The following is a 61,109-nucleotide window of genomic DNA, read 5'->3' as shown; positions in this document are numbered from 1 at the left end:
ATCCGGTATTAACCTGACCCAAAAATCAATCGATCTAATATTGATGCAAACCGAAAAACAACCGATTCGATAATCACCTGACCTAAAAATTGACTCGACCCGACCCAATTTACCATACACCTAAACTAAATCCAAACCAAATCTGAACCAACCCGAATAAAATTAAACCAAATATAATATAGACTCAAAATGACCTGACCCAAACCCGATTCGAATGACCTGTTTGCCACCTCTAATTATATATCAATTATATTGAAATTATTATTTTATTAAATTAATTAAATAATATAATTTCTTTATCTTAATATATATTTTTAATATACTAAGATAGTTGAAAATTTAAATTATACAACAACTAAAAAATAAATGATTTAATTTAATAATTTATTTAATTAAATCAATAGTATTATTTATTAATTTGATATACTTTTTTAGTGATTTATTTGATTATATAATATGTAAAATGTGAAGGATAATCGATCACTATTATTTAAATTGATTGTTATACAAATTTATTAAGATGAAATTGAAGAAAAATCAATCATCATACATCATTGTTCAAGCCACATCCAACAATATATTTTTGAGCTAATTTATTGTTAATTTATTTATATATATATTATATTTTAAAACTATATATAAAAATAATATCATCCTAACATTAATTAAAGAAATATCATTCACTTTTATCATTTATAATAAACAAGTATCCTACCAATTGTATTTATCAATCAATAAATATATCAATTTATGAGAAAAGTGTATTTGATTAGTCGTATTTTTTTAAGATTTGATCACACAATAGGTAAGGGTTGTAACTGGTTAAGTTAGATAAGATTTTTGGCCAATTTAATTTGACTTGAGTTCGGAGTGGTCTCATCCAACCTAAAAGTTTACCTGAGTTTTTAGATAAAAATCAATATTTGACTCGACTTGACAGACAAATATAAAAAAATATTTTATTTAGCAAAATAGAGACTTGATTAATATATATATATATATATATATAAGAAAATTATAATAATTATCTCTAGATATATGGGAAAAAACTATACTATTGTCTCGAGTCGGGACAAAGTGTTTTCACTCCTAAACCCTAAAACACAATTTAACTTTATCTTAAAAAACTTGAATTCATTGAATCATATCAGATAAAAAAATCATTTAATTCGAGTTAAATTATTACCTCTAATAATAAAGTCATAAAAACTTTAATACCTTGTAAAAAACAATGATAATTGAAGAAAATGAATGAATCAAATTGTTATTCACATCATACAAACTTAGATCATTTAAGCCCATTACAATTACTTAAAAGTGTTTATAACCCAAATTCTAACAAATTAATAAAACTGCAGAACAGACTTACAGCCATCTATTATGTTACTAAATGACCCAATTAACCTTTAAAGACTCAAATAATATCAACAATTAAATATAGCCCAATAAAAATTTAATTACTCATCCGTCCAACACTGATTCCTAACAAATTTTTTTTATCAAATTTAATTAGAGTTAATTGCATCACACATCCCTAAATTATGACATTTATTTTAAATAAATTCTCAAACTTTTGAATATTTCAATTTCATCTCAAAACTATGACCTTCACTCTAGATTATCCCAAAGTTTTAAATCTCCTAATTTGGTCTTAAATTCATTCAAACATGTATTTAGTTTTAACCATAACCTAATATTGACAAACATATAATAATATAGTTTGATCTAAAGATTTTATTAACATAAGGTGTGATCAATATATACTGATAGTTTAAGATGAAATTCAAATTTTCAAAAGTTTGAAGATCAAATTGGAATAAAAATTATAACTTGAAGATGAAATCGAAATGTTCAAAATTTTAAAAACTAATTTTAAATAAAAATTATAATTTAAAAACGTATAGTATAATTAACTCATTTAAAAATTAAAGTTAAATACCATATCTTTATATATATATATATAGTGGAAAGATCATGCAGGCTATATATATTAATTCATGGAATATGTTCATTATGGAAAAAAAATGATCATATTGCCATATAAAAATAATGGAAAAAAATGAATATCCAAAGATATAAATTTGTGCATATCTGATTAAAAAGAGGCATTTCTTTCTCTTTCTAAATCTCTAGTGAAAAGATGGGTATTTTTCCTTGCATTCCTTATAGGGATGGAACAGGATTACTTTCCTTAAATACAATTTTTTAATACCATTAATGAATTTCAAATTTGACAATTTCATGTTATACATAATCAATAGTAATCCTAAATACATTAGAAAATGGTAAAATTGTGTGTTTAAGAATTTAATTAATTTTTTTATAATTACTTATAAATATAAAATATATAAAATGTTAATTAAAATATATTATTTTTATTATTTTTTCGATTAAAAATTTCGAATTGTATCAAGCACATTCGAGGAATATTTAAAAATCAAACACGTGTGATCCATGCACAAGACTACCATGCAGATGCTGAGTACTTCTGTGGGCCCTTTGTTTTTATATATAATTTACTTATTAATTATGGAAGTTATATTTATGAATGGTAATTAGTAATGTGCTAAAAAAACAATAAGCTTAATAAAGATAAAACAGAAAGGTGGATTCTCAATAAATAATGCCAGATATGATATTAATATAACATACCAAAAAAGCACATTATGCCAAATTAAAAAAAAAAACTAATTTTTCAAATTTAAAATATTGAGGTAAAAATAAAAAAATAATAATTTATTAAATTATTAGGTGGCTTTATTTGGTATGTATAAGCGAATCTAGGGATAAACCAAATTAGTTATTTTCGAATATCTAATGAAATTACATTTTTATCCATCTCGGGACATTTAGAAAAGATTATTGATGGTTAGCTCTTTACAACACATGATTTTTAGGTTAAATAACTCTTGTAGCCCTTGTACTATAGTTGAATAATCAATTTAGTACATGTATATTTTTTTATTCATTCGGCCCTACACAATTATGTTATATTCACTTCATCCCATCATATTTTCTTTCGTTAATAAAATTAACGTTAACAAATCACATGGTGCCACAGATAATAAAAGTTTATAAAGTACTCAATAATAAATATAAACCATAAAGTTTAAATAAAAACATAAAAATACCAAAAAAGTCTTAAAATTTTATACAAATATATTTTTTTTAAAATAAATTAAGTATAACTAAAATAAAAAGAAATTACAAATTATGTTTTTTATATGTATATTTTTATGATTTTTTTAGTTTTTAGTGACTTTTTAATTTATGTAAAAATTTAGCTTTTTTTTTTTACTTTTATTAAACGAGAGTTTCTAGTTGGGGTATATCATATTTTTTAACAGAAAATGACGACATGCTAGAGTGATAGTCGCAATTATAATACAAAGATTAAACTAATAGAAAAAATTGTGTATGTACCAAACTAATAATTTAGTTAAGTAGAACGACGAAAATAACCATTAAGCCAATTTTTACTTTGACCTTGAACCCTTATTTGTTTTTTAGGCCTACGGCTTATACAATGCAATATTTCATATTACCTGCATCAGTATGATGAGATTTAGAAAGCATAACTTTTAAATTCTGATAGCATAATAGTGGTTCAAAGATGGGAATTCATTGGAAGCATTGTATTTTAGGAATTCAAGTTTAGAGTGTTTCCCATTATATACTATGAAGATAATTTGGTATACTCAGACATTGTTTAAGTATGGTGTACTTAACTTGATAATGAAAGAATTGTTATTTAAGGTGTTAATATCAATTATTCTCAAAATTTGGATTTTATTCATTCTGTCTCTAATATCTAAAAAGAGATACCTTTTCAGTCAATATTTTCAACTAACGAAGTATAATAGATTTTGTGTCTCTCTTTTAAATGTTGTTTGACCTTACGAGTTGATATGGAGAGATGATCAAATAAGAAGTTATTAAGTTAGAAGTGATATACTATAAACGTAAATATCATAAATCGTATTAAATCTTGTCTCTTGACGTGTCTTATTCCATGTTGATCTCGCATTGATTAATTTTTTGCTTGTAAATTCTTAACAATTGGTTTTGAAGATATGATTATAGTTGTAGAGTTTCAAAGAAATTTCTTTATACGGGTTTTGTTAGTGATATAGGAGACACACAAGAAAATTTTTGTTGTAATGAGTTTTTAATTGCATGAGAGTAATTCTCAGTCCATCTAGTAGTATTTCAGTATATATAATATAAGAATTAAAGTTGTTGAAGACGTGACAAAATAGCTTTAAAAAATACGTAAGAATTGAAGTTATTGAATATCTGAAGATCAATTTTCTAATAAAATTTGAAGCATTTGAAATTAAGTTAAATTTTAGTGTAATTCTATTGGTTAAAGATTACTTGGTGATTAAATTTATCTAGTTAAGAATTCTTATAAAATAAGAATTCTTCGTGACCAAGTATTTGACTTTATAAATATGGAGTATGTCTTAACTTTTTGAATTACGAGAGACAATTTTTTTTTTTGTAGTCTAGCTAACTTTTGAGATTTATGGTGCATGCAGGGGTATTGTGAGAGTGTTTTGGAATACACCCGGTTTGTTATATATATTGATTTTATGGATACATGAGATATCATATATTTATACTTTTCATATTCTGCGTTTATAATGTATTATTCATATTTCATCTTACAAATTCCTTTTGACGATGAATTCCTAATATATCTATGTTTATGATACAATTTTATATGAATTATATGTACTTTTGTCTTTTTAACAAATGATCCGACATTGAATACTCTGTTTGTTTGAGAAGTTTAGAGAAACGAATCCACGTTTATCCAATTCCCAATTTGTTTATGGTAAGACTTCATATGAATTTGATGTACTCTTTTATTTCATCAACAAATAGCCCGACATTTATTCTTCTGTTTGCTTTTGGACCTTTAATAAACTTTGATCGTATTTGTCCAATGAATCCAATTTGCTTATGGTAGAACTTCATATTGGCTTAATGTCGTCGATGAATGGCCCAACATTTAATATGGGTATAAATATATGGTTTCACTGAGTTAAATGACGGTAATGAAAATAATAATCCACTTCTCCGACCCAATTTAATATGGTAAAACTTTATATGAGTTTGATGTACTTTTATTTTAAATGAATGATCCAACATTCAATGCATGTAGAAACAGGGAAGAATGTGAGATTTCATGTTAGGGGGCAAACTTATATAATTTTAAGGGAAATAATTTATATATTTTTTTTCTTGGGAACATATTTTCAATAAAGAATACAAAAAAAATCTAAGATATATAAGAATTTGAAATTTTTAAAGGGCGATCGTCCTCTCCCACCCACTCTATGTCTATCTTTGGGTAGAAACATATGATTCACTTACATTAACGAGTTAAATGATGTTAATGAAAATAATAGTCTACATCCTCTAACTAACTTAATCTGATATAGTTTATTTATGAGTAATTGTGAACATTATTTTAATAAGTCGGACTAGTAACGAGTTTATAAAAACATCTTTATTTATTTTAAATTATTGATTGAATTTATATCGTAGTTTAAATAAGTTTCAGCCAAAAAATATTATTTTAAAATCAAACACGAAACGAATATATATATATATATATATATATATATATATATATATATATATATATATATATATCCTTTCACCCATGTCATAGAATGCAAACTGATATCTAAAGTGTAAATAATATTTTAACCATTCTTAAGTCATTCTTAAATAAAATCCTGAAATTTAAATGATCATGATATATATTTTTGTTAGAGTTCAACTTAATCTTTTCTTACAAATTAAAACATAAATTTAAAAGAATGATAATTATTATAATCAACTATGCACATAATTTCAATTAATTAAAAAATGAGTTGAAAAAAAGATTGGAAGTTATTATAACTAATTAAAAGTTTGAGAAAAAGTATAATATCTATAAGAAATAAATAGCATACACTCAATCTGTGGTAGAACTTACTAATTATGACAAATACCCAAATATGGGGTAATTACAATCCAAATCCAATATGAGAGTAACATTTCAAATACACTCCGCATAGTTAAAAAAATGGATAATTGTATTTTCACCCCTAGTCAATACTACTACAACCCTTGAAGTTGTGGGCAAACGACAGAACAGCGCGCATTCAGTCTGAAAACAGCTTCAAACATTTCAAGTAAATAAGAAAAACATGAAAGGACAAAACCGGAAACAAATGTTTTTTTTTTCACTTCTATTGTTCGTAGTTTGAGAGTATCATCATAACTACTGTTTCTTCTTTTCTTCTTCTCCTTCACATAAAAACCTCAAAAACCCTTCACTTGAGTCCACCAATTCTATCTATTTGTTGTCTTTTTTCGCATGAACTAAGAATCCTCCCTTCTTTATAAACCCGAGTTTTTCTCTCATTGTTTATCATTCATAAGCAATTTGATTTTCATTCTCCAGTCGAGAAGAAAGTGAGAGTTTTTTTATTTGTTTTTATTCACAATGCAGTATCATTTGCTCAATGAGAGAAAAAACAATCCAAACAGAAACGAAAGAGAAGCTCAACCTGTGGGGATGGCTTCTTCTTCTTCTCCTGCTTTGAAATCTCAGCCTCTCCATAACTTTCAATTACATGACCTCAAATGGGCCATGAACCACACCAACACTCAACGCCACCGGAAACTCGCCGATACATCTCAGAGTCCTCGCCCCAGCGAAACTGATTCCGACTCCGATGTTATTCGGAGGAGGAATATAGTGCGGGTGCCTCTTCCGAATGACGGAGCTGGTTCTTCTGACCCTTCTCTTGAACATAAGAATGGGAAATTGGCGAGGAAAGCCTTCGTCGGTTCTGGTGTTATGGTTACTCCTGAGAAGAGAATCATCAACAATTCTGGTGTTTCGGTCTCTTCGGAGAAGAAGGCCACCAATGGTTCTTGCGTTTGGGGTACTTCGGAGAAGAAAGTCATCACCGGTTCTGGTGTTTCGGTCAATCCGGATAAGAAATTCATCAACGGTCCTCGTGCTTCGGTCACTTCGGGGGAGAAAGTCGTCAACAGTTCTGGTGCTTGGGTTTCTTCGGAGAAGAAAGTCATCAACAGTTCTGGAGTTTCGGTCGCTCCGGAGAGGAAATTCATCAGCAGTTCTGGACCTTCTGGTGTTTGGGTTACTTCGGAGAAGGTCATCCACGGTTCTGGTGTTTCGGGTCCTTCGGAGAAGAAAGTCATTATTGGTTCTGGTGTTTCGGTTCCTTCGGAGAAGAAATTCTTTTTTGGTTCTGGTGTTTCTGTTCCTTCGGAGAAGAAAGTCATTATTGGTTCTGGTGTTTCGGTTTCTTCGGAGAAAAAAGTCATCTTTGATTCTGGTGTTTCGGTTCCTTCGGAGAAGAAACTCATTATTGGTTCTGGCGTTTCGGTTCCTTCGGAGAAGAAACTCATTATTGGTTCTGGTGTTTCGGCTTCTTCAGAGAAGAAAGTCATCAAAGGTTCTGGTGTTTCGGTTCCTTCGGAGAAGAAAGTCATCGTTGGTTCTACTAGTGGTTCGGTTCCTTCAGAGAAGAAAGTCATCAACAGTTCTGGTGTTTCGGTTCCTTCGGAGAAGAAGAAAGTCATCAACAGTTCTGGTGTTTCGGTTACTTCAGAGGAGAAAGTCACCGATGGTTCTGATGTTTCAGCTACTCAGTCGACTGAATGTAGATCATCAAAGATCTATATACGCCTGCGAACAAAGAGTCCGAAATCTGTTGTTGAGGTTCCAGCAACTGAAGATCAGAGCTTGAATGTGGAAGACGTTGAGGACTTCATTCCCAAGACGTGGAATCTGAGGCCTAGGAAGCCGATACCTAAACCCCAGAATCAATATAGGAGCGGGCTGAAGATCGGAGCTTCATATCAGAAGCCGGAGTCAAGCCGGACTAGGAATGCAACTGAACCAAAACCGGAGAGGAAATTGAAGTTCTTGCCTTCGCTTACTAGAGAAGAGATTGAGGATGATCTCTTTGCTATGACTGGTTCGAGGCCTACCAGAAAGCCAAAAAGGCGACCCAAGAATGTTCAGAAACAGCTCGATGTAAGCCTTTTGATTTACTCAATCATCTATCTTCTGAAATTTGAATGTTTCTTCTAATTTTCTTTAATCTTTTTTAGAACTTATTTCCTGGGATGTGGTTACATACCATAACTCCTGAAACCTACAATGTCCCTGACCCTCCTTTAAAGGTTTGATGATTTGGCTTATTCAAAAAGTTAAATCTTTTCAATTACGTTCTCAAGTTATTCCGTGTGAAGGTTTGACCTTCTGTGATTGCAGGGTTAGATGGTAGTGCTGCTGAGGGTGAGAATAAGGGCGACTGCTAAACATCCTTTTTGCAGTCGCAGAATGAGCTCAAAGAGATGAAAGGGTAACAATTGCGTCTTGTTCTTGTGCCTTTTTGTCTAATCCGTGACGAGGTTAGAGGGATGGCGGGAGACAGTATATTATGAAACTTGTTATGAATAGCTACAGCCTACAGATTGTAAATACAACTTCTCAGACTCATAAATAGTTTTTTAAGTTACCTTTCAGTTTATGTAAAAGGAAATCGTTTTTTAAGGTAGATCGTTTAGATCTTAAGACTTTCAGTACTTGTTAGTTCTTCCAGGAACTGGTTAAATATAAGCGCATAATGCTTTTCCCGATCCTGAAATTTCATGATGCATACTTGTTTTGACGTGCCTTTGTTTCTTTCTCATTTTGTTCTTTCATATATGCATCAACTAGATAAAGTGTTCGTAGTTTACCGATAGTTGATTGATTGGATAAACACATTAGTAATTATGGGATAGCAGTTATGAGCTTTGTTAGTAATCAAATGATTAAGTAGATATGACCACGTGATAGTGATCAAACGATTAAGTGGATTTGAACACATATTAGAGCATCATGACTGTTTACCAATCCGGAAAGTTAGGGATGCATACTAGTTTTGATGTGCACGTGTTTCTTTCTCACTTTGTTCTTTCCTACATGCATAAGTCAGATAAAATGTTCTTAGTTTGCGAACAGTCAATTGCTTCGAGAAACATGTCAGTAATTATTGGATTTATGAGCTTTGCTAGTTATTGATGGCTTAAGTAGAATGACCACCTGTTAGTAATCAAACGATTAAGTAGATACAACCACGTGTTAGTAATCAAACGGTTGAGTAGATACGAACACGTGTTAGAGGACAATAACTGTTTATCAGTTAGGAAAGTTCGGGATGCATACTTGTTTTGATGTGCATGTGTTTCTTTCTAATTTTGTTCTTTCTAACATGCTTCGGTCAGATAAAGTGTTCTGAGTTTGCTGACAGTTGATTGATTGGAGAAACATATTAGCAATTATTAGATAGTAGTAATGAGCTTTGTTAGTTATTGATGGATAGAGTGGATAAGGCCATGAGTTAGTAATCAAATGATTAAGTAGATATGAAAATAATTTAGAGCATGATAACTGTTTATCAATCTAGAAAGTTTGGGATGCATGATTGTTTTGATGTGCATGTGTTTCATTCTTATTTTGTTCTTTCCTATATGCATTGGTCAGATAAAATGTTCTTAGTGTGCTGACAGTTGATTGATTGGAGAAATGTGTTCGTAATTTTTGGATAGTAGTTATGAGCTTTGTTAGTTATTGACGTATTAAGTAGATATGACCACGCGTTAGTAATCAAACAATTAAGTAGACACCGAACACGTGTTCGAAATCAACCGATTCAGTAGCTCTGAGCTCATTGTTGTGAGTTTTGTTAGTTATTGACGGATTAAGTAGATATGACCACGTGTTAGTAATCAAACAATTAAGTAGATATGAACACATGTTAGTAATCAACCCATTCATTAGCTCTGAGTACATGCTATAATTAACGGATTGAGTGGTTCTGAGCATGTTTTAGAAATTAACGATCGAGTGCTGAGCACGTGTTTGCAATCAACAGTTTGAGTAGTTTTGAGCAGATGGTAGTAATTGATGGGTTAAATAGTTAGCATGTGAGCATTATTGAGCTACTACATCTTATGTTAATAATAAAGAATGCTTGAGGGGAATATAATGGAAACATATATGGTAGGAATGCATCTTTATGATTCATTTGCAACATTGGATCTATATTTCCTTCTTGCTTCATAAATGCATATTTGTTGAAGCAAAAACGGCTAGTCTACCGGCTTCAATTTATTTAGGAAACTGTCATTATTTAGTAAAAGTAATTACTTCTTGTTATTCTTTCTGTTTTATCCCTAGATAGCGCGAATGACAAACACACGTTGGTTGCCATTCAAGGCAAGATGCGTGCTTGTGAATGGTAAAAGTACTCCCCCCCACCGTTTTATTTCTAGGTAGCACGAGTAACAAACACGCTTCAGTGGCCATTCAAGGCATGATGTGTGCCTGTGTATAGGTTGAGACATTCGAGTATAATGCCCTTCTAATTGGCTTGCAGACATTATATCTTTATATTTTTACATGCTAAGCAAACTTATGAGATGAAAAAGAGGGGTTTAATTCACTGGCCCTCGACTGGTTTGAGATGAAGTTAAATTTTTAATGGATTATAAAGTTTTGTATTGTGTGCCTCTTCTTTTTTGAAGAGATCGCGAGGTAAATGCCTCACCATTATTCCAAGACACTATTGATTGGAAAGATTTACAAGTCATTGAAGGTGTGCATTGTGTGACTTAAATCTTGCTTTGAAATTGCTTTTGTGAAAAGTAAAAAGTGGCTGGTTTATCTCTATTTACCTGATCTAAGAAAAATGCCATTCTCAATTAGTTTACTTGTTCAACCCCCCTAGTTGGAAGTGTTCAAGTGAAAGAATCCAGTAGCAAAAGCTTATGCTCAGATGTTTGTTTGTCTGTATGGAAGCTCACAAATCAAACAATAAGCTTGATGCTCTAGTGAAAATATAGCATTCCGTAACTGCCTATTCGAAACGTGTGGAAAATTTGTTTGCGTGTAATGGCAAGATGTGAAACTGATTAGGCTTGTAATTTCATGGAATAAATCAGTAATCGAAACTAAAGAGTTTGGTTACATTATTATGATTGACCTCAATGTTTTATGTGAGTTTGAGAGTTTGTATGTTTTCCCTCTAAAGAAAAAAAACTGCTTTTGGTAAGTTAACCTCTTGACAAGCTTCATATGGAAACTCTATAAATGCGAATTCCTACTATGGCAGCATATGGATTAGGGATAAAATGAGGTTTTTTATTTTCAATTTTATCTGATTTGTTGTGTGATAGCCAACTGTATCAGCTATTGGTTCCTTCCCAACGTACATGTACGTGCACACGCACATGCACTTGTACATGCACACACAGTAGAGCAGAAAATGGGTCCTAGATTTGTTAGGATGTTTTTTCTAAGATAAATGATGATTCCATCTGTTATTTTGATATTTCTACTGGAATTCTATGGTGAGATATGAATCATATATGCATCTGGTTGGAAACATTAAATACAAAAGTGTTTATGGTTATATTCTCAGCTCATATGCTAGGAACTCAGAAGTTCATTAAGTGCCAGAATATTCATGTGTTTTCTATTTTGTTTTGATTTCCAATTCAGTGTTCCATACAAAATGCTGGGTTATTGCTGTTTAAAGCTTCAGCCTAACTGAAAGGCTGTGTCCTTCACTCCCATTGTTGTTGCCATCTTGAAAATGTTCCACAAACACATGCGTTTTGATGACAACATGGCAGGTATCGTGCTTTGTTCTGTTTCCTTCTTGTTGGAAGTCTCTGGTGTGCCATGAATCATATATGCATCTGATTGGAATCATTGAATACAAAGGTATTTATGGTTAGATTCTCGGCTCATATGCAAGGAAGTTTATTAATTTCCAGAATATTCATGTGTTTTTTTTTTACTTTGTTTTGATTTCTAATTCAGTGTTCCATACGAAATTCTGGGTTGTTGCAGTTTAAAGCTTCAACCTAACTGAAAGGTCATGTCATTCACCCCATTGTTGTCAACATCTTGAAAATGTTCCACAAGCACACGCGTTTTGACGACAACATGGCAGGTTTCATATACGCATCTGGTTGGAAACATTGAATACAAAGGTGTTTATGGTTATATTCTCAGCTCATATGCAAGGAAGTTCATTAAGTGCCAGAATATTCATGTCTTTTCTACTTTGTTTTGATTTCGAATTCAGTGTTCCATACAAAATGCTGGGTTGTTACTGTTTAAAACTCCAGCCTATCAGAAAGGCTATGTCATTCATCCCATTGTTGTCGCCATCTTGAAAATGTTCAACGAACACACGCATTTTGACGACGACATGGCAGTTATCGTGCTTTGTTCTGTTTCCTTCTTGTTGGAAGTCTCTGGTTAGCTTTGAATCATGTATGCATCTGGTTGGAAACATTAGATACAAAAAGTGTTTATGGTTAGATTCTCAGCTCATATGCAAGGAAGTTCATTAAGTGATATTCATGTGTTTTTTTACTTTGTTTTGATTTCAAATCAGTGTAGCATACAAAATTCTGGTTGTTGCTGTTTAAATCTTCAGCCTAACTGAAAGGCCATGTCATTCACCCCATTGTTGTCGCCATCTTGAAAATGTTCCACGAGTACACACATTTTGACGACAACATGGCAGGTATCGTGCTTTGTTCTGTTTCCTTCTTGTTTTGGTAGGTATTATTTATTGTGTTTATCCCACTCGATTGTGTCAAATTTTCAGTTTCCAGCAGATTATAATGTGTTGCCAGACCAACAGACTCTGAAATGGATAGTGATCTGCAAAGAGATGTGATTCAAACTCGAAAATGGTTGATGCAGTTTGGTAGCTTCCCAGCTGGTACCCAGCAAAGGACCGGCCATCCTGGACTTTCTAGTGAGCTCTTGCAGTGCTGGGTTCTGGTATAAGATCTCATCTCTAATGCAGTTATACTATATTGCCCATTTCAGAACCAGATGAAAATGGCACCCAGTGTCCACACATGTTGTTTGCTACTAAACGTGTATGTTGTGGCCTATGGGGGAGCTTTTTACTGTTGTAATTTTTCTCTGTAAATCAAAGAATTTTGTGGTGGGAAAAGTTCCCATGTCAAATTATCACTGTAGTAAATGTTACATTTTATCATATATGGGTTTTGTTTCCAAGCTTTGTTGCTTTTATCATGTACTAGTTATCAAACATCACCAAAACTTTCTTATTTTCATTTACTTGCTTCTAAAGTCGTGTCAAAATCATTTACGAGAATGGGTTGTTCCTGTATGAACCTTGTTGGATGAGTGATTTTTAGCTTGGGTTAAGATCATTTACCCTTTTAAGGCCACACAATAGGAGCTTGAGCATCAAGAAGTTGCAATTGTTATGTCTCGAATGTCTTTTGTATAAAAAATCTCTACCGTCTTCAACATTGATCGTTCCAATTCAAATATAAATTCCAATAAAACAGATTACGAGCCATGAATCCGGTAAGAGCATGATGTATAGATCCGATAACATTCAAGGCACATTAAACATGGCGAGGAACTGAAAAAAATAAAACTGCAATGCTGGAATATTATTAACTGCAACCTGTGTAATCTTTTCGAGCATATTCTGGTAGGATTAAGATTTCAATCCATGCTTCCGCCAGTACCAAGGGGCATAAGTTAATGAATGAACAATTCTCAATCTAATCTGTAAAATCTCAAACATTTTACTCTAGAGGGGAGCTAGAATTCAACCGGTGACTATGATCAGATTAGGCACACTGGAAACAACGCTCATCATCATCCAGAAACATTTTAATTCGCAGCAAAAATATGTTAACCCCATCGTTAATTGGCTGTGGAGGGCCTTATCTCCGCTGCTGGTAAATACGACTCCAGCATTAATTCTGCCCGGGAAGGTGAATTGATCTGAACGATCAAGTAGGTATACTTCCATTTATTGTCCGTTTTGTCCTTGAACATTTCGGCAAAAACTTTCCCGGCTCCATGGGGCCCTCGAATATAGAAATTAACCTGTTTGAAATGGTTAAGAAGCAATCACCACAATAAATTGCATATGAGAGATATAGGACACACTAAAAAACTGTGTTAATACAAAGTTGGATTACAAACATCTCAAGAATAAATTTTTTTTCCTAACAATCTTGTAAAGACTAGAGTGTCACCTCTACATGCTCTATGCCGTTTTCGTCCGTGTATATCCTGTTTGGAATACGTTGGCGAGCAGCACGATTTCTAGTTTCTTGACCATAGCCGGTAATAGGTTGTCCAATCCTCACCCTAACCTGACAGAAACATAATACAATGTGGCATAGAATTAGAATGACAACCCTTAATTGGTACCTCAAAATGCTTAGAATCACATATATACATGCAAGAAAAACAGATACATTCTTGTAATTTATCAAGCCAGTATACGCAGGAAGCATCTGAAATCTGACCAGTAAGTGCAAATAGATGGTAGTGCTCATTGTTATAATTTATCAGTTGTTCTTATTCAATGCAAATTAGGGGTTCTAAGATATTATTTCGACGCCCATGCTGCAGATGTATATTGACAGGCTTGCGCCTGAAGATCCACGGTATAACTTAAAATACATGTTGTACTGTTGACATTCGTAGTTTCCTTTGAGAACTGATTAACAAACTCCAATGCACTGTTTCAGAGTGTTAGTTCAAAGACAGGTAAGCAATTTTTACAAACCTGGCTTTCGTTCTGAATCCTTTCCAGAGCCTGGTTGAATACCTTATACCTATAAAACCATGGTTTTGAATTATGATGCAAGTAACAAAAGGGAGAAGCTTAGTAACTCAACCGCCAACTAGGCATTTGAAGCTTACTCTTTTGGTTGAAATATCAACTCTTTGAAGACAGAATATCCTGCAGCAGCAGCAATCCCGAGCCCAACAAGGATTATGAGACTGTAGCTAGCACCCTCTGTAAATGTCACAGGCTTTTCTGGGATATTGTATGTAGGAGCATCAAACGGATCTTCAACGTTAGATAATTCCTTTCTAGTCTGCCAAAAGGATAAAGACAACTCAGTGTGACTGATGTGAAGTTTCAAGTAACTATAAATCCCACAGGACTAGAAAATACATACAATTATATGTCAACCAGTATAGCATTTGTTGAGTACAACTCAGAAAACCCTTAAATTGTCCCTGCCCTTGATGTACACAATTACCCTTAAGCTCTCACATGCATAGACGGAATTTACTTGGTATGAAATGAACTTCAGTAGTGCTTATGTTTTCTTTCATCTTTATTGCTATGCAACAACTGAAGTAAAATGAAATAATTTAAGTAATTTCATGCTCAATTAGGAAAGAAAGAAGATGATAAGTCCCCAACGCTTTTGGGAGATTCCTTTTCAGCATCCTTCCAGCATTAAGGCATAGGTTACCTCACCATTTAAGTGGATAAAACATGCACTCGGTCACACATTTGAATTACAAACTAAACAAGCAACATGAAAAGTATTTTTGCCCATTATTTAAAGTCAACAGAGATGAGAACACAAAAGGCCAAAAAAATGTAAGCTAAGATCCAAACCTCAGATGTTTCTTTCGATTGCTTTGAAGTTCTTGATGCAAAGGATCTAGAAAAGTAAGGAGACATGGGCTTCAATCCATGATTTTCTATGTGAGGGACGGAAGCTTGCAACCTAACTATACAATCTCTGACACACTGTCCTCTAAATGGAAGAGGAGTGCCTGCTAGACAAAATTGTCAGATAAATTAATGAAAAAATATTGGAGAAAAGAAGATAACAATTATCCTTATGCTAATCAAACTTGAAATTAACCGTCATACACTTCAAAATGTTGGTCACTTATGCATGAAGCAATATTCTATGCAACGAAGTAATGAAGGCAAACATGGAACTTCTCCATAATAGATTGCTAAATGGGCAATGACATTAACTGTAAAGTTAGATTTTAATAACAACGATACAAGAATTCCATAAGGCCATAACCTTCACTCCTTAAGGGATTTGGATATTTTTTGGTGAGTTTTTTTAGGTGGGGGGGATCCAAAAGGATTTCAAAAAAAAAAATCATTATAAAGTAAATGTGAGTGAAACCTAGGGAGAAAACTATTCTCCCCCGATCTAATCGAGATTCCGGATTGACTAAAACCTTAATAAATTGACCATAAATGTTGAAAGATAAACTTAGATGAGAAATAACTAACCATTAGCTTGAATTACACCCTGCAGAATGAAAGAAGAAAGCATTTAGTTTGCACTTTGCAGCTATGTAGAGAGAAAAAAAGCACTTAGTCTGCACTCTGCAGCCACTTAGAGAACAGAAAAAAATTTTGTTAATAGAAAGAGAACTACAGCCTCACCTTTGACATATTATTGGTACCTGTCCCATACTGTCTTGCAAAACTAGAATTCTGATCCGCTAAAGACTGCAGTAATCAGTATGTCATCAGAAAAGTGATTCAGCAACTGATAACAGATCGAATATATATAAGAAACACTCTTATAAGAATTACAAAAACTATAATTTAATCATATTGATCAAGTAAAAAAAGGCTCAGGCATAACTCATAAAAGCAGAAGAAGCTCCAATAAAATTGATTGGCCCATAGACATTTTTCTTTTAGTAATAAGTACTAACTAGTATATAATTTATGCTACGGTATCCATACATTTGACATAAAAACTCACCGTTGACAACTACTTTGTCAGCTAATAACACAAACAAAAAGAACAACATATTCTGTATGCAAGCAAAAAGAAGACATCAAACAAAGCAAATGAAATCATGAAAGAACGGTAATGATTAAAATGAAAACTACCCATAGAAAGCAAGGAATGGTGGGAGATACCAACATACCCTTTTAGCAGCTGATGCAAAATCATTCAAAAAAAGCTTAGATTCCACCAATGATCCAAAGAAACCGCACCCTATGCTCTTACTAGATATTACAGACCTCCTAATGTTCTGCATCTTCAAACTATACAAAACTTAAACCTTTTCTTCTACAACTCTCTAAAAAATACAATCTTTCTTGTTGGATTACCAACGAACAACAAATCAAAACAAGGGAAAACACCAAACCCAAAAAATTAAATCAATTCAAAACACATAAACCAGTGAAGAAAGATGGGATGCAATTGGGGAAGAGAGAAACCCCGGCGATAGAGGTTTTATTGAAGAGAAATTGCACCCAAGGCTCGTGCTTGGGTCTATAACCTGAGCCCAATAGTCACCTACAAATACATAAAACCTCCCCCAAGGCCCAGTATTCTCAAGGACATAATGACAAACGTTTCCAACATAGAGGGGTCAAAGAGTAATTATGAGATACAACAAGGGTTTCTCTACTGCAAAATATGAAATATTATTATTATTATTTTTGGATAAATAAATATGAAATATTAATCACGGCGCACAATGGGTGTTTTTCTTTTTCTCACTCTCCTTCCGTGTGTCACTGTGTTGTCTGCGTAAAGAAAGGCCGGGAAGAAATAAAGGAGTTGGTTTGAGCTGCCTTTACCAGGTAACCATTTAGCTTAATTTTTATATCTTTATTTATCTGTCATATCTTATATAAGCTTAATAGTGTTCAAAGATATATATATTTTTTCCATGTAATTTTTCTTTTAGTTGAGCAAAAAGCTGGAGCTTTTAAGGTTTCATTGGTTTACTGGGAGTAATGATTGAGGTGGAATGAAGGAATGGAATTTTTTTTAGTCTTGGGATATTAAAGACTTAAAACTTTTTGCTCTTGAAGAGGCTAATTGAATGGTTTTTCTGTTTTGATAGAGAACCTCGGAGGATACTTATCGTCCACTTGTTTTGTTTTTGTGCAATTTTCTTTTTGTATTATGCTCCAAGTTCACTGAAATTTGGTTGAAGCCGCCTGAGTTAAGTATTATTCTTGCACAAGGTTTCTGTTTCTTTCATTTTGGCCAAGAATATGACAACTTATATTAATAAACTGAGGTCTCGATGATAATTTCTATGTGGTTTGAATGGCCTTGTCGTGAACTTAGGTAAATGAGTTGTTGTAACTTGGGTTTATTGTTGATGGGATTTTCCCATGGTTAAAATATTGCATTACTTTTGCTGACAGGTAGTGTAATCACTGATTCTTCTATGTAGATGGCTAGATGGGATCAGATTCTGTCTCTTCCCGTACAAAATCCACCAACCTTGGAGTTCTCTGCACATGATCTTGTATGGTCAAAGGTGGAAGGTTGGCGTGACAATATAGATAGAGTTGCTTTGATCCCTTTCGCTAGAGTGGATGACTTTGTTAGGGGTGAATCCTCTAACAAAGATTGTCCAACTAGATTTCATGTTGAAGCAAGAAGGCGGAGAACAGCAAAGGCACCTTACAAGCCAAAGGTTGATGGCATTCTTGAATATATCCTGTAGGTTCTCCTTCTTTTCTTCCATGTTTTGTTTTCAATCTTTTTTAAAAATCTTTTGATAGCTTGTGCTCAATGGTCTTGCACTACAGTTGTTTGTGTTTAAATTTACACTGTTGAACTTGTAGGTATTGGTGTTCATTTGGCCCTGATGACCATAGGAAAGGGGGTCTTGTACGACCCAGCCGGAATACATACATTCCTAAGAAGACAAATGCTGGCCGACCTAATACGAAAAGAGGATGCACCTGTCACTTTATTGTAAAACGTTTAATTGCTGAACCGTCAGTGGCATTGATAATATATAACCAGGATAAGCATGTGGATAAGAAAGGGTTACCATGCCATGGGCCACAGGACAAAAAGGCAGCTGGCACACGTGCTATGTTTGCACCATACATCTCAGAGGATCTGCGCCTCCGTGTTTTATCTTTATTGCATGTTGGGGTCTCTGTGGAGACCATAATGCAGCGGCACAATGAATCTGTAGAGAAACAGGGTGGTCCATACAACCGAGATGACCTTCTAACCCACAGGTATGTTAGAAGACAGGAGAGGAGCATTAGACGTTCTACATATGAGTTGGATGCAGATGATGCTGTCAGTGTAAGCATGTGGGTTGAAAGCCACCAGAATTATGTATTCTTTTACGAGGATTTCACTGATTCAGACCCTTTTGTCTTGGGCATTCAAACTGAGTGGCAGTTGCAACAAATGATTCGATTTGGAAATCACAGCCTCCTTGCCTCTGATTCAAGGTTTGGAACAAATAAATTTCAGGTTTGTCTCTTTTCCTTTCTTTGCCTTCCCTCAACCACTTACCTCTCAAGTTATGTGTCTCACTCTTGTAACTGTAGCTGTTACTGCCAGTCCATGAGTTCTTCTAATGTTTTTGAATCTAACCATGCTCTTTATGAATTATTTTCAGTATCCTATACACAGTCTCATTGTTTTCAATTCAGACAAGAAAGCAATCCCTGTAGCTTGGATAATAACCCCAAGGTTTGCTACTGTAGATGCTCATAGATGGATGAGGGCTCTATACAACAGGGTTCGCACAAAAGATCCTACTTGGAAGTTGGCTGGGTTTATTGTTGATGATCCTTCGATTGATGTGCATACAATTAGGTATGGTGGTGTGGCCTTTGTCTGAGCTGACTTTACACTACTATTTACTAATACACTTTAAATAGGTGGTGGAAGAATATTGTTCTATCGTGTATTGTGTACGGTAAGGACTGAGGAGTATGAGCTCATATGATTTCTTCAATTTCCCTTTGTTAGTTATTAGATGTAGGATCCACTGGTTAGTAGCATTAGAATGTCAACTTCCTTGTTTCTGTTAAAGCAAGGCATCTGATGCCTTTTGTTTCAAGATTGTTCATTTTGTGCATCAGCTCCTTGCTTGGTTTTATCTCTTGTGTGTTCTCTAGCGTTGGGGTTTCTCTGCTGATATAATTTTAATAAATATGGAACAAACTGAGGGATTGCATTTTTCACTTTCTTTCGATTTAAACTAGGAAGACCCTAGTGTAGCTTGATTAAGTGAGCTCCTTTGGTGGTATTTTGAAATGGTTACATCATTCAAGCTCGGTGAAGGGTAATCATATTTGCTCTCTTTTATCAATATATGTAATGTGCTCTGTGTCATACAATATTTCTTTACATTGTATTCAGGGATGTTTTTGAGTGCTCCATATTGATATCCTTTTGGCGGGTCCGCCACGCATGGCATAAAAACTTATTGAAGAGATGTGCAGAGACAGAGATGCGTATTGAGATATCAAGACGACTTGGGTTGATCATTGATGATATTTGCAGAGGATGTGGAAATGTGGATTTGTTTGAGAAATTCATGGAAGATTTTGTCGATTGCTCGCATTTTTTGGATTACTTCAAAGCAGTCTGGTATCCTAGAATAAGTTCGTTGCTACTTTGGCCATTTCTTCTCATCTAATTTATCCCTGTTCCCAAATTCTTGATTTAAATCTTTCACCAATAGATGAAGGCATCTTTCACCTTTGTGAAACCCTTTTAACTTGTGGAAAAAGAAATGATAATTTTCTCCTTGTTTCAGGGGCTTGGGTCTCTTCACTTAAATCTCTTCCACTTGCAAGCCTGGAGACTTGTGCAGCAATGGAGTTTTACCACAATCAACTGAAGCTCCGGTTGTTGAATGAGAAGGATCCTGCTGCATACCAGCGCGCTGATTGGCTGGTTGATAAGTTGGGTACAAAAGTGCATTCCTACTTTTGGCTGGATGAATATTCGGGGAAAGATGATTTTGCACGATATTGGAAGGATGAGTGGGTAAGTGGTTTGACATCTTGGCGGAAGGCGTTGAAGATTCTTGATTCAGATGTTGCCATCGAAGGAAGATCTGCAAAGGTGACTGATGAGCTTGATCGAGACACTTTTTATGTTGTTTGGAACCCCGGCTCTCAGTTTGGGGTCTGTGATTGTTCTTGGGCAGAGATGGGCTACCTTTGTGAGCACGTCTTAAAGGTCATAAAGGTCTGTCATGAAAAAGGATCTATTTTGCCTACTGCCAGCGTATTTCAGTACCACAAAGCTTTAATGGACATGCTACATTGCCCTCCTCATGATTCTTTGATCCGTGATCATGCCGTTTCTTTAGCAATATATGTGCAGAAACAGCTAAATTCACTAGTTGTTGAAGTTCAGAAACAAACAAAGGATAGCATTGAGCAAGGAAGTGTGCCGGTGGCTTCTGCTAAAGAAAACAGAGGATTAGCTGATGAGGATCCTTGTGTAGACGGGAACATATTGTCTAATCATGAAAATGGTTCCGCTGATTCCTCTGAGTCTCCTGCTGGGATTGCAAATGATTTCAGCAGTGAATCAGTTGATCAGGTAGTTGGTATAAATGGTGAGACTGCTGAAGAAGGAATATCCGGTTCTGAGATGGGTGTTGACCCACCCTCCACTATTCATCCTCCTGAATTACCATCACTTAGTGAGGAAATTGTAGCTGGTAATGTCTTCCTGGAGCATAGAGACGGAGCTTTTAACAACAAGGGTCCTAGAATGAGTTCACCTTCCAATGATGATGCTTTAAGTGCTAAAGTTGGATGTGAAGAAACTTTTAACAAAAATTGCCATGAAAGTGCGATGGCTGTGGATCCACAACCAGATGAGGTTCCCCAAACAGAACAACTTTCAAAGCCATGCACAGCGACTCATCAAGATGATTTCGGTAGCAAGAGTAATGAATCTTCAGTGCCATCGATGCCTGCTCCTGGGAAAGTCTCCCCATCCTTGTGCTCTGCTGTGGAGACACAAGTGCTTGATATTGCGAAACCTTCAGGTGCTCCGAATCTGGATATATCAATGGCATCAGAAAGTGAGAATGAGAACAAAAATAAGACTCATTCTATTGATGCTGGTTTCCAATCAGATGGTGATCATGTTAATCTGGAAACTGCTGATGGTCTTGGTTACGAACCAAAGGCAGTGGACGACGGTATGGCTGAATGCACTGAAACATCCCAAAATCATTCAACATCGACACATAACGGTGACAGCCAACAAACTACTGAAGTTGCAGCTCGAGAAACAGATGATTCAGGTGAGAAAGTACTTCTTAGCAACAGTGAACCTTCTACAACTAAATCGGAACTTCAAAAGAGTGTTGAAGATGGAAAATGTGGTGATATGGAAATTTGTGAACAGGTGACTGATGATCAGAATGGTATTGTCGATATGGAAATTGTTCCAGAAGAGGCCGCCATTGGCTCTGAAATCAGTGCTGGCCCTCGCAAACAATAGGCATATATTTTCATCGTTCATGAATTCCTTATTTCTTTCTTTGTACATGCTCAATACATTTACTTCTAATTTTGTGATTTAGCTAGTTGCTTTAAATTATAGTATCAAACTGAATTTCTTGTTGTTCTTGGTACACTTTTTTGTTATGGATGATGAAGTATATCTTTTTGTCAATGTTTTCATCAATGGAGGGAGAGTCACTCTTGCTCTAAAGTTTAACTTTTTTATAGTAATATATCACAATTGAGAGCTAATTTGATCAAACTCGTCAAAGTCGAGGTTAATTTGATTAAACTTATCAAGTGGAGACCATTTTATTTCAAATTTCTTATATGTTTTGAACAAAACTTGCCTAAATGTCTCCTTTTTATTATTCCCCTTGAAATAATGGCATTAATGTCCTTTGTACTTTGTCCAATTTGTCAATGTGGTAAGAACAAACACAGGCTCATGAAGTAAAACTGATGGTTTTTTATCAAAACAATTACTTTAAGAACTGATACAAGATTTCAGATGTAATAAGCTTGAGATGAAACTTAAGTCATCTTCTTTCATGATTTCAAGGCAAAGAATCCATAACATTACCATTGAAGCACAATTCAGTTAAAAGTAATCCCAGTCTGACCACTTTTTGTAAGCACCTCAAAGTTTCCAGCGGTGATCAACCCGTTTTTGGATGACATCGATCTTCTTAACTCCAAATAACTACAATATTCTACGTCGTCGACGACGGTCGTTTTCTCTGAGAACCCGGAAACCGAAACTCCAACTCCTTCCCCTGGCATGTATGAAACAGAGAACAAATGGGTAAATATGCAAGCAGAAGAAGATGAAATCACTATAATTCTTGTTTGCTAGAAGCTTACTTCCCATGTGTGACTAATAGCAAGTTTTCAGAGGGTATTTATCAGCCAATGCCTTGATAACTTGTTCATATCTACTTCTAGAACCCGTCACTGTCTCTTCCCATTGCGGCAACTGAAATTTTGTCCGGATAGATTCTTATATAATTTAGATATTGAATAACACAAATCAATCAGTAATGTACTATCACTTCCTCGATCGCTTGGAGCATAAAGTGGACAGTACTAACAGGAGTTAGAGAAGTGATTGTATGTTATCGATAATCAGATTCGAATAATATTACCTCTTTATAAACTCGTTCAACACTAGGATCCAATGTGCCACTTGGTATCATAGACTCAAGCTGTGGAACATCGAAACGAAACTTTCCATCTTTAGGCGCTACATCATCCCTAATTGCTTCTTTATTTAACATCTCACATAATCCATAATAGAAACCTGTAAAATACAACAAATAAAAAGTTTTTTTTTTTAAAAGAAAATGAAAAAGAAAGAAATTACTTTTTAATGCATATTGATCTGAACCTTGACTTTTGATGGGTCGAGTTTCATGACGTCCTTAGATGACTTGCCATTGGCGTCGACATCTACGGCGCAAAGGGCGGCGACGACCTCGGAGGCTGTCTGGACGCAGCGGAGGAAAGGGGAGACGAAGACTCGGTGGATCCGGAATGGAAGAAGGGTCTGAAAAATGCGACCCGCCTTGAAAGCCCTGGCTAAGCCGTTGTCTACTAGCGGAGCAGAGGGTCCGGTCCCATCGCTTCTCCGGAAAATAATTATTCGATTACATTATTTTACAAATTCTTTTTTTAATCACATTATCCGAAAAATTAACATTTTTAGCACTAAATCAATAAACCAATAAAAACAACGACCACAATTCCCTTCTACCTATTTGATGAATAGCATAATTTTTATTTATAAAAACATCAAGAATGATAATTTTATTTTTCAATTATTAATTTTACAGGTCTTTTTGGCTTAAAATACCGATAAATATGGTAAATTCAAGCTAAAACATAATTATTTAAAATGTTTATTCTCATATATTATATGTTAATGACGTTTCAGGTATAAGCCTCTCAATAGGTTATACAAAATCGTAACCAATGGCAGAGCTACAATGTTGATTGTGAGGTCAATTTATACCAGGAAATTATTTTATTCAAAAATTAATTAATATCGTTCTGTTTCATAAAAATCTAAAAAAAAAAAATCCTATATTTTTATTAAATTTATAATTTATATAGGAAAATCCACCTAAATCTTAATTTAAATTATGAACGAAATATCTCTTGCATTTACAAGCATTGTCTGTCAAAACATTGTTAATATATGTCCTAAAATATTTTCAAATGTATGTGGTTTTAAGTGCTATTAAATAATTCTTTTATCATTGCCCCATATTCAAATTCACGAAACAACCTTCCAAGTTTGATACTATAAGATAAAGTAAAATAATTTTCACCATGAAACTTTTCAAAATGATACCGGTTTTAGATATAATCATAGTACTTAATTTATTAATCTATTAATTAAAATCAAATATTAATATATTATATTTACAATTCATCTTATTAGATTAACTTTAGAAGGAACATATCATATATAAGGGCAAAACCCCGTCAATCTTATTTTGCGTTTAGAATATTAATAAAAACCCTAAACCTGAAGTGTACTCATCGGATTCCACTGTTCTTTCCCAAACATGGTCGGTACCAAACAACAAAAACATACTACACACGACAACAAAAATAAAATCTTCATTAATGGGAGCCAATCATCATGGATCAGTCGAGTTCTTCTTAGAAGCTTGACTCTTGCTGATATCAAACTTCTTGCACCAGAGCGGCTTGCCATCGACGATGAACTTGGTCGACTTTTGCCCACACAGTGTCAGCACCGATGGGATCAAACTATTCTTAAAAACAACCTTCCCGAACTGCGGCGTTGAGATTTTCGTCTGTTCAACATCCTGGGGTGCAGGCCAATGTACGTACACCCTCTCCAAACAATCCCCGTATTTCCTGCAACAAAAACATCCCTCAAACATGATAAAGAAGAAGAAAAAAAACATGTAATAAATAAACAGTGGCAATATACACTTACAGTCTGAAGAATCTCATAATTTTGTGCTCGGGTATCGGGTGTCCATTGGAGAATGTTATGAACAAGCACCGATCTTCCTCGCGAGCGCCGTTGATCTTGGGTGACCACTCCTTTGCATTAGGATCCAGTGGTTTGTTATTGCCAACGCCACCACGGCCGCCGCTCAGAGGCTTTGTTTCGCTGGAAGACAATGTTTCCATGGGATATTACTTGGAGAAGTGAAGGAGGAGGCTGTTGTATATCGAAATTGAGTGAGGAAATTGAGAAAAACTGTGGGTATATATTGAGAAATGGTGATGATTCAGGCAGGGTGGCTTTAAAAGGTAAGGTGGTATTACATTATTATCCGTTAAGGTTTTTTTTTTTTTTTTTCGTTTAGCAACATTATATTTCTAAATTATAAAATTACACAAATTCGAATAATTACCAAAAAAACCTTAATATTATGCCTTAAATTAACATCGAATTTAATCACTGAACAACAATATTTATCTATCATATAAAATGTAAAATTTTGAAAAATAAATAAATTATATTGAAGAATTTGAGCCTCAACAACCAAAGTATATAAAAAAGAAAAAGGAAAAACGTTGTGTTTCATGTTAAAAATATGACGGTAATTTTAGAATTAATCACTAATCCAAAAAAATATAAAATTCTGCTTATCCAAAAAAAATCACTAATTTTCGATCTATTGATCGACTAATTCAAATTGGGTATTACAACTGCAACGGTATTTTAAATACAAATACAGTCAATTACCATATTAATATATGTTGTTTCGGAGGGAAAATATCATTAAACCGTTCGTTTTTTTTTTGCGCCAAATTTAATAACTGACATTTGAAAAAAAATGGTGTGATTCATATAAAATTAGGAGTACTGCATAAATAAGAGCTTAATCTTTTGAGGCTTCTTCGCATAGTAGCCGAATATTTTTTAAATTTATTTAAATAAGTGTCTAATATTTTAAGACGATCAGATATGGTTCTAATAATTTTTAATCTACTCAAATAAGGATCTAACTTTTTCAATAATATTTTTTCTTTATAATTATATGAGCATATTCAAAAATGTTAGGCCCTTAATTTAGCATATCTAGAAATGCTATGGTATTTTAAAGGTAAACGTTGTTAAGCATCGTGTTAATATATGTTGTTTTAGACGAAAAATGTCATTAAATTATTATTTGTTTTATACATCAAGTGTCTAATATTTTAAGAAGGCTCGATAAGGACCTAATGTTTTAGAATATACTAAAATATTGTCGAATTAACTTTTTCGACAACAAACTTTCTTCCTTTATTATTAGTTTAGTAGATTCATAAATGGTAACCCTTAATTAAGCATATCTACAAATGTTATGCCTTTATTCAACTGTTTTAAAATGTTAGGCCCTTATTCGATCATGTTATAAATGTTGGGCCCTTATTTGACCATTTTAAAAGGTTAAACTATTGTGTGATAATCATAAAAAGTTGAACACTTACTTGAGTATTTAACTTGAAAATGATGACGCTTATCCCCTCCTTGATTCTGCTAAAATTTCTATATAGACATTGATAAAAGAGAAATTATTTCATTAATCTTTCTCATCGCGTCATCTATAACTCAACCATTAAAAATTATTTGATCAATGGATGAATAAATTACCTAAATAATCTGTATATATTCTTATGATATCAACCATCAAAGCTCATATTAATTGTTGGTAACATAGTCTAATATAACAAAGTTGTATCCGGCATTGATGAGATATAAATTTAATAAAGACTTTAATAACTGTTATCCTTAGTTATATTGAGTAATACGAGATGAAACACACGACCACAAGGTAAAATGTTTTTTTTGATAGAAGGTTAAGAGTTTTATATTCTATCTATTGAGTTAGATGGACTATGATTACATTATTTTTTTTTTGTTGGTAAAATATCATATTTTAAATTTTAAGAGGAGGAAATATCTCCTTCTGTATTAATCACTCATATACTAATCATCTTCTCCTCTTCTACATTTCTCTTTTCACAAGCAATTTGCTTTCGAGCAACGGGTTTTAGAATCTATCTTCTCATCTTTTATATTTCTCTCTCCATGAGTAATTTACTTTCGAGCAAAGATTTTTAAAATTTATTTTCGTGATAATGTTTACTTTGATTAAATGAACCATTTTTCTTCATTCCGAGAAAAAAGAGAATATTAATTTGTCAGTCGAAACAAAATTACTTTTTTGAGACTATGACTACATAATATAGTAAATTTATTTTATTAGTTTTATTCATTTATTATTATTATTATTGCTAATCAATGCTGACCATATTATCATGGAGCAGTACAGTTGCTAACATTGATTAGATGGCAACTTAAAAGGCTGAAGAGCTGATTCAGTGTCTCCCATCATGGAGATATAATAACTCAGAAAGTCTTTGTATCGAAAAGGTTTGTATAACGGAGGCTCGGCTTCACTGGTCAGAGATTTCGCAGGCTGTATAATGCAATCGTCGCGAGAACTGATGAACAGTCCGACAGTGTTTCGAGCAACCTTCGAGTTGGTGACGCGATGCTCCGCGCTCTTCAGCTTGTTGTTGCTCACAATCTGTAAACCCGAATCAACAATAACATCAAAATATATATGCCATGCCAATGATGCCATGGATGTTAGAGTAATAAGTATATATGATATGATTATTATTATGTATGTACCTGTAGCTGGTGGCCTATGTTAACCACGAGAGCATTAGGCAGAAGCCCAACACCGAGCCATTGCCCGTCTTTGAAGACTTGGAGTCCATCAGCAGATCCTTGGAGTAGGATGGTTATGAGGTTAGGGTCGCAGTGCTTAGGCAATCCCAAGGTCAAGCTTGGATCCGGACATGGTGGGGTAATGGTTAGCCACGAATAACGAAGCTTCACTTAGATGCTCCTCCAAGTATCCGGATTCAAGCCCTAAGCCTTCACATATCAACCCCAAAATTTGCAACCCCACTTTCTTTGTTTCAACTGAAAATCTCCCTATAACATCTCTTCCAACAAAGGGTTTAAACGATTTACGATGAAAAAACAAATGGTGCAAGCCATAGTTGTGTGAGTAATGCAAATAGAGGGACTAAAGTAAATAGGAGTCGGTTATCTATATTCAAGCAGTGATTGAAGTAGGTAGTTATCATTGAAGTAGGTAGTTTTTTTTCTTCTCATAGTAGTTCTGGTCGAAGAGAGCAACATAATCAGGTTTTTAGAAGTATATTAATCTTCGAAGGCAACGTCGGCTTTTAAAATTATATTAATTTGTGTAAAAATTTTTCTAAGACATTGACATCTACCACGGCATAATAAATAATTATATTTCTTATATTATTTTATTATTGCTTACTAGTCAATAGTAACGTTTTTATTTTACGAGGTTATTACTATTTTCTAACAATGTGAGCTTATAATTTTACCTGTACCGAGTCATCTTTTGAGGCCAAAGTTGAATGCAGGCCTCTAATGGATGGCAAGGGTGTTTCAAAGCGTCACGCCAGAAGTGAAAATTTTCAGTATCGTAGTTTGTGTTGCTTGTGTAAAGCTTGCACACTTCATTCGGATCCTGGGAATAGAGGCTTGCCTTTTCTTCCATCGGCATCTCAAAGAACTCCGTCACGACTTTCATGGTGTCGTTCAATAGTTCCTCGGAAACTCCATGGTTAACAACCTATTTGAAAGAACAAAAAACAAAGTAAAACTTGTGAATATTGCGCTAAAGGAATGTTTGGTTCGTCGCATGAACCTGAAAAAATCCGAACTCTTGACTAGCTTTGAGAACATTTAGAACCGTATTATCACGATTAATCGAAGCTTCCCCGAGGTTGATGACCGGAGTGGTGACATCACTAGGAATCGGGTGCTTGCCGGGTCTGGTTTCCGGTGGGCAGATATAAGACTGGGGCAAAGCACCACCATTCTACCAGCTTGAAACAAGACGATTCATTATTTAGTCTTTTTCTCTTTGAATATTTATGGTATGAAGTGAAGATTCAAACAAAGTGAGATATATTTATAATGCTTAACATATATATACAAAAGATATGATGATGAAGATCTGGAATAGAGAGCCATCATAGTCGGATATAAATATTTATGGTAATTTTGAGAACACTATTCTTTCGTCAGGAGTCTTACCAAGCTCAAAAAGAAAGACGGAATCTGATTTTGTAATTCACGTGAATTCTAGTTTGCAGACACTGAATTTTAACTTGTGTATTAATTTAGTTCTTACAAAATTATCAAATTTTTTTATCATAGTTTTCATTCAATTGTGACCTGTCATTATCATTATTTACGACAAAATTAATATTAAAATATTTATATTTCACTCTTCTTTCTTCTCATCGGATTTTGTTTTTCACAAAATTCATTTAAAATCAATGAAAATTCATCTAAAAATTGATCGTTCTAACGCTCAAATCTCCTTCGACAGTCCTCTAATAAAACTAATTTCGAGATTTATTTTTTATCTTCTCAAAAGAATATTTATTATTGTTTGATTATCGAACAAACATTCTAAATCCCTTAAATATGAAGATTTATGGTAGTGATTAAAATGGATGAAAAATCCTAACTCTGATGAAGATAATGAGATGAAATAAAAAAATCATTCTTTAGCTTCCATATTAGTGCATATTATTGTCAAACTATCACATCATATGACTGTTAATGGTTTAATGGTTTAATACCATGGTTTTCAGAATCAGATCAGTTAGCGAACCGGTCATGCTATCGGTTCACTGGTTTAATCGGTCGAATCGGTTCGACCGATCGAAAGAACCGGACGACGTCATAATTATTTAAAAATTAAATAAAAAATACTAAAAATATTTAATAAAAAATAATTTTTTATATCACAAGTCATATTCAAAGCAAGTCATAACATATATAAGTTAAAAACCATAAAATCAAGTGAAACAAAATGATTCAAATTAATTACAACATAATATTTAAGGTAAAACATATTAAATAATAAATATAATTATATAACTATAATTAAAAAATAAATTTGGGGTTAAAAAATCATAACAAAATGATATTGTTTGGTTTAATTTTTTTTTAAAAACAATCTCACATGGTTAAAAAAACATAGAAGAGCATCCCAAAAGTCTAAAGAGTAAAAATATGAGAACAAAACAATCTCACATTGCTAAGAAACATAGAATAGCATCCAAACTAACTTCTATAAATAATAAAGGTAATTTGGCATTCAAAATCATGGAATCTTTTGGTGAGCATTGAGTGAACTATTCTTTCACTTCAATCAAACTCGAATTTTAGGCTTCAATAGAACTTCTAATTTTTTTTTTGAGTTCAAGCCTTTTTGAGTTCAAGTTTCAATATTATATTTCGAGTTTGAGTTGAACTTGATAATTTTTAGTTTGTGAGTTTGAGTTGAGTTGAGTTGAGCTTACTTTTAAAGTTTTCAAGTTCGAGTCGAGCTCAGCAATACTCGAGTTCGACTTGGCTCGTTTAACAAACAACGTTGTTTGGTTTAATTTTTTTTTTAAAAAAAACAAAAATCTCGGTTTTTCCCGATTTTTTTCGGTTTTCAGCTGGTCCGGTTCGAACGGTTCAGCGGTTCTGGCCGGTTCACTAATAGCGGTTCAACCGGTTTAAATTGAACCGAACTAAGCAACGATTCCCGGTTGAACCGGTCAATCCGGTCCGATTTTCAAAACAGAGTTCAATACTTTAGTTGAAAATGAAATTAGAGTTTTTTTTTTCTCAGCAAACAGAAAATTTTATTCCATTTTATAATGCTAAAATTAAATTAATTTAAAATTTTAATAGTAAAATAGATATAAACCCTAAAGTTAAATGGCATTGGGTTAATTTTCCCTAAATATTATATTTATAACCCTTTATTATGATTGACACTTGATAGTTGAGCATGATTATGACTGACATTGATTGAACAAGATTATGATCGACACTTAATGTTGAAACACGTCAGAAAACAAATGATTTTCATTTCCTAAGGAAATGTTGTTGATTTTTTTTTATTTTTTTTTACAAATTTTGAATTCCACATTGATTTTATATAAAGAAAATAAAAAATTCTTTTGTTATAAATATATCATTCTTCCTCTTTAGTTTAGTATCCCACAAATATAAATCTTCTTTTATATTAAGGGTTATTTGTACTCTTTCTCTCTCTTTGTAATATTTCCTCTATTAGTGAAATATTATTTTAGTAGTGTTCGAGGACTTGGGCATAATTTTGGTCTAACATCGTTAAATTTTGGTGTTCTCTTTTATGTCTATTTAATAGCTATTGTCGGGTATAGTTGTTGATAATTATTGTCCTATTAAAATTATTTGTCTTGGTAGTTATGTCTAAGGAAAGTGGGTTTTAAAATGGACCATTGTAACCCCCACTCTTTCATGTGAATCTACCTTGGGGTGATTTTTAGTATAATCGTTTTCACACTAGTCACCTAGATAATATTTTTTAAGGTGAATTTGTTATTATTGATAGAAATTAATCATGATTAGCCCATAATAAGAGTTTTGATTATATTTGAATCTCCGACTCTACTTAAAAATATTCGATGTCAATGAAAGCGACCTACATACCCTAGGAGAATGTATAAACATTTGTTATAGAAATAGACGACGCAATATTTTATGTTAGATGAGATGAATTTATAAAATTTTAATAGTAAAAATATATTATTAACAGATAATATTTATCTTATATAAGAAATTAAATTTTTTAAGAGACAACCGTCCCCTCAACCCCCGTTTGCACCTAAATTGTGAGCAGCTATATGCTAAGAACAACTTAGATCATGAAAAATGTGCTTGTAATTGTTTGTTTATGCATTGTCACAATGCTAACAATGGCTGTTTGGAGAATGTTAACCTTCTAAAATCTGAGTTGAGACAATCTAGAATCTATCCTCATGATGAATCTATTTACAGCAAAAGAGTACTGAACTTCATATAACTAAACCTCATATAACTAAATCTTAGTCCAACAATGGAAACCCATTTGCATGCCATTCCTTTCGATTGATCGAAGTTATGATGGGAGTTTCAGGAGGTCTGCTATATATATAGTCGAAATGGAGACTTATATCCCCTCCGGCTTCGAGATCATCCATGTACGTTGTCCGGGATATCCTCCGAGAAGCCCTCAAATCGAGTGATTGATCTTCCTCTTCTACACTTCTCTTGGATATGTTATCATACCGACGGTCTGAAGAATTAGGGTTGAAATCAGGAGGCTCGAGAAAGCTTGTTTCCGGATGTATACTATGTGAAATAATTCTAGCCCACTAATGGCTCCTTGCATCGTATGGTAGTTTGTTTGAATCATGATGCTTGAGAACAATCCCGTGGAAGAAAGAAGCCGATGTTGAGAGTTCGAGATGTGACTGCAATCGTGACCGATCATCGTAATGGGGTTGCCAGTAGTCTTCATCTCTTGCTTCATTATGTGTCATGTTGGTTGGCACCCAATAATCTCCATACCGTTGATCACCCAGTTCAGATGGCTCCGTTGCAGCAGTGCCTCCTCTTTTGTAACCGTTTGCATAGCGATTTCGAGAGGTAGTATAATACCAAACAAGAATATACGGGTGATTCTTTTGTTCAGCATCAATTATCCATAAAGAACCGAAATTGCGGCCAGTGTCCAGAATATCATGTTGCATTTCCCTCGATAAAAATCCGTTTCTATCTCCATATGTTCTCGGAGGACTTGCTTGCAACAATCTATCCGGAGAATATGCATGTCTAGTTCCCTGTATTTGCAACTTTTGCTCCCGGAAAGTTCTAATATTCGACAGGAACTGCTTACCCTGAGCATCTGCTTCCCATGAAGGATAGCTAAATCGGAAACTGCGATCGGAGTAAAAATATTTAAGATGGAATTATGCTTAGAGGAAAAAAAGAGTAGAAAAGGATATTCGGCACAATAAAAGGGTAGACGAAGCACTGTAACCAAGATTAATCACAAACATGACTTTAAAAACGGAAACGGAATTATTAGAGTTGGAAGAAACAATTGCAGGTTGTAGATAAATTATATGGTGTAAAAAGCAACAGCATAATATGTTTCATCAGATGGAATTTTAAACGAAACTCGAAATTTGTTGTCAGCTTTTATCACAGAGAATGCTACTTATATGAGTTCTTGGAGATTTCAGATTTCCGAAACTATTTTCACCAGGCAAATAGCAAGATGATATGTGCAGCACTGGGATAGAGGAAGAATATAAATCGAATTAACCATTGTGATGACCATACCTCAAGAATGATTTCTCCATTTTCCCTTGTGAACTCCTCAAAGCACGAGGTGTTTTGTATGGAGAGCCGTAGTTGCCATTGCCGTGGTTTTGGGAATCAAAGGCACTAAAACTTCAAAATGGAAAGGGAACAATCAAACACATGATTTCATTTAACGGGACATGATACAGATAGCAATAAACCGGTCTAACGAAAATCAAAAGAACACTCTTCTACCTGCAAACATGACCCGAAGGGCTCAGAAGCTCAACTATCCATTTAATAATAATGCACCAAAGCCCTTTCTCACAGCAGAAGCTATAAAGCCGTTCGAAGAACAAGTTCAAATCAGCAATTGGTTTCCCATTCAGAAGCCCCGAAGGGCTGGCTGTCACTACCTGGACTCGGCGGAACTCTTCCATAGTCAGACAATCTCAGGAGGCAAATCACCTAGTAAGCTTGTCGACAAAGAGAATTCACCACCCCATTTCCACTTGAGAGCATTTGCGGGGTTTATTCCCCTGAACATCATTTGTAGAACTTGATAGCAGGGAAAAATTGCCGGTCCATCCCCCAAAATATGCAAATGTTTAGGCACGGTTCTGCCAATAAGAAGAAAACTAGACAAATTCCCTAAAGAAGATGAGTGTATGCACAAGCTCACTGGAACTGAAAGATGTCAAAATAGAAGCAAAACAGAAACTAAGCAACATTATGGACTGCAAAAAACATGACATTGATATCATTCAGAAACAACGAATAAAACAAGACATGAAATAAACACATCATCATCAAATATCTATCATATGTCCTTGAACTAAGCAAGATTAGATGTCGAATGATACACCGAACAACGGGCCTCTTCCCCAACAAATTTGGAACTAACTTGTGTTTTGTTGGGCTCCGGTTCTTCACTCTTTTTCTTGGGCTTTTGATAATATCATCTTGGGTAAATTGTTTATTACACCATTTGGGTTGGTTTTAATATATATAAAGTTTATTGGTAGAGCACAAGACTCTTAACATTGGGGTCGTGGGATCGAGTCCCACGGAGGGTATTTCATAATTTGGAGGTTTCCTACGAAAGCTGCTCTCAATCTGGTGTTGGGGCAGCCTACTATCCTACCTCCCCCTTATCCCATTACATATGGGAATAAGGGTCAGCTAATTTTTTTTAATATATAAAGTTTATGTCCGAATTTGGTTCCGTCTAATTTGATTGCATATTTCATTGATCATGTATGTATAAAATATTGAAAACATATATTTCAAAACTAATACTTCATGTTTAAATTTAAAGTAAAAATATTATTTAATTTATATTTGGGTTAGTTTAGTTTAATCTGCAATTTTTTTAACAAACTCGAATTGGATCAACTAGGTTGAACATGTCACTCGACCATGAATTATTTTATGTACAACTATTAAATTATGAATTGTCCGTCTAGCTCAGTTGGTAGAACACAAGGATCTTAACCTTGTGGTTGTTAGATCGAGTCCCACTGAGGGCAATTCATAACGGAGGTCTTTCACGGAAGTTGTTCTTAACCTGGCATTGGGGGCAACCTACTACCCTATCTCCCCCTTACCCCATTACATATGAGAATAAGATCAGCTAATTTTTTTTTATGAAACTTGTGTTTTAAATTGAGCTAAAATTTAAGGCTCCTTAGATCTAAAATAATTATAAAAAAATACTCTTTTATCTATATATATATGGTTAATTAAGTTTGATAAACATATATGTAAAAACAGCATATAAGATATTAAAATTATGACATTAAATTAAATGTTATTAAGTTAATAAATTAATATTTTTATTTATTATTTTTATATTTTGACAAAAAATTGTGAAAAACAAAATTATATTTAAATTGTATTAGATTAAATCGGTTTTTAATTTAATTTTTAAATCGAATTCAATTTAATAATTTTTTAAAAAATTAAATCTTTTTTTTGAAAGGGTAATTTTGTATTCAAGAAGATAAAGGAATACAAAACAAAACAATATCACAAGCCTCGTTAAAAAAACATACTAAATCTAAATGGAGGAAAAAGATGAGATCGTCAACCGAATACAGGCACGACAACGTTTTAGTACAAACAAATAAACTGAAAGAAACACATTGCTGAGCATACAAACACCAACAAACGTACAAGTTCCACACAGAACAATCACTAAGCTCCAGTTGTGCATCAGTACATGCTCACAACCAACAAGTAATCACTATAACTGAGCATCTCTACATCCCAAGCAAACGGCACACACATGCAGCCAACACAAAATCAGTTTCATCGAGGAAGAGCAGGAACGCTGCACCCCAGCCAATAAATGGACAAAAACCAGAACCAGATATGCAGCAAAAGTCAGAGGAACGACTAAGGGTCTGTGAATGTCATCGGAGCCAATACACTCTCCCTTCCCACACACGAGATAGCCCCCTGCAGCCCAAACTTCTTACCTACACCATGCTTATACAACAAAACAGGAAATATCGAAAAAGCACATAGAGCACAGTGACCCCTAAAAAGCAACACATAGCAGCACAAGCAGACTCTGAAACATAACTAGGGACCTTAGCTTACATCCGTAAGCCCCCCACAACGCCAAACCCACATCAACCAGAGCACCATAACAACAAAACTATCAACATAAACTAGAACCAACAATTCATGGAGCAGCCAAGACCAAGCAACAGCTTGTTTCCACAATCTAATGATGGGAAAACTTGTCAATCCGCAGAAAACAGTAAATACCACAATGAGACTGTCGAGCAATCTCCTCATCATCTACGATTGAATAACAACCACAGAACAACACAACAGAAGCATGGATAGCCCTACTTCAAAACGCTTTCCCGAGTACTCTCCACTGAAATGTGGACAATCGATATCAACTCCCCAACGACATCAGACAATATATTCCTGCAAACATCCACGCAACACCAGAATCGAGACTACAACAGAAATTCAGCACAATACACCATACATCCAGACAAGCATGATTATTAAACAGGAAAGCAAAGGCATCTAGTGAAATCAGAGATAGAAGGATACAATTCGGGCCACTTACTATTGCACCAAAATCCAATCCTAAGGATCACCATATCAAAAAGATGTACTTCACTGCAGTTTTTATTATTGAACAGAAAATCATTCCTATATAACCAAATACTCCAAATTATACCGAACAGGGCAAGTTCCATGTGGGTTTAAAAGCTTTTCTAATCGGTTGGTTATCCCATGCTATGAGCAGATATCAAACAGTACCAGGACAAACAAAGGTCACATTCCACATGGAACACCATTTTTGCCATACTTTCCAGGTGATCTTACACTGGCAAAATACATACATGATCAGAAGTCTCCAGTTCTTCCCGACATAACACACATAGACAGCTATCTAGATTTGGTACACCCCGCTAAATCAACTAAGCATAGAACTCTCTGCAAGACTGCTTTCCATTAAATTTTAATTTATAAAAAATTCGACCTATTACCATCCATATCTACATTGCTGTGGAGTTTCTTAATTCCACAAGTGGGGTTGAGAAACTGACAAGTATCCTTAATTGAGTTGATATCATTTGAAATGTGAGATTTTATTCGGTAAGAAAAATGCTTTTAAGATGAAAATAGTTAAAAATGTCTTGAATTTTATTATTTAAATTTTATCCACTTCTTAGAATAAATTGATGTCCCACTAAATTACAACACTATTTTGACAATACAAATGGGAAAAAGAAAGTCAATGAAGAGAATGATTTGTAATCAAAGATGATGTGAAGGGAATCAAATAGCGGACTGCAATTTTGATGTCTATAATGTGAACTCAAATTGGAATTGTGCAGAAGTGCATTTGGTTGGCTGCCTACCTTACCTTTTTAAAAGGGTTCCCTCACCAGATTATTTGTTGACTTAATATATCAATTTTTAATTTTAACGGGTTATTAAATTATAACCAAGTTTGTTCAATTTGATTTGAAATAAAATATTATATTAATTTGAAGTGGTCACAATAATAGAAAAATATTATTCTTTTAAAGAATTAATGATGATATTAACAGGGTTGCTTCAAATGGTAAGCAATTTGATATCACTTAAACATGTTTCGAGTTCAAGTCCTTTTGTATATAGAAAATCACCGCGGTTAGACTCACCCACCACAACTAGGTGTGTGATCCGGGTCATCACAAGGTCATATCCATTATTATGTTTTTGTTTCATTTAGGTCATTTACTGTTAACAAATTAATGATGATGCTGATGTGTCACCATAAGGTAATACCACATCATAATTGGAAAAAAAAATTAAAAAATGTAATGTCACTAATTCTATTAATTTTGTAACGTCGGATGATCAAAATGAAACCAAAACATAATGTTATGTATGATTAAAAAAAAGCAATAGTTAGATTACCAAAATGGAACAAAAGTGATAATTAATGTATTAAACATGAAGTTTACCCTAAAATATAATGATAATAGAGATTTTGATATACAAAATTATTATTGATATAATGTGGACTGCAATTTTTATATTATACAAAAGTGATAATTATTATTGTTCGATAGTTTAACATTTGATAAAGTTGATGGAAATTAAAAAATCGATATTTGATTATTTGAAAAAACTGTTCAAGTTAAGATCGAAAGTTACTTATTTGTAAATTTTCATTAAAATATCGTTATAAAAATATCGATAGTATAATAATAATTACAACTTAACCGGTTAAAATAAAATAGGCGCAACTTATTACGTTAAACTAGCTATCGGTTTATTTAAAGGTATTTTTTTACAACTTAGCCGGTTAAAATAAAATAAGGACAACCTATTATGTTAAACTAGCTACGGGTTAGTTTAAAGGTATAATAATAATATAAACGGTAAAATAAAATAAGTGTAATATATTACGTTAAACTAGCTATCGGTTTATTTAAAGATATAATAATAATATAAACGATAAAATAAAATAGGCGCTACCTATAACGTTAAATTAGCTACCGGTTTGTTTAAAGATATAATGATAATGTAAACGGTAAAATGTTAACAAGTTAACCAGTTAAAATAAAATAGGAGCAACATATTACGTTAAACTAGCTATCGGTTTGATTACAAGTATAATAATAAAGTAAACGGTAAAATAAAATAGGCGCTAGCTATTATGTTAAATTGGCGATCGGTTTATTTAAAGGTATAATAATAATGTAACCGGTTAAAATAAAATAGGCATTATCTATTACGTTAAACTACCTACCAGTTTGTTTAAAGGTATAATACTAATGTAAACGGTAAACTATTTACAATTTAACCGACTAAAATAAAATAGGCGCTACCTATTACGTTAAACTACCTACCAGTTTGTTTAAAGGTATAATAATAATGTAAACGGTAAAATAAAATAGACGCTACATATTACGTTAAATTATCTACATGTTCGTTTAAAGGTATAATAATAATGTAACCGATTAAAATAAATATGCGCTACCTATTACGTTAAATTACCCATCGGTTTGTTTAAAGATATAATATTAATGTAAATGGTAAAATATTTATAACTTATCTAGTTAAAATAAAATAGGCGCTACCTATTACGTTAAACTACTTATCTGTTTGCTTAAATGTATAATATTAATGTAAACGATAAAATATTTACAATTAACTTTTTAAAATATTTTTTTTAATTCGAAAGTTTCCATATTTGTAGGTTGATGTGGGGGTTAAGGTTTATACGGCCTAGAGGACAATTAGGTGATTTATACGAGGAAAAAATTGCATAGGGGAACTTCAGCAATAACAAAAACTACTGATACAGTTTCAACGAATTAAAGGGAGAAAAACACCCTTATTTATTTTAGCCATTTTACTCTGAAAATCAAATGCTAAAATTTTCAACAACTCAACTTGGCCCAAGCAATAAAATTTTGTTAAAACAAAATAAAAAATGTATAAAAAGAGGTTAAGTTGAATACTTTTCAGCAATTTTTTTTTAAAATATCGATACATCAGATATCAATTATTGATATTTTAATATTCATTAACTTTTTCAAATGTCAAAGTTTCGATAACAGTTATCAAAAATATAAAATTTTAAAGTATCAATACCAGATATTAATAATTTTCTTGAATATGTATCAATACATATACACTAAGTATCGATATTAATAATTTTCCTGAATATGTATCAATACATATACACTAAGTATCAATATTAATAATTTACATACATCTACACTAAGTATCGATATTTTTACAAAGATATTTTAATGAAATTTTGTAAATAAATAACTTTCAATCTTAACATTTCAATTTTTTTCTTCAAATTAACAAGTTTCTAAAATGATAAAATATCGAACATTATAGATGATATCAATATTTGCTAAAGTATAGACCATCAAATCATAGAAGTATCAATATTTATTTTAAAAATAATTTACATCCAAATATACATAATATGTTGATAATATTTATAACAAAATAAGTAATATTTTTTTTGTTATTGTGAGATTTCTAAGGCCCCGTCAGTTTAAATTTTGGTAACATTTTAGGCGCTACTTAATATGTTGATAATATTAATAACAAAATAATTAATTAACCTATTTTGTTATTATCGGATTTCTAAGGCCTCAACACCTTTAAACAGGTGCAACCTATTACGTTAGATAGGTGTTACCTAATATGTTATTTCGGTTGATAATATTTCCAGTAATTAACCTAAATTATTGAATTCAATATTTTTGGCTCATTTTACATACAACAATATAATTTCTGATTATTATCACTATTGTTATCAACACAAATAATATTTCCGGTAAAAAAACATATGATATTTTCGTTAGCGCCGATCACCTATTTAACTAATCACGTCATTTTTAAACCGTATTTTAACCGCTTTACACCATAATCTCCCAGAAGAATGATGAAATCAATGCAATGGAAGTATAGATTATAAACAAGTTTAGAGAAAGGACAACAGTTGCTAGGGTTGTCCAATGTGTGTGTTGGGCACAAATCTGCAAATGTGGTAGCTATTGGAACCGTTATTGTCTGAAGGAGGGACATTCACTCATTCATTAAGTTGGATTAAATTTAGTTGTCGCCACGAAATGAATGGTCCCTTTTGGACTCCCTTTTTCTTGTTGTTGTGGGCACCAAAACTTGGTCATTATTTTGTCATGTCATTTGGAGGATAAGACATTATAGTTAAGTTATCATAGTTACGTTGACATTCCCCTACTATTAGTTTTCTTCACGTGTAAAGTTTCACACTATCAGTCCTCAAACTTTTAAACATTTTAATTTCATCCTCAAATTATGATATTTATTGTAAATTTGTCCTCAAAATTTTTAAACATTTCAATTTCATTCTAAATTATACGTATATACTAATCACATCCCTTGTTAATAAAATTGTTCGACCAAGTTATATTACTATATTTAAAAAAAATAAATTTTAAGTTAAACTATGGTTGAATCTAATTACATGCTTGGATGAATTTGGAAGATTTAAAAGTTTGGGACCAATTTAGAATTAGAGTCATAGTTTGGGGATAAAATTGGAATGTTAAAGTTTAAGGACTAATTTAGAATAAGAGTCATATTTTGAGGATGGAATTGGAATATTCAAAAGTTGAAGGATCAAGGAATGAAAGTCATAATTTGGTACATATGATGCTGCAATTAACTCATGTAATAATAATAAAATGTTAATATATTAAGAAAGTAACATGTTTAAAGTTGGAGTTTCATTTTTATTCATGTTTTTGAGAGTGACATGTAGAGGCAAATGCAAAGTATGGCACTAAGATCTTAGCTCTATCTTCCACAAGTGTACTTTGGATTAAAGCACCGTAATCTTACCAAATTGGTCATGCATCCTCTACCTTCCATGGTGGTAGGTGGGAACTCAATGCCTTTTTCTCAAACAAAAAAAGAAAAAAAGGAAAATAAATTCATCTTTGACTTTTTCTCTTGTTAGTCCTATAATTATGTATCACATTATCGATTACATACTGATAAGTGCTCAAAAAGGCTTCCCTTTGTTTTTGTTCTACTTTCCCTGGCTCAAGTTTCACCTATAGATTTTTTTTACTTGCTTTTATATGTTTTACTACTACGTGACTTTGCTTGTAAAATTTGGTTTCAATCACACGATCACTAAGGGTCCGTTTGTTTCATGTAAAATATTTTTTAGAAAACGTTTTTCTTATTTTTCAGTGTTTGGTTGGAGGAAAACATATTGGTCAATGTAAAACATTTTCATAGTCAACAGAATTTTCTTTCAAATTTTCTGGAAAATGACTTACGATTTAATTTTCCGTAAATTATTTTCCAAACTTTTCACTTCAAAATATAAATACTCAAAATAATATTATTTTATAAATTTAATATTAATATGATATTTTAGTATCATTTTAATAAAACTATTAATTTTTAACATATTTAAAATATATTTATTAATACTTTTAATAATATAATATAATATAATAATAATATTGTTACAATAATATACTCAATTATATTATAATAATATATGATACTATTATATTATTATTTTAATAACATATAATAAAAATTCCTTAAAATATATTTATTAATAATTTTAAAATATAATATAATATTTTTATTTTTATAGATATTTAATATAATTTATCATATTTTTATTTTAATAGAATATACTACAATCAATATTTTTATTTATAAAATTATAGAAAAAAATATTTTAATAATAATATTAGTATAAATATTATTAAATAAATTATTCTAATATTTTTAAAATTATAATATTAAGTTTTTATAATAAATAATATTATTTATTATATTTTATATTTGTAATAAATAATTTCTAAAAATATATCAACTAGCGAAAAATTAATTTATACAATATCTTTCAAACACCAAAAAATATTTTTAAGAATATGTAATTTATTTTACGAAAAATATTTTATGAAAAATATTTTTGGTGAAATAAATACCAAAAAAATAATTAATTACACATGTTAATCAATAACCATCATTAGATTCCCCTACCCTACCCATAGATTTATTGGGGTACCCCCACCCATTCACTAAGTTCGAGTCAAGGACATATGACTCAAAAGTAAACTTACACCTCTCCTAATTATATTTAGTATTAAATTTAACCTCCAACATTTATTTTGGTCTATATTTTTTCTATGACATTTTAATCTTAACATCTCGTTATGAGACAAAAAGTCCACCTATGGATAGAAATAATTAGTTAATAAATAGTTAATCCTTTAAAATAGAGTTTTTCTTTTTACTTAAAATAAAATATCGAAGGCCAAATTCTAAAAAAAAGAAGGTCAAAGTGTTTATTTGATCAAATATTAAGGTATTTTTATCTTAAAATAAAATTTTGAGACAAAATATTCTAAAAAAGAATAAGAACTAAAACAATCATTTTAATAAAATATTTGATAATAATTATAATTTCCAAATCATTAAACTGTGTAAAAAATATTGTCGAACCTGAAACGGTTTTGATAAATAATATATGTGTTATCAGTATTCTTTATAGTGATAATAATTTTAAGTCTGTTTTATAAAAAAAAATTCCCATGCAAAGTGGGGTAATCATTCTACTTATTGTTAAAAGAAAACTATTTATTTATTTATTTGATTCTTATAATGCCATGCCCATATAAAAACATAAATAAAATGAATAAATCATGATTACGCCTGTTAATATAGTCGGCAATCTTAATTAATTACTTCCGACAATTTGAATCTTTTAGCCCAAAGCAACAATGTTTACTGATTATTATTTTTCTCCATTTTTTAACCTCAATATTTTTTTTCATCATGTATTGAGTAAATTTTGGACTGACTCTGTCATTTGATTTCAAAAAATGGGATATAATAATGAGCAATGGCAAGCAATAATAACATAATATGGCCATTGAAAAAACATATGATGGGATCTGTAACATAATGTTGAATTGGTATGGTGCAAGAAGTTATAACTCATGAACATGTCATTTTGAAATATATAAAAAATATATAAAAAATATGAAACTTTAAAATAACTTTTAACATATAATAAAATTTGATTCGATTTATTTTTAGTGGAGAAAAACCAGAAGTAAATACAATTTTTAGTGTAAAATAGATATTTTTAAATTACGTTAGTTCATTATTAAATTGATATGTTATTTAAAGTTTAAAAATTAAATTGATATTTTATTTAAAATTAATACATTAATCATACTAATACTATCTTTATGTGTAAGATCTATTTTAACAAGAAGAAGAAGAATACTAACTTTTAGAATATGAGTTCTATAAATTTTCTTATTAACTTTTAATTAATATTGAGTAGCTAAATTTGTTCAAAAATTATATTACAAGAACAATACAGTAGAATGAACTTATTTTTGGTTAATAAAAAAATAAAATCTTAAATTTCAACTAAATTAACCAAGTACGATAATACATTAAATAATCACATATTTTATAATTTTATTATCAAATACAATCGTGTATCACATAAATTAAACATCCTTACGATATTAGTTAAATCACTCATCGATTGTTATATAATTCGTATCTAAATAAATTTCATTTTAATTTAATTTTTCATTGGAAAAAAAGTTTACGTAATTAAAAATCAAATAATAAATGTTTGTTACATATGGTAAAAACAACTTTTTAATATCTTAGTGAAAAAAAGAGAAAAAGGATAAGCACTAGAGGGGATGAATAGTTGATGGTGGCATAAAGGAAAGAAATGGATAGAAAAGATTGGCAAGAAAATGAAAATATAAGATGAACATTTCTCTATTGTGAAATCATTTTGTTTGCCACAATATAACATTTGGTTAGAAAGTGTTCTCAATCACTCCATTTAGAGAAAAAAAATCATTATACATTGCACATAAATTTTGAATATTTAATTTGGAATTTGTAGGATCAATGTATTATTTACATACTTTAAATATATATTTTTTCAAATTTTAATTTTGTGAGCTCTAATTTGAAAATGTTAGAAAATGTTGTGGGCTTTATTAACCAAATAATAGTAGCAAGCATAAGGTTAGGGTTTGAGATGGAGAATAAAAGCTTTAGATAGAGGCGATGAGGGTTTTAGGATTTTTTTTATGATGGTGAAAAAAATGAACTTTTAAAACTTTTAAGGATCGAATTTATAAATTAATATTTTTGTATTAACATGTCATATTATCGAATTAAAAGTAGTTAAGGACTCAATGACCAAAATAAGGTAGACTTATAACATAAATGACCAAATCGTTAATATTTAAAATCCATAACTAAAATAAGATAAATAAAAAATAAAAGTGACCACATGTGTGCTTTATCCTTAAATAAAATAACTTTATTAACATTGCGAAAGTCACTAAACTGCGCTAAATGCGTATGCTAATAAAGGAGCCAGCAATGAGGCGCAGGTTATTATAAAGTTACGCCGCGCCTAGTTTCGTCAAAAAAGTTGCTGATTTATTAAAAAAAGGAAAAGGAAAAGAAAAGCAAAGCTCAACAAATAAAAATGGCGACAGATGTAGCAAAGACCTTAAATTCGATTTTTGTTCAAAGCTGCAATCGAAGAGTTCTTTAAGATTAAAAATCGTCCATTTCTTCTTCTTCTTTGTTGCTCTTGCTTTCCCCCTCTACCAGTTCGATTCTTTGCTGAATCTCGCGTGGTTTTTTTCCTTCGCTAATTTTTTTGTTTTTGGAAAAAAGGGAGAAAATTCATCTTCAACTAGTTTACTCGATCCATGTCGTCGGATATAAGCTAAACCTTTCTGCAAGATTTTTTTCATTCTTTTTTTTTCCCACTCTCTGTAGTTTCTCATTTTCAGTTGGACGACTGGGGAAAAAGTTTTCTTACTCTAGCAGAAAAAAGATGGATAAATGTAGAAGCTTCAACGGAGTTTATTGTGACGAGAGTATCGTGATTGATCTCGCGGGTTTAATCTTGTAATCGGCATCTGCGACGAAAGTTATTAGTGGAGTGTTACTGTTTTTCTTTTCTTGACTGGAGAGGGCATGGGTACGGATAGTTTGTTGTTGGCAACGGTGAGACCATCGATTAAACCGCGAGCAGGGCTGAGGAAGAAACAGGCTGGAAGAGGCTCTTATAGAGGAAGCTAGGGGATTTTTTTGCTAGCAAAGAGAAACTTAGGGGGGTTGATTTTGTTTTAAAAATTTGCTGTTTTTAGGTCGAGCGAGGGGCGCTTTTGAACATAATAAAAAGGTTGGATTCTTTGTTGAGGGGAAGATGCAGATGGCTAGCAGTTCAAGTGGCTGTGGGTTGAACCAAATACTTAGAAGTCTCTGCCTCAATACCGAGTGGAAGTACGCCGTCTTTTGGAAGCTTAAGCATCGTGCTCGAATGTCAGTACACTTTTCAAACTTTTTTTTTTAGTTTTTTCTTTTTAGTTGATCATCATATTTGATTAATTGATTGATTTGCAGTATTCTTCTTCTTTTTTTTAGCATAGATACTAAAAAGAAAAAAAGGTATAAACATATTGTTACGTTCCTTGAGGTCAGCTAATTTGGAGTTTCTCTGCATCTAATTATTTGTAGTTTTCTTTAGCTAAGATGAATTGGGGTATTGGCTACTTTTAAGTTCGCTTGTAGTTGACATGTTCTTAAATTAGGTCGGAATGGCTTTGATCCCGGAATTGACATAGAATATTATTAACGCATGTATGTTTGCTTCCCATTTATCCTCTATTTGTAGTATTTAATTGCACGCTTTGTAGAAGCTACCCAGATTAGCATACTTGTTTTTTAGTTTTTCTTTAATTCCCTTTTTATTTAGAAAAACAATTGAGGGATATTTTCTTTTAATGTTCTCCCCTATGGTGTTGGTTTTTGGAATATCAGACTTAGATTACCAGAAGAGAGTAAATAAAAGGTCAATCTGTTTAACCCTTAATTGTGTGGGATAGCATGCTGGCCTTGGGTGAAAATAAAATGATGTGTTTGCTCGAGTGGTGTTCACAGTTTTGAACTTCTTGCAGGGTGCTGACTTGCGAGGATGCTTATTATGACCACGTTGACCAACATGATCCTTTGAATCATTGTTTCCGTGATACAGTAGAAAGCTTGGACAGTGGATACCATTCACGTGACGCCCTTGGTTTAGCTGTGGCAAAAATGTCTTATAATGTATATTCTCTAGGGGAAGGGTATGACTCCATCCACTGATTAGTATGTTGTGTTTGGTATGCTTTTGGCATTTTTAATGCAATACTTAAAAAAGATACCAACCGACAGGTCAAAGATAAGGGTCTTGTACACTAAAAAAAAGGTCTTGTGCCTCGTCAATCCTTGTGCATTGTTTTTTTTAAGTGCGCATTGATCAAACAATCTCAGTTTTGAAAGCTCTAATTTATTTAGTTATGATAAGAATCAAATTTCAAAATTGGAAAAGAAGTGGGTAATTAACATATGTATGTAACTTATGCAACAACACTGGTTAGTATTCATCTATTGTTTTACAGGATTGTTGGCCAAGTTGCTGTTTCCGGAAAGCATCAGTGGATATTTGCAGATAAGCATGCTAACAGCTACTGCTCATTGTTTGAGGTGATGAACTGTACAAAAAATGATAGCAAACGCGCTGTTTCATAGTTGTTTTTGATATTATGTTTCATCACTCATACTGTTTTTTCTTTCTTTCTTTTTCTGCCTTATTGGGTTTGAATTTCAGTTCTGTGATGGGTGGCAAAGTCAATTTGCGGCGGGGATCAGGGTATGAATGCATTTTCTTTCCGCTTAATAATAATTGCAGTGCAATTTATTTTAGTTTGATGATTAGGGTGGGTCATGGAAGTCAACAGCTAATAATGTTTCTTGGTAAATGGACAAAACCTTTTTGTAGAGGTTATAAATTATAATTTTAGTGAAGGCATTTTATTTCACCTCAGTTTTACAATTTACTGAGCTTGTTTATTTGAAGTCGGTGCAAAAAGAATATAAGTTTTAGGTTTCTTATTTTGTCTATGACTATATGGAGACTTTGGAAGTATATACACTTCAAAATGTAGGTTAAAACTGCCTTTTAATTAGAATTTTTTTTTTTCGTTTCTATATATATGTTTTCTGTGTTAATAGGAATACTTTCAATTTTTTGCAGACTATTGTTGTTGTTTCTGTTGTTCCACATGGAGTTGTGCAGCTTGGCTCCTTAAATAAAGTAAGCTGACTTTCAATTGTTTTGGTGTATTCTACTTTATCAATGCTTGCTACGTCACTGTATCAATGTATATACTTTGAGTTGATGTTGGTGCAATTTGGGTGTTTGAGATGGATATCTTTAACCTTCTAAGAATTTTGTTTTGTACAAATGTATCTTCATGGCTTGAAAAGATGTCATTACTTTTGAGGCAGTGTCAATAAAGTAGTTAGCTTTTGAGATCCTTGTAATTTTCATGCACTTTTTGCTTCATGTCTATTACTGTTCTATTTTAATCCCCCCCTAGAACTCTCAATTCTATACTTTTTTGTTTAATTAGATGGAATAAACTGCCCATTTCGGTAAGAAACATTCATGACTTGTTAACAAAGTCATTTTTGCCTGATAAACATGTCTTATAACAATAACGTTTTTTTAGTATTCTGTTCCAATTATTTGGTGTGCAACTTTTCATGTGCTTCAGGTTTTTAGCTAGGTTCTAGTAGAGATGTCAGTTTGACATTTATTGTCATTGTTGCCAGTGTGATGTACATGCTCTAACTTTTTCAAGCTTATCGTTTAGACTATATTTTCATTTATTTGAGTGGAGCAGGTATATGAGGATGTGAAGCTGGTGAGTCGCATCAGAAATGTATTTTTTGCACTTCAAGAGTCTTCTGTAGGACATATATCCAGCTCAGTGGAATGTAGCACGAAGAGTTCGTTATTTAAGGTACGATTACAGTTCTCTTTCTGTCTCCTTTGTGTTTTCGCCTGTACTTGAGTGTATGCATGTGCATATGTATATGAAACTTTTTTTTTAATTTCCCTCTCTTTAACCCTAAAATATATCATATGGTAATAATATTTTTTGCTCTTTCTTTTGCAGCAAGATTTTCCAACAAAAGTGTTAGATTCAGAAGTTATTCCTTTAGATAAAGCTGTACAAAAAGAATGGCCACATGGGTTGTTGCCCGAGTTAGCACATCGCCAAAAGTACAGTGATAGTTCATTTGTTCTTCCAGTGTCCAATAATCATCCCAAACAGGCAACTCAAGTGGAAAATAAGCATGAAGGGCTTCAGCTATCCTCAGCAGCAAGTGATTCCAACTTGGAGCATCAAAATCAGTTGGGGAGGCATTTGATAAACAATGCGGTATGCAAAGGGGAGACTGATGGATGGAAAGATATGAGTTTGGAACCTGAAAATGTCTATGCTAACCGTCCTGCTGTGGGTAGTGTAAATTTATATAATGTTGCACTTCCAGCTGAACAGTATGGAGCCGGTCATGCATGCTACTCCTCAAACTTACTTAGCTCTGCGCTTAGTGACATGGTTAAGCCAAGTGGCTTGAGTTCTTATCCAAATGTGGTGCTGGACATACCCAAATCTTCAAACATAAAATTTCAAAATAATTTGAGGTTGAGGAATCAAAATGATTTAGTCGATATGGACTCAATTAATACTTCCTTTAAGTTTTCTGCTGGTTATGAGCTCTATGAAGTGCTTGGACCAACTTTTTTGGGGAAGAGTATCTATGCTGATAGCCAGGTAGATAATGCAGAAGCTGGAGCTAATATTGAAATGCAAGAGGGGATGAGCTGCAGCCAGTTGACTTTCGAATCTGGCTCAGAAAACCTCGTAGAAGCAGTAGTGGCAAATGTTTTCCATAGTGGCAGTGATATGAAAAGCGAGAGATCGTTTTGCAGATCAGCACTGTCGTCACTGACAACTGGAAATACACCGGAGCCTTCTATCCTAACAAAGTCTACTATTAATTCTGCTGATTATTCAATTAACAAGTCCTCTCTTGTGGAAGTTAACAAACAGAATTGTCTGAATTCATCAGGCTTATGTGGATCAATGTCTTCAAAAGCACATTCTTCTCCTTGCCTTAGCAATTGCGAGCAGCTTGAGAGGTCTTTAGAGCCATCTAAGAATAACAAAAAGACGGCTAGACCTGGTGAAAAACCCAGGCCTAGGCCAAGGGACAGACAACTCATTCAAGACCGTATTAAGGAGCTGAGGGAGCTTGTGCCTAATGGAGCAAAGGTAATTTTCTTGCTGTTCAGATGAGTGTTGGATTCTGATGGTTGCTGTTTCTGCCCTTATAAATGTGTCTGCTAACATTTCAAGAAAAAAACTGCAGTGCAGTATTGATTCATTGCTGGAGCACACAATCAAGCACATGGTTTTTCTGCAAGGTATCACTAAGCATGCTGACAAGCTTGGTAAATGTGCTGATTCAAAGGTAAAGGGCCCATGCAATTTACTGGTTAATGATCTTTGTGGCTCAGTAAATTAGAAACTGGGAATATCTCCATGCTGTTGTCAAGTAATGTGGTATATGATATAAATGGGCTCATTTCAGTTTTCTAGGAATTTTCTTTTTGGTGCTTATAGACATATATTTATAGATTATTGTCCGTTTTCATTTAATAGTAAGATGATTACTGATCACCAGCTGAAATCAAGTTTTTTCATGATTTTTCAAGTGCCTGTTAATGCCAAAACTTGTTTGAACTTGTTGGTATACAATAAGTAAGACTTGGTGGAAACACTTATCATCTAGAGGAGCACACTGTGTTTTGTCCTTGTCAGTGAGCATCTTATTTTGGTTTTGTAGATGTATGAAAAGGGAGCTGGCATTCTTGGATCGTCCAATTATGAACAAGGTTCAAGCTGGGCTGTGGAAGTCGGAAGCCATCTAAAAGTTTGCTCAATAGTAGTGGAGAATATAAACAAAAATGGGCAGATGCGTGTAGAGGTACGTATAGGGTTTTTCATCTGTGTAGGTTTTGACATTCTTGTAGTTATTATTTGTTATCATTTAATTCGTGGGTCCACTGCTTAGTGTAAGCTTAGGGAAGTTTTGTCCACTACTTCAGTGGTTGTAGTTATTGTTTGCTAAGTCTATGATCTATGTTATTTTAAAAAATTTCTTCATTATGTCACTGTTATCAGTCTATCAGAAATATGTTAGAAAACCAAGAAGAATCAAGTGAATAACAAAGGATTTTTCACTTTTTACTCATTGTTTTATTGTTTATTATTGGTGTTCTAATTATTTTAGTTGATTCATGCAGCTGTTGTTTGACGAATGTAGTCATTTTCTTGAGATAGCCGAGGCAATCAGAAGCTTGGGCCTGACCATTTTAAAAGGGTTTACAGAAGCGCATGGTGATAAGACTTGGATATGTTTTGTGGTTGAGGTAGGGTTTGTTCTCCGGGATGAATTTTCTGGCATGTTAGGGCTTGCACATGAAATTTATTTCCCTTTGTAGGATCATTTGGGCATCTTAATGGACATCTTTAATAGTTTAGTATTTCATTGCCGCAACATCCAAGCACACTTTCTATTTCGTAAAGTTCAAAGTTCCATCTCCTACGTGCACTGAATCTATCATAAGCAATTGTGTCAGACCAAAATAATAGGAATGTAAACTAGTGGACACAATCAACATCTTGTAACGTGTCCTTGTTGCCTTCTTATTTTGAGGCTGTGGTCTGTGTTTTCCATCAGTTATGTGCCTGCCGAAAACATACACACGGGATGCTAATGGAGCATGTTATTAGCTTCATCTTGATATTTATGAATTTTATGCATTAAATCTATCATAAGCTATACCCCCTAAACTCCATGCATGTATGAATTGCATTTGTAAGTCCTAAGCAGTTCAACTTTTAATCCTCTTTCAACTTTGCTTCCTTTTTTTTTTTACAAAACTAATATCCAGTTCTGAACACATTGCAGGGACAGAACAAAGTTTTTCATCGAATGGATATCTTATGGTCTCTAGTGCAAATTTTGCAATCCAAGGCTACAAGCTAGCGGCAATGGCTTGTCACCTCTTGGAGACTGGAACATTGGCTCCATTTGTAAAATAGTGAGTGGTTTGTGATTTTTGATTGGTCTATGGTTTTTGCCTCTTATGTTTGTCTCCCCATCCCATAAGAAATATATATAGAGGGACAAAGGAGAGAAAACATACTTTATAAACGTGTGGATGAGTTCTTTTTTGCTTCTGTACTTCATAGTTTGTGGGAAATGCCATCTAAAGATTTCTTCCCTCGCTTGGATATTTTCCTTCGGTTTCTGCTTTAATCAGAGCTCTTCTATTGGTGCAAATTATGTTTTAAATCTTTTTTGATTCAACTCGTTCAAATACTTGTAGATAAATATAGTTAGTTAAATTGGTACACCTAACTAAGAGATATAAGACAAAGAATCTTGCCTCATTTCCACAACTAGTCTTTCGCCTTTTGAATCAGACCAATGTCCTTCAAGACCATAACTAACCTCAACCGTTTATCCATACAAGCAACAGCTCTCGGACAACCTCAAACTCTATCTTCAAACATCCAAGCAATCACCCATCAACCAGAAAGAATATATGCCACCATGATTGTCCACGATTTGTGAGTACTAAATATGGTCGTAAAATATGTGTAAGTATATACAATCGAACAAGTAATACAGTGATGAGTGAGTATTGTATCCACATAGATTGAAGGAAATTTATAAGTTCAATCAAAACAAATAACTATGTGTCTGGCAGCAAAAAACATGTGTAGACAATGACAATTGACTCTTAATAAATATATTTTTTCTTTTCTGCCTAGAAATGTCGTCCGAGTTGTCGCGGCATTTACATTTTACTTAGCATTTTCAATTTGTCACGACAATTCTCCTCGTATTTTTGCCTTCAAATCTTGCACATCATTAAACAACACACTTTTCCCGTAATGCAACTCCGTTTTTCACAATAAAATGTCACGACAAAATACATCCACCGCATGCAACTATAGACTCCTAAATACATCTTTATAATCCTATATGAGATTTTAGACAATCAATAATTTAAGTGAAAATATCCTAAATATAATTTTTTTTTACGGAGTTATCAATGATTGAAACACATGTAAACCAAGACCAATTCCTCAGTGCATGCTCCTCTTTTTGCCGCATGGATTTCGCAATTTTGGCATTTACCCAAATGCGAAACCTCAATGTCTTTGTCTACAAAATCAAAGGTCTTATTCATTGTCATGATCGTTTTGCAGCTTCATATTATAACAAACTGTGCTCGGGGAGCTGTAGTTTGGCCACGAGTTTCACTTTTTCTTCGTTAGTTAAGGCTTGTTGTTTGGTTTCTGAATTTGGCTTCGGAGAAAGTGTTCAAGGCCATGTTTGGAAACATGGGTTTACGTCACATGTCTTTGTTCAAAATGCTTTGATTGGTTTTTACGCTAGTGTTGGGAAAAAATTTTGAATCGAGAAAGGTGTTTGATGAAATGCCTGAACGAGATATTTTCGCATAGACGACGATGATTTCGGGTTTCTTGAAAGCTGGGGATTTGAGTTCTTTGAGGAGATTGTTTGTTGAAACTCCTGAAAGGAGTACTGCCACGTAGGACGTTATGATTGATGGGTATGCGAGAGTAGTGATGTAGAGTCAGCTGAGTTATTATTTAATCAAATGCCTGTGAAGAATTCGATTTCTTGGACAACGATGATCAACTGCTATTCTCAGAACAAGCAATTCGGACATGCATTAGCCCGTTTCGAGGAAATTAGGCGATATAAGGTCAGTCCAGATGAAGTGACATGGCTAGTGTTATTTCTGCTTGTGCTCATCTTGGGGCACTCGACTCTCTAGACAGGAAAGTAAATACATAATTATTTAATGCAAAACTCATTTGATCTCGATTTCTGTATAGGATCTGCATTAATAGATATGTATGCTAAATGCGGGAGTTAAGAGATGTTGCTTCTGGTGCTCTTTAAATTAAGAGAGAAAAACCTGTTTTGTTGAAGGGCTTGCAATTCACGGTCATGCAGTAGAAGAACTGGCAATGTTGGACGGATGGAGAGGCAGCGTGTCGAAGCAAATGGGGTTACTTTTGTTAGTGTTCTTAGCGCCTGCACTCATGCAGGACTAGTTAAAGTAGGTCGTCTGATGTTTTTAAGCATGACTCAATCCCCCCTGGAGTCGAACACATTGGATGTATGGTTGCTCAAAGATGATCTGTTCTTGATAAGGAGCATGAAGTCGGAACCAAATTCTGTTATTTGGGCATTGTTAGGTGGTTGTACGGTTCATAAGAATTTGGAAGTCGCTGGGTTTTCTGTGGATGAACTGATGGTTTAGAGCCCAACAATAGTGGCTGTTACACTCTTTAAGTTAACACGTCTGCCAAAGTTAATGAATGGGGCCAGGTTGCAAAGATCAGGCAAAGGATGAGAGAATTAGGCGTAGAAAAGAGATGTCCTGGATCTAGTTGGACCGAAATGGATAACAAAATTCATCAATTCGTGCCATTGGATAAGTCCCACCTTGCTTTAGATGAGATCTACTGGATTGTGGTCGAATTAGACGTGCAAGTGAAGATAGCCGGCTATGTACCTGCAACTTGGGTCATTGATATACAAGGTTAGTCTTCATAAGAGGAAATGGCATTTAAACCAACCACAGATCGTGAAAGCTCACGCTTACGATTGACCCTTTGTAAGGAAAGTCTCTGGCGAAGCAAAAACAAGAAAGCAAGAATTAGATGTAGTTGGAAGGCTCGTGCAACTATAAACTCTTGAAACTTGTAATAAAATTATTTCCTTTTTAACGGAATATTTTAACGGTCGCTACGGTTGAAGAACTTAAAATGGTAACGTTTTTAAATTGTAACGTTAGATACATGGATTGACCGATAAAAAGTTTAGGCACCTAAATGAAAAAAATAGTATAGTTTAGACAATTTCTTTTTTGTATTAAGCTTTCCCTTTTTGTGCACTTGTTGCATTTTGTTTTTCGTGACATACAGGATGACTAAGTGCAACATCTCGATCGAAGGAGAGGAATGAAATTCTTCTAACAGACTGGTAAGCATGTAAAGTTTATAGTGTATGCTGTGTTTTAAATGTTAAATGATTTATCATTCCAAAATGTTATACTGATAAATTTTTATGTTCTTTCCATGTGGCTAATTCTTTACTTGATATAAATGCATGAAACATAGGATAAGTTCCTTGTTAGGAGAAGTTAATCTAGTTGGAAACCTATTATCTTGCTGTTAATTAATGCTCTTGTTATGCAGCTGAAATGGCCATTATCTCATGCTTCTAATATATTTACTCGATTCGGCTGTCAATGTTGGACACTAGTAGTTACCATTTTCTAAGTTTCTCCACGTATTTAGATGATCTTTGGTGATCATATTCTTATATTTATGTGTCGAATATAATATGACATGAATACTTTAAGATAAATGAAGAGTTCGGATACATTTTTCTAACTATGTTTTTTTTTTCAATTCACACATTATTTTTTGAATATTCTCTACTAATACCGTTTGCCACGTCAAATTTAAGTTCGTTTGTTTCAATACAGTAGATTTCGACAAATAAATACCTTAAAATAAATTACATTTTTTGAAAAATCATTTTAGAAAATCACTTTAGGGTGAGTGTTATTTATGTTGTGATTTTTTATTATTTTAAAGAACAATATCATTTGGTGTGGATAGTTTGTGTCCTAGTTTACTTAATTCTTCCGTTGGATAAATGCATGATTGTGAGCCAAATTCTGTTGTTATATTATGTATATGAATATATAGATATATAGAATAAACAAATGATGACAGGTTTCCCCACCATTACCGACCTGGACAAAAAAAGAAGTAAAAGAAAAGGTATGGCTATATATGAATTGGTTAGGGTTAGGCTAAGCTAGGGGGTGGTGTCTTTGTCTTAGCACCCAAGGTAAAGTTGAAGCCACGTCGATCATAAAAGCAAGTTTGGGTTAATTGTTTCCCTTTAAGAAAGACCACTTCTTCCCCTCAATGTACATTGGCATGAACTTTCTACCTAACAGTTAATAATTAGTTATATTTAAAGTTAAATTAGATGTTATCTCTTTATTTGGTGTTTATTTAGTTATTTTATGAATCTATTCTTAATTTGGATCATCGAATTTATTGTTTTATAATTATAAGAGCTAACAATTACTCTAAATAGGTCACGTTTGAGTCATGATAAAGTTAGTTTGTTAACATGTCGTCATTGTTATATGTATTATGTTAGTGTTAACAATGTTTATTCTTCACCACTGACCATGATATTTATTAGGTTTAAGGGTCATTGTTGCACCTGTAATGAACCTAATTTATCAATTTTGTCCATATTGTTTTTTCATCAATTTTGTCCATATTGTTTTTTCATCAATTTAGCTCTCGGAGTTGTTTAAGGTATTCATCTTAGCCCTTGAAGTCCGTTGACCGTTTTAACTAACAAAGCTGTGAGGCTTATGCGTTTGTGGATTTAGTGATTATGTTAAAATATTTTATTATACACAATTATTAGAATAAATTCCCAAACATTTATTATTTATTTCAGTGAGATCAAGGGATTAGGTTAAATTTTTGGGATTTTTTTTAACCGTTGTATTTAGTAAATATTTTATTATTTATTTTCTTAATACATGTCACATAGTCACGTTTGTAATATTGGTTGATTTGGAAATTACTAGTGTTGATAAAAGTAGGAGACTAACAAACTTTTAGTCAAAACGAACTTCGAGAGTTAAATTGATACAAAAAACGATAGAGACGAAATCGATAAATTGAGTTTACTATAGAGGCAACAGTGACCCTTAAACCTATTTATTATCTCCATTATTTTTTGAATTTGATTGAATTTTTTAATCATTTCTTTTTCTTTGAACAATTTCTACCTAAGAAAAGGAGGAGAATAATTTTACTCCTAATAGGTATTGAACCCACAACTTAAGGGAGAGAAGAAATACATACCGTACCGAGAGCTTTTAACCACTTGTTAAATAGGTGTCAACTGATAAATTTTTCAATCATTTCTCAATCTGGTCTTGTAGTATTTAATTTCTAAATTATGTTTTATAATGATTTTAGGAGAAATAACAAGTTAATATAATCAGTCTACTTTAATTTTAATAAATTGTATAATTTTAATATTTTTATTTATTCAATAAAAGTATCGACTTAATTTTTTTTATATTATTTGACTACACTTTTGGAAGCGTCCTATTTGTTGATATTATCCTCAGAAATTAGGCGTTCAACTCTAAACTATGGGCTCTTCCGCGTTTGAGCTTTGTCTTCATCCTCAAATACATATTATATTACTTACATTAAGCAACAGGTTTCTCAAGGACTGCACTTTTGGGCACAATGCCGACCCATTCAAATAAATCATATCTTTTCATAACTAAGAAACCAATTTTATTTTATTTTTATTTTAAAGAAAGTTGCTTTTTGCACTTCAAAAACTCCATGTTACTAAAAAAATCGACTAATGAGGAGATTATCAGTATTTTTGAATGAATTTGAAAGTATAAATTATAATATTTAATATTTCAATGAGTTTTATTTTGAATAGTTTAGGTGATTATAGTAGTATACGTTCATAACTTTTTTAAACATTTGCTAATATATTCATCTTGCAGATGCAATTGTTCGAATTCAAGAGCTTTTATCCCTAAAGTCACTTGATAAGTTTAATACTTAGATAATTTAAACTGTTTTAATCACTCAAAAAAAATTAAAACAAAATTTTACTTAAAAAATGAAGCAATCCGCTTGTGTTTGACAATCATCATGAAACGACATGTTCGAGGGTAGTGAGAGCAAATGTTGGGGATCGAAATGGATGTTTCAACGTCTAGAACAAGCCACGACTCACATGAAACTTAATATCATTTAAAAAAATATGTAAATATAATTCAAACCACGACTTTCTGTCCGATTCATGACCATAAGCCACTTTGAAAAATTATAATTATGCTACATACTTTAGAGCATTCCTTGATTAAATGATAAGCTAACCTTTTCTTTTTAAAAAATGAGAGCTAAATATACTTTGGGTAAACTATATTGGTGGTCATTGAATCTTTAGGATGCTTTTATTTTAGTCAATAAACTTTTAATTCGCTTTTGTTATTATTATTATTATCATTAGTTCTCATTAATAAATACTGATGTGGCATGTTAAAGTCTCTTTCCTTAAAAATAATTTTAATTTTTTAAATTGACAACCGCCATAAAGGTCGATTTTTCGATGAATGAAGCAATTGTCGGTCGATACCAACAGTAGGAATGTTTCGTGCTGGCCAGAAGATTAACATAGTCGATTTTAAGTTGATCTGATATTGACAATGGCGGACCAAAAATTTTAACGTTTAGTTTCAATTGGCATTTGAAGAGATTAAGAAGTTTTTCCGACTAGTTTGAAGTGAAAGGAAGAAAAAAAAAGTAGTAGTTTGGTGTTCTTTTTAATTAGAGCAATCATGAATGAAGGTAGAAAAGACAATGAAAAGAGGCAGCGATCCAATATAAACTAAAAACTAAAATATGTTGATCTGTCACTAATAACTGTTGTATCAACTTGAAATCAAATTATGTTAATTATTAAATAAATATTCCCTCATTTAGAATTGACTAGTAACCTCTTCTTTCATAATTATAATTTGGATAATTAAGGTTTTTTTTAAGAAGAAGACTTTAATGTGCACGTTAACATTTCTCAACGACAATGGCAATAAAAAACAAATTAAAAGATCAATGTTTGTAATGCGAGCCGTATAAGGTATGTGAATAGAAATACACTAAAAATTCAGTGACTATCAATAAATAATTTACCCATATATTTAATATAGAAACTAAATAATAGGAATAATTAAAAAAACTCTAGATTTCTTTCAAATGAAATATACGTAAGAAAGGCCCCAGATGTAAGATGGGTGTCGGTTTGACTGGTCATTACAAGAATACAAATGTTAACATCATTCTCCAACATTGTCCCATTGTCTTTCTCCATCACCTAATACTTGCCCTTCTTCAAACCCTGCAACACAACTATTTCTTTTTCTACATAATTTTTTGGGTTACGTTGGTGTTGAAACCAGAACATGAGGAGAGGGAGGTAAATTCCATAATCATATTTTACTAAAAAAAAATCATTTATTAGCGGTGGAGGAAAAAATATTCTACAAACATGGTTTTAATGTCGTTATATGTTTTTACTTACTCCAGATAAATTAAAAAAGGTTATAGATTTACTATTTATGATTTAGATTTATGATTTAAAATTTAGAAATTAAGGGTTAAAGCTAAGGTATTAGAATCATCTAAATATGTCAAATGGTATTTAAGAGCCTATTTGTTTTGCTATAAACAGATTTAAGAAAATGATCGTAAAATAAAAAATATTTTTTAAAAATAAATTCAAAAAATCATTTTATTATGTTTGGATGATATTGTGTAAATGATTTTTTAATTTTTGATAACTTTTGTAAAACTTATTCATTATAAATACCAAATATAATATACAATATTATTCGTTATAAAAAATATAACACTGTTGTTTTTAAAATATTATAATAATTTAACTAGTAATATTTATAATAATAAATAGTATTAACTTATTTATATTGGTGTCAGTTGATTTTTTGCTCAATTTATTTATATTGGATCAATGGAGTTGGTTCAAGTGATAAGTAATTTGATATCATTTAGGCAGGTCTCGAGTCTAAAGCCTTGTGTATATAGAAAATTTTCTTTGAGAGACTCATCTATTAAAATCAAATGTGCGACACATGTCAATCTAAATTAATCAGGATAAAATTCTAAAAAACTTGGGAGGATAAAAATGATTATTTATGCTTGTGTAAGTTAAGGGGGAGTGAAAAAGTCACGAAACTGAAAAAATAGGATAAATTATTTTATAAAGATTATGTTCCAAACTCGCTTTTTTTGTTAAAAATTTAACAGTCGTCTGAGCTGATCGTTAACATGCGAATAAAGATATGATAGTTGTTTGAGATTATGTGATCAAATTTTATCATATCTTAGTCTGCAAGTTAACGTCCAACTCAGACTACCGTCAATTTTTAAACGAAAAAGGATGAGTTTGGAACATAATGAATAATCAAGTGACCATTTTGTAACTTTTAATAGTCAAGAGATTCAACAAAGTAATTCCTTATAATCAAATGACTATTTTATAACTTTTAATAGTTAAAGAATTCAATAAAGTAATATCTTATAATCGGGAGACGTTGATCTAAAGTAGCGGAAAATTTCTCATTGGCAAAAGCAATGATAACATTGAAAAGTAAATTAATTAATTTGGAACATATTTTCGTGGGTTTCTTATTAACAATTTTGCCTTTATTCAACAATAATGGTTTTCTTTGAAAAAAGAAAGAAACTATTATTATTCAAGTTACCTAAATGGCCCCGATTACTATATCGTTTAGAGTGTGTGATGAGGTGGAGAGTGGGACCTGCACGTGTAACTGTGTCTACTTCCACTCGTGTGGTATGTCAGCGCCAGAATCAATTGGTCAACAAAGACTATGTTTCTTTATTTAATTTGCACGTGCACCGCAATCCCCAACAATTATAAATCTTACGGTAACTATATCTATAATTTAGACCATCGATTTTTTAATTTTATTAATAAAATTATTTAACTATTTAAGTATTATCAATTAAGTCACTAAATGTTATCATTTAATGAAGGATGTGACGTGGCTGTTAAAATATTGGGTATGATTATACATTCGGTCTTCAATATTTACATATTCTATTCATTTAGTTTTTATTTTAATTCAATTAAATAAATTTAATATCCAGTTAGATAGTGACATGTGTTACTACACGCGTCACTACATGTTAGAATCCACTTACACATTGTAATTTTTTTTCAAGTTTTACATGTTTTTAAGATCGTTGAATGAATAAAGCTAGACAACAAAGATTATCTCATTGTTTTTTCTTCCAGTTAATATCTTTTTATTTTCTATTATTAATCTAAACCGTCTATTTTTATTAATCTAACAATCTTAAAATTATATAAAACTAGAAAATTATACGATGCATAAATAGATCTTGCCTATATATATATTAACTATGTTCTATATTAATTCTAAACACTTTAATGCTTAAGATATAATCAAATTTAGTAAAAGAAAAGATATAATCAAATAAACAAAGAGGAGGAGGTGCATAGATGGGACCTCATCGTCAATGTGTGAGCACCCCTGATTTGAGGAACAGTCATGGAGTATACAGACTTCCACTATGATATGAATGAGGTGGCAGCAAATAATTGGTGCAGCATCAACTCAAATTTAGGAAATTAACCATTTCTTTAACCACACTTCTTGTCTGTGAATGGATATGATTAATCACCGATTACTCTTTACTTTGATTGCTCTTTTATCCTTCTTTTTTATGGTATGGTTGAATTCTTTCTCTTTTTTTAAACATTAATGCTGAATATAGGTCATGTAAACAATTTGTCTTTATTTAACTTCCACTTCCAATATACATGTATACCCCGTACAAGCACATGAACAATCCAATTTCACATAATATTATTAATATAGTAAAGAAATCAAATTAATAATTGATTTTCCTATTTAAATAAGTTGAAACTCTTCCTCTACATTAGTGTCTAAAAGTAATTAATATTTTAATAATTTCATTAATTAAATTAAAAATATATCTTCCTATCGTTGTATGGTGATG

General features: G+C 32.6%; 3 protein-coding genes and 4 pseudogenes across 8 annotated transcripts; 3 read left to right on the top strand and 4 right to left on the bottom strand.

The window, feature by feature from the left end:
• Positions 1-13,509: 13,509 nt before the first annotated feature.
• LOC120188627 (probable mitochondrial import inner membrane translocase subunit TIM21) lies at positions 13,510-17,171 on the bottom strand. 2 transcript variants are annotated; one of them, XM_039192027.1, is made up of 8 exons: positions 16,823-17,171; positions 16,326-16,391; positions 16,170-16,188; positions 15,528-15,691; positions 14,813-14,991; positions 14,676-14,724; positions 14,137-14,256; positions 13,510-13,984 (listed from the first exon to the last, which is right to left on the bottom strand). In XM_039192027.1, exons 1-8 carry the CDS (start codon positions 16,934-16,936, stop codon positions 13,799-13,801), a joined length of 897 nt encoding a protein of 298 aa, XP_039047958.1. In that variant the 5' UTR covers positions 16,937-17,171; the 3' UTR covers positions 13,510-13,798. The 2 variants fall into 2 exon arrangements, with proteins under 2 accessions (XP_039047958.1, XP_039047959.1); XM_039192028.1 differs by having other exon boundaries at positions 15,528-15,688; positions 16,823-17,170.
• A 184-nt stretch (positions 17,172-17,355) lies between these two features.
• On the top strand, positions 17,356-22,240 carry LOC120189060. 2 transcript variants are annotated; one of them, XM_039192393.1, is made up of 6 exons: positions 17,356-17,489; positions 18,095-18,366; positions 18,492-19,143; positions 19,292-19,491; positions 20,041-20,285; positions 20,441-22,240. In XM_039192393.1, exons 2-6 carry the CDS (start codon positions 18,095-18,097, stop codon positions 22,150-22,152), a joined length of 3,081 nt encoding a protein of 1,026 aa, XP_039048324.1. In that variant the 5' UTR covers positions 17,356-17,489; the 3' UTR covers positions 22,153-22,240. The 2 variants fall into 2 exon arrangements, with proteins under 2 accessions (XP_039048324.1, XP_039048325.1); XM_039192394.1 differs by lacking the exon at positions 17,356-17,489 and having other exon boundaries at positions 18,103-18,340.
• A 617-nt stretch (positions 22,241-22,857) lies between these two features.
• On the bottom strand, positions 22,858-25,325 carry LOC120189023 (annotated as a pseudogene).
• Positions 25,326-27,463: 2,138 nt separating this feature from the next.
• On the bottom strand, positions 27,464-29,174 carry LOC120189022 (annotated as a pseudogene).
• A 2,946-nt stretch (positions 29,175-32,120) lies between these two features.
• On the bottom strand, positions 32,121-33,803 carry LOC120189021 (annotated as a pseudogene).
• Positions 33,804-44,840: 11,037 nt separating this feature from the next.
• Positions 44,841-51,678, top strand: LOC120188761 (transcription factor bHLH155-like). Of its 4 annotated transcripts, none has more exons than XM_039192159.1 (11): positions 44,842-45,756; positions 46,392-46,559; positions 46,875-46,959; positions 47,102-47,125; positions 47,510-47,569; positions 48,162-48,281; positions 48,438-49,601; positions 49,699-49,800; positions 50,176-50,316; positions 50,636-50,761; positions 51,304-51,678. In XM_039192159.1, the coding sequence occupies exons 1-11, from the start codon at positions 45,641-45,643 to the stop codon at positions 51,379-51,381; spliced, it is 2,184 nt and encodes a 727-aa protein (XP_039048090.1). In that variant the 5' UTR covers positions 44,842-45,640; the 3' UTR covers positions 51,382-51,678. The 4 variants fall into 4 exon arrangements, 3 of the variants coding, with proteins under 3 accessions (XP_039048091.1, XP_039048090.1, XP_039048089.1); XM_039192158.1 differs by having other exon boundaries at positions 47,084-47,125; XR_005522439.1 differs by lacking the exon at positions 51,304-51,678 and having other exon boundaries at positions 44,841-45,756; positions 47,084-47,125; positions 49,688-49,800.
• A 108-nt stretch (positions 51,679-51,786) lies between these two features.
• LOC120189020 lies at positions 51,787-53,988 on the top strand (annotated as a pseudogene).
• Positions 53,989-61,109: the final 7,121 nt, after the last annotated feature.

The sequence above is a fragment of the Hibiscus syriacus genome, unplaced genomic scaffold, assembly GCF_006381635.1.
Source record: "Hibiscus syriacus cultivar Baekdansim isolate YM2019G1 unplaced genomic scaffold, ASM638163v2 tig00116951_pilon, whole genome shotgun sequence".
Taxonomy (NCBI): Eukaryota; Viridiplantae; Streptophyta; class Magnoliopsida; order Malvales; family Malvaceae; genus Hibiscus; species Hibiscus syriacus.
The sequence above is the reverse complement of the archived record's forward strand: the minus strand, read 5'-3'. Positions and strand labels throughout refer to the sequence as shown.

Excerpts from the sequence above, each read along its gene's own strand:
- LOC120189060 (XM_039192393.1), top strand. The coding sequence starts at position 18,095 with ATGGCTAGATGGGATCAGATTCTGTCTCTTCCCGTACAAAATCCACCA. Across the intron at positions 19,144-19,291 it reads TTGGAACAAATAAATTTCAG|TATCCTATACACAGTCTCAT; the intron begins GTTTGTCTCTTT and ends AATTATTTTCAG. Across the intron at positions 20,286-20,440 it reads AGTCTGGTATCCTAGAATAA|GGGCTTGGGTCTCTTCACTT; the intron begins GTTCGTTGCTAC and ends TCCTTGTTTCAG.
- LOC120188627 (XM_039192027.1), bottom strand. The coding sequence starts at position 16,936 with ATGCAGAACATTAGGAGGTCTGTAATATCTAGTAAGAGCATAGGGTGC. Across the intron at positions 14,725-14,812 it reads TTGATATTTCAACCAAAAGA|GTATAAGGTATTCAACCAGG; the intron begins GTAAGCTTCAAA and ends ATGGTTTTATAG. Across the intron at positions 14,257-14,675 it reads GGATTCAGAACGAAAGCCAG|GTTAGGGTGAGGATTGGACA; the intron begins GTTTGTAAAAAT and ends TGTTTCTGTCAG.
- LOC120188761 (XM_039192158.1), top strand. The coding sequence starts at position 45,641 with ATGCAGATGGCTAGCAGTTCAAGTGGCTGTGGGTTGAACCAAATACTT. Across the intron at positions 46,560-46,874 it reads GTATATTCTCTAGGGGAAGG|GATTGTTGGCCAAGTTGCTG; the intron begins GTATGACTCCAT and ends ATTGTTTTACAG. Across the intron at positions 47,126-47,509 it reads AATTTGCGGCGGGGATCAGG|ACTATTGTTGTTGTTTCTGT; the intron begins GTATGAATGCAT and ends AATTTTTTGCAG.